Source organism: Chrysochloris asiatica, unplaced genomic scaffold, assembly GCF_000296735.1.
Source record: "Chrysochloris asiatica unplaced genomic scaffold, ChrAsi1.0 scaffold00007, whole genome shotgun sequence".
Taxonomy (NCBI): Eukaryota; Metazoa; Chordata; class Mammalia; order Afrosoricida; family Chrysochloridae; genus Chrysochloris; species Chrysochloris asiatica.
In genome coordinates, this window is record NW_006408525.1 from 23599516 (window position 1) to 23659608 (window position 60093).

Genomic DNA, 60093 nt, shown 5'->3' on the forward strand with positions numbered 1-60093 from the left:
TCTCTTATGCTATCTAAAGAAGACATTTAAAATGAACAAATCATTGATTTTGCAGAATTCTATCAAGTGATAATCTCCAGCATCATTTCTATCACCAGCATTTTCCAACGGCTGATCCTTCCTCTTTGCTCCCAACCTTTGCATTCCAATCAGCACTAATGATCAACACATCTTGATTGCATGTTTGATCAATTTCAGATTGAAGAAGTTGGTATAATTCTTCTATTTCATCCTCACTGGCTTTAGTGGTTGGTGTGTAAATTTGAATAATAGTGGTATTTACTGGTCTTCCCTGTAGGTGCATAGATATTAGGCTATCACAGACAGCGTTGTGCCTCATGACTGATCTTGATATGTTCTTTTTGACAATGAATGCAACACCATTCCTCTTCAATTTGTCATTCCCAACATAGTAAACCATGGGGTTGTCAGATTCAAAATGGCCAATACCAGTCCATTTCAGATCACTAATGCCTAGGCTATCGACGTTTATGCATTCCATTTCATTTTTGACTATTTCCAATTTTCCTAGATTCATATTTTGGACATTTCATGTTCTAATTATTAATGGATGTTTACAGCTGTTTCTCTTCATTTTGAGTTGTACCCCATCAGCAAATGAAGGTGCCCAGGGCTTTACTCCCACAGGCTTTAGTCTATTTGCATCATCACGGTCAACTCTACTTTGAGGAGGCAGCTCTAACCCAGTTGCATTTTGAGTGCCTTCCAACCTGAGGGGCTCATTTTCCAGCACTATATCTGACAGTGTTTCTCTGCTTTTCATAAGGTGTTCAGTGACTAAATATTCGGAAGTAGTTTGTCACTCCTTCTTTCTAGTCTGTCTTAGTCTGGAAGCTCATCTGAAACCTGTCCACCATAAGTAACCCTGCTGGTATTTAAAATACCTGTGGTATGGCTTCCAGAATCACAGCAACTCACAAACCACCACAGTAAGCAAACTGACAGAGGAGTGGTGGTAGAACTGTGTTAAGTAAGATCAATTGCTAGTTTGAAATCAGACAATTTATGTAGGCTTTATTGCTTTTTTGATTATCTAAATTTAATAAAAGGATGGTGAAAATGTTAGTAATTCAGATTTAAACATATCATGTGTGTAGCTGTTATGTTGTGAATAGAATAAAAATTGAGGAAATTTTCCTCAAGTACTTAACACTGTTTTCTGATTCAGCCATGAAGTCACTTCCACCATTGACAACCCAGTTCTTAATTGACTCCCCCGCCCCCCATTTTCCTCTTACATAGAGGAACTAATCAGCCTGCTCCTCAGAAACCCTATACAGGGCCGCTATGAGTCTGAACAACAACAACAACAATCATGTTGCAACTATGTTGGTAAATGCCAATTTATTGCAACCCTGAATAGGGTTTCCAAGAAATGACTAGTGAGTTTGAACCACTGACCTTGTGGTTAACAGTCCAGTGCTACAGCCACACCTGGACTCCTTGGTCAATTGCAACCATACGGTGGTACCCCATTGCAATTTTTTATTTTTATTTGTAAATTGTGTACTATTGTTAAGTCCTAGTTGTTGTTAAGGGCTGTTGCGTCCGTTCCAACTCATAGTGACCCTGTATAGGGTTTCCAGGGAGCAGCAGCACCACACCAGGAATCCAAATTGTGTACTTATTGTTGTTGTTAAGGGCCGTCCAGTCGGTTCCCAGTCATAGCGACCCTGTATAGGGATTCCAAGGAACAGCTGGTGAGCTTGAACTACCAACTTTGAGGTTCAAACCGATTTTGCTGTCCAGAGCATTAACCCACAGCGCCACACTAGGACTCCAAATTGTGTACTACACAGCCTTTATATCAGTAAAATTTCTGATACATTATGTATCATTCCCCTACCAGAGACCCGAGTGTTAAAAATTATCAGCACATGACTGGGTCTAGAATTCATTATTCTTGGTTACATTGAAGAAAGATACCGGGGGTGGTGGTTGTTAAGTACGGTAGAATCGGTTCCGACTCATAGTGCTGCACAAGGTTTCCGAGGCTGTAAATCTTTACGGGAACAGAAAGCTTCATCTTTCTCCCGATGAACGGCTGGTAGTTTCGAACTGCCGACCTTGAGGTTAGCAGCCCGAATCGTAACCACTACGGTACAATGGCTCCTTACCGTGAATGGGGGCAGGGGATACAGATTAATAAAGAAATGACTCGGCCAATGTCACATATCACAAGGCGAATAGGTTGTACCAGAACCAGAGTTATACCCCAAGCCAGCGGCTCTCTCCCATCACAAAACCAGCTTTCCCAGGGCCGCTCCACTTTACTATGATGGGTGGGCCGAGCATAAGCGCCCGGGAAGTGAAAAGCAAGGGTCCAAGAAAAGAACCAGCAACCGGCATAGAAGCAGCTCCTGTCCAATAGCGGCCCAGGTCGCGCGCAACGTTACGCGCCGTGTAGGCTGGTGCGAGCACGCCCTGGAGGTAAAAAGGCATGAGCACAGCCTACCGGAAGTGACGAAAGAGAGGGGGCGGACCGCGGCGGCCGCGGCGGCGCGCGGCCTGGGCTCGCGCTGGGCTCCGCGCGCCCCCCGCCCCCCTCTATGAGGCAGAGGCCGCGGCGGCCGTTAGCGCTGTCGCTCCGGGGGCCGCGGCGGGCGGGGCTCCGGCGGGGCCCGGCCTAGTCCCCACCCCAGCCCGGCTCCCAGCCGCCCGCCCTCCCTCCCTCTCCCTGATGCAGGGGGCCGAGCTACGGGATGGCGAGGCGGCGGCTGCCGCTTCGTACCGCGTCCTGAGCCGCCTGCTCGGCTATGGAGAGGCGGCCCCCGAGTCAGGCCCACCGCCGCCGCCCCCGGGCCATGGCCCCCCGCCGCCACCTTTCCTCGCGCGGCCAGGTCCGCGGGGCTCTCGGCCGCCGCAGCTGATGGTGTTCCGCAACGTGGGTCGGCCGCCAGAGGAGGAGGACGCGGAGGCGGCCCCGGAGCCCGGACCCTCGGAACTACTGTGCCCCCGGCACCGATGTGCTCTGGATCTCAAGGCCCTGCCGTCGGGGCTGGCGCTCGAGCGGACCTGGGGCCCAGCGGCTGGACTAGAGGCACAGTTGGCGGCTCTGGGGCTCGGACAGCCGGAGGGGTCGGGGGTCAAGATGGTCGGTGGGGGTTGCTGCCCGTGCCCGTGCCCCCCGCAGCCGGCCCCTCCGCAGCCTCTGCCGCCGGCTACCGCCCCGCAGGTAGGGGAGGACCCCACGGAAACGAGCGACGCACTGCTGGTCTTGGAAGGCTTGGAATCTGAGGCCGAGAGCCTGGAGACTAACAGCTGCTCGGAAGAGGAGCTCAGCAGCCCGGGCCGCGGAGGAGGAGGGGGCGGCCGGCTTCTGCTGCAGCCCCCAGGCCCCGAATTACCGCCAATCCCCTTCCCGCTGCAGGACTTAGTCCTTCCAGGGCGCTTGAGTCGGGGGGAGCCGCAGCAGCAACCTCCCCCGCCCCCGCCGCCTCCTGGGCCCCTCCGGCCACTCGCGGGCCCTTCTCGGAAAGGCTCCTTCAAAATCCGCCTCAGTCGCCTCTTTCGCACGAAGAGCTGCAACGGTGGCTCCGGCGGTGGGGATGGGACCGGCAAGAGGCCTTCTGGAGAGCTGGCTGCTTCAGCTGCGAGTCTGACGGACATGGGTGGCTCTGCAGGCCGGGAGCTGGACGCGGGGAGGTGAGACCATTGGGGGACCTGGCGAATAAACTTCCTTCTCTTGTTTCATTTCCCCGTTTTTCTACTGCGAACACTGCCAGTTCTTCAGATTTGGTCTTCTGGTGGAGGAGGCAGAGACTTGGGGCTAAAGGTGGTGACAAATCCATTAGAGCCAGTCGAGCTGGTGGGAAATTGGGGGGACACTTTTCACTCTTAGGGAGTTCACACCCCATGAAATTTGTCAACTGGCTATCATCTTTAGAGTTCAGAGATAATTTGAGCCACCCTCCCACCCCCCAATTATTAGTACTTTTGGTTTTCCCAATTGCGATCTGCCATTACCCCTTGTCTGGAAATGTTTGGCCCTTGGGGCAAAACGCTGGTGTCGCATCTAACTACCTTGCTTCTTGTTTCTGTCTCTACCAACACCTCACTCCCCTTCACTCACACACAAATGATGTGATAAACTTGTACGTATGTAGGCCAGTAATCAGTTGGGCATTTTTACTTAGTTTTAATGCATTTCTGGCTGTTCGTTCAGACATGCTTATCTATCACAAGCCAGTATATTGACCAGTGCCTGTGAGAATAGAGAACAGGTTTGTTTTCAAGCCTATGTAAGAATTAGAAGTATAAGGTATGTTGTTGTTATATGCCGTGGAGTCGGTTCCAACTCATAGTGACCCTGCACAGGGTTTCCGAGCCTGTAAATCTTTACCGGAGCAGAAAGCCTCATCTTTCTCCTGCAGAACGGCTGGTAGTTTTGAACTGCCGACCTTGAGGTTAGCAGCCTGAGTTGTAACCACTTCACTACCAGAGCTCCTTAGTATAAGGTATTTGTTGTTGTTGTTGTTAAGTGCCGTCGAGTCGGTTCCGACTCATAGCGACCCTGTACAGGGTTTCCGAGGCTGTAAATCTTTACGGTAGCAGAAAGCCTCATCTTTCTCCCACGGAACAGCTAGTAGTTTCGAACTGCTGACCTTGCAGTTCGCAGCCCAATTCGTAACACATAAGGTGGAGACATTAGTATGTTAGTTCTAGGACAGTTGATAAAAATTCCAGACTTAGACATTGAGTTGCTTGTTTTCCTGTGTTCCTGAAGGGTTTACTGCTGTCAGACATCCAGTGTTACATCTGTGGTGTTGGTTTAGAAAGCTGTCAACTTTTGTGTTGATGAGATGAGACTTCCCTTTGTAACCGCCGTTGTGGTTTGTGCTTCTGGATGAGTTCTTAGAAAGATTTGAATTGGTTATGGTGCAGTTTGTGTGATAGATTCTTGAGATGTACTGGCAGCCATGAACTAGGGCTAACAGGTAGACAGAATAAATTGATAGCCTTACTATGCACTAGAATCATTTGGTGAGCTTTTTGAAAAGATGAGTATTTCTAGAGCCCAAGAATTAGAATTTTTAAAAAAAGCTCCCCCATTGATCTTCTCCAGAAATGTGACCTGTGCTGGAAACCACTCATCCAGGACTATTGCTTTTCAAGGTGCTTGAATCGTACAAGAGGAAAGCATGGGCTTGGTTTGCCTCTGCTGGTCCTTCTGAACAGCTGTGGCCTGGGCTCATCTTGGGTATCCCCTCAGACTCAAATTCTCTGAAGGAATCAGGTTGATACATGTTGCCTGTTCAGATAGGCCAGTGTTTCTGCATTCGCCTCCCAGTGAACTCGTGCAGGGAGCTTAAGTCTTATAAAGCGTATGGTTGCTGAAACAGCTTTTTTGGTGGTCGGCTCTGAATTCCATGCTCCACTCACCAGTAGTGATGACATTTTCATCAGATGGGGGTAGAATGGACTTCAAGTTGTGGGTGATAACATGGGCTAGATTGCTAATTTTCTCTTGGTTTGTCTTGCCTTTATTCTATATTGACCAGGACTTGGTCTAGGATTCTGAAGACTCCAAATATGAGGTGTGGCGTGAAATTAGCTGCTCCGTTTAATAGATTAGGAAGAGGAAAAGGCATATAACATTATACGGTTTTTTGCCTTTGGAAGCAGAATTTAATGGTCATTGGTTGCTCTGTCACCAACCCTTACACTAAACACAATACAGATTTCTGCTGCAGAGCAAATTGGGCTGTAGCTCTGCAAAGAAGCTTAGTTCAGGGCACTGGAGAATTACATTTTTTGGTCCAGGGACTTTTTCTGATGAATTGGAGAAGAGCTAGGTATTTGCGTATAAACGTTTTTGGTTGACTGTTGTTAGGAGTCAGCATGTTATATAGAGACTGTGAATGTCTGCATTCCATTTAGAACACTCAACCTTGGCTGTGGGATGTAGATCAACTGTTTTCTTCAAACTTTCCTTTTTGTCATCTGTAAAATGGGAGAGTGAGATCTGTCTTGTTCCTGCTCTCATAGATGGAGTGTTTTGTGCTTTTTAGAGAAGTTATAAGATTGAGCTTTTTTTTAAGTGCTTAGGATTTGGTGCTGCTTGTTAGGTTTCCACAGCTTACTATGTGCCAGTCTTAACTGGCAGCTTCACAACTGTGAGAAACTTGGTGAGTCTGGCCAAGGTAGTTGTGATTTCTGTGGATTGGCACCTCTTTTCTGAGTTTGTCCTCCCTCTTGGGAGGGAGGATGAATTTGGATTTTTAGTTTATTCTCTTGTTTTGATTGGTAGGACCTGAAAGCAGTGAGAAATTTCAGTCTTTTGCCAAAGGGTATATGCTTTCTTCTTTATTGTTGGTTGGAGTTAATTATGGGTCTGCAGTCTTTGCTATGTAATTTGAGGCTTTTACAGTAACCTCTAGGCATCATTGGTTTGCTTTGTTCCTCTCAACATCTACCTTTCCCACAACTATCCACTAGAAAGTGCTTCCTAAATCATTTCATAAGATTTAACAATTGCCTTATTTGAATAGTAAGCAGAATTTAGTTCCTTTCAGATGCTTTTGAGTCTGCTAACTGGGCCTGCCTAGATAATACTTAATCTTAAATGTAGTATGAGTTATTTTAGAGAACTCTTCAAGTGAAGGAAGCAGTGGTCCCAGTAGCTAATTAGGTTTCAGTTCTCAGGGTCCGGGCTAGGCCTTATAACACACATATGCTGGGATGCAGAGAACTAGCCTTCAGTTGGTGGACCTTGATGTAATATGTAATTTTCTCTTCAGGAAAACCCTGATGTGTTTTCACATATGTTGAACTGATTGCCTCCCTTTGGATTTGATGAGAAATAACTGTTGATCTGACCTACCTTTTAGAGTCATCACAATGTACGTTTGGTATCTTGTGCATTTTTCAAGATTTTGTTTTTTATTGAGTTAACAGTTGAAACTATTACTGGCTGTCTAGTTGTGAGGTGGAGAAATGGAGAACAGTTCTGTAGTGGTTTCCTATCTGTTTGTTTGGAAAAAAGATACAATTCTGGAAAGAGAGTCAGGCTTCCTTGGCATCAGTTTGGGACCCTGCTGTCATGGACAAACCTGGCAGACATGAGAAACCCTTTTTACTGTTTCCTTGGCCTTTAGATTGAAGGAGGAGGGTTTTTTTTGAGTCTTAGCATGATGACTTGCTCAAAGTAAAGTGATTTTATGATGTGGTGATGAAGCTGCTGGCTTTAGGTTTGGGGTCCATCTTCCATTGGTCTTTTTAACTATTTATCCAAGAATTGGTTATAGTTGGCAGCTCTCTTTTAGAATTAGCTTCCTGACTTCAGAAATATCCCTTTGTCCAATTGAGTCTTATACCTTTCACATCTTAAAATTCACCTCACCAACATTATTCCTAAGGTTGTAAACTATGCTTTTTTGCTTTTCCCTGGAAGTTCCCTCCAAGGTTCTTCTGTTGGTTCATCATAGAGTTTTGGATCTGCCCTTGCTGCACAGATGTCTGTGTATTGGAACTAAAAACGAACACATGGTTTTTGTGCCTGTAGTACATGAACAGACACTAGCTTATGATGTGTTGGAAATGGCACAGGCTGGCTGACTTGGCATTATGTGCTATAACGGGGCAGAGAGGTACATTGGGGCCACAAAGCTTGGTATTTGGACATCCTAGTATGGAAGTTCCTTAGAAAAGGAAATGTGTAAGTCAGTAGACATCAGTAGAGGGGATTTATGGACAAGAGAAAGGGAGGACCTTACTGTTTCATTGTCTACTTTTTAGGTTTTCAAGGAATTTGAAAATAGGCCAGTGGTTGTAGCTATGTGTTGTCATCTGTCTAGTCTAATGCTTTTAACTCCTTTTTCCCCCATAGCTCTTTTGATATAGAATTAGTAATTTGCAGGGTGACAAAAAGGAGTGCCAGCCTCAGTGGGGAACAGTTTACCTAAGGTCTTCTGCCCTACCCTGTTCTGTCACCTGAGGCATAGCCCACCAAATCCTACTCCACCCCTTCAGTCTTTCTGCTGCCAATATACCAGTGACCCATTGACAAAGTTACACTGATGAGAATTAGCTGCTGTAACTTTTTTTTCACAGGAGCAAAGACTTATTGAGATGAAACATCTGGCCAGAGGAGACGAGGAGGGCCCTAGGCAAAGCTAACTCCACTCCCTTGTCTCCTAGAACAAAGGATTTGAAAAGGTTTTAGGTGGCAAAAGGCATCATGTTTATTCATAGGGGTCGGTGGAGATTTCTGGAAAGTGGCTTTAGAAGGGGCCATGCTAATTGGGTACATGTGCAACATTTCTTCAGGATGGATGGTTTCCAACAAAAAGGCCTCCGGTTGTTAGTACTAACGCATAGTAACTCTATGCGTAACAGAACGAAACCACCCAGTCCTGCATGGCGGCCATCCTCATAACTTTTGTTACACTTGAGCCCATTGTTGTTGCCACTATGTCAACCCATCTCTTTGGAAGTTTTCCTCTTTTTTTTGCTGACCCTCCACTTTACTAAGCATTATGTCCTCCAGAGAATGGTCCCTCCTAATAATATGTCTGAAGTATGTCAAAACTTATTCTAGGATGTTATGCATGTGTAGTTCTTTAGGACTGCTGTTCAAGCCCCTCCCAGAGGCTGGTGTTCTCTTCTGCACCCAGAAGAAGGTCATCTTTTAAGATTGTGCATATTGGGCATAACTTTTGCGTCCTAAAACTTGTCAAGATGATCTGGGAAGGAATAAAAATAACATGGGGATTTAGTGTCAAAGGGTTGGTTAAAAATACTACAAACCCGAGGACCTTTATCATTCATGTTGCTCTCCAAAAACAACATTCTAAAACATGTCATGTACGAAAGATGATACATGAAGTATATTGTTTTTTGCAGTTGATTGTGACATGTGACAACCCCATATGTGCAGAGTGGAACTAACTAGCCCTTAGGGTTTTCAAGGCGGTGACCTTTCTGAAGCCGATCTTCAGGGCTGTCTTGCAAGGCACTTCTGGGTGGATTTGAACTGCCAACAGTTCTGCTAGTAATCCAGCATTTAACTGTTTGCACCACCTAGGGACTCCTGTAAAGTTAATATGCTGTATAAATAATGAAATGCATACATAGATACCCATGAATAATATTACTTACGCACCTAGCAAATAGAATGTTGTCAGTACCTTTGGAGAGCTCTGCATGTTCCTTTTTTATTATATTCTCCTTTTCTTCCTCCCTCCCAGGTTACCACAATCCTCAATTTTGTTAATCATTCCCTTGCTTTGGTTTTTATTTATTTATTTATTTATTTTTATGGTTGTCTGGATTGGTCTTTTCATGGATGACTGCCATTAGAATGCTCTCAGGATCCTTTAGGACAGAAAGTGAAAGGGCTTTGGGTTTTTAGTTGTTAGGCAGTATCTGTCTGAAGAGAGAGGGTAGCTCATGTATTTATTATTATTATTAGCCTTTCAGCCTCCTAGACCCTCCACCTTCCTTAGTTTCCAGCTGTGAGCCCTTCCTGATATGCCAAGAAAATCCATCCTGGGGCTCTCAGATGGCTCTGTCAGGATTTAGATTCAGATGTATTTCTTTTTCTAAATCTTAGAAACTCTGATTTTCTTCTTCACAATGCTGAGGGTGGGGGAGAAGATGAGCTGAAGTGAGAAGGCCTCAGCAAGATGTGTGCATTTGGATACTGCCGTTCTTTAGTGCTTGGCACCAAAGAGCCTCATCCCCAGCATGGGCAGATGGCAGAGTAATGCAGCTTCCTTTGAAAAGAGGCAAATGGCCAAATGGCTGAGGTGTGAACCTTTTGAAAGGCCAGTGCTGTAGGTTTCTACTTGCTGAGTTTAATGTTGTTCTACAAGTTATCAAATAAAAATCAGCTTGGAAGCTCACCAATCATCTTAAAGTTCATGTCCATTGGAATTAACTTTCCATTCCAGCCCTGTGAAGTGGTGGAACTAAACTGCAGACTGTCAATAGCAACTTTTATAAACAGAGAGACTATGTGGTCGCTTCTTGTTTTATGTAATCCGTGGGTTGGGGGCATTCACAGTGTGCGACCTTGTTAGAAGTTCTAGCAGAGAAGGTTGCAGAGGGCGTTTGAGGACACGTCTGGACAAAAAACCAACCATTTTTATCTCAGCTATTCCTGAGTAAGGTCTTCATTTTGAAATTGTGGTTGAAACAAATTCTGAGAGGCTCAGACATCTGCATTAATGCCTAAATTCATAAACATCTTTCAAAGTCAAATGATTTTAAATAGGATTTCATTTTGGATTTTCTTTCCTTTGTTTACCTCTGCACCTGCCCTCCCTCCTTGTTTGTTGGTGCAGTTGACAGTTTAATAGAGCTTGTTTTATGTAGTCCTTTGGTCGCGGGCATTTTTTTTTTTTTTTTAAGTAAGTGAGCCAACAACAGGGAAGCTTCACAAAGTTTGTGGAAAAATCCCATTGTCTTATAATTCCATTTTTCCATGAACTTTTTATTTATTTTAACTTTTTATTGTGAATTGAGTGAAGGTTTACAGACAAGATCATCAGTTTTACATTCTGTAAATCCTACACTTGGTTTCATCTCAATGATTGCAATTCCTTCCCTGCAACAACAGTCAGCCTACATCCTTCCCTTGTTTCCCCATTTTCCACGAACTTTTTAAAGCCCCCCTTACGCCACTCTCCAGAGTCCTGATGTGGCACTGTAGGATAAGCACTTGACTACAAGCTTGATTTGAACTGCAAGGTTGGAAGTTCAAACTCAACAGCTGTTGCTCAGAAATGCTATACAGGGTCTGTGTGAGACATAAGCGATTTGACAACACATAACAACATCCAGAGTTAGACACTGAATCCTGGGGTGATAACACTTTTTTGAGTCTGGTCCATTATGGTATAATTTACATACAGGAAAAAAAAAAAATCACCTTTTTTGGTATCCAGTTCTGTTAATTCTGGTGAACATATACAGTCATAACCACCGCCACAAACAAGGTATAGAGCCTTCCCATCACTGCAACAAACTGTTTCTTTGTTCAGGCCCCTCCAGAGGTAAGTGTTTGTATTTGACTGATTGCTTTGACAGAAGATTTTGAATTTGGTCAAATTGAGATTGGTGCAAAGTTACCTTTTGGTGTAACTTTTCCCAGGAGATTTGGGTTTTCAGGCTGGTTCACTGCAGCTGCACCAAGCAGTCTGGAGGGGGCTCAGGTAGAGAAAGGGGCCATCTTTGGATATTAGGCAGAACCCTGAACACGAGGGAGCCCTCTTCTTAGTTGATGGATTGGACTCATAGCTGGGGACATTTGTGCAGAAAGCAGAGGTTTTAGTGGTTGAAGGTTGCATGTACATCCTGTGGTGCTGTTGTCAAATCCAGATATATTCCCTGCTTCACATTGGGACCTCCTACTGTTAGAGGTAGGCCCAGAGGGAAGCTGTTGTTCTGAACTGGCGCCTCTTCATGTCTAGAGCCTTTTTCTTGGCTCCCATATGAAAATCAGCTCTGCATCCTATTTCCTGCCTCTTGAATTGGACTTGTTAATTACCACTCTAGGTGTTTTACTCTTATAACGCACTGGGTATGGAAAGATGCAGAGGGAATTCTCATTGCTTTGTAGGCTGGTGCATTGTGTAGCCAAATCTGGTTAAGGACTTGCCATAATTATTTCATTCTCCCTCTTTAAATTTTAGGCTGTTTTACAAGAGTGTTGCTGACAATGATTAGGGTTTTCTTCCTTTTTTTTCTTTTTTCAGTGCATCTGGAATTGAGTGTTGTAGTGATTTACATTCATACATGTTCATTCCCCCCTCCCCCTCCCTTTCTGTGTTCTTTCTCTCCTCCTAGGAAACCCAGGTTGACAAGAACTCAAAGTGCCTTTTCTCCGGTCTCCTTCAGCCCCCTATTCACAGGTAAGGGTGGTATCTCTCTTTCTTCTGACATCTGAAAGCACAGGTATTCTGAGACCTGTCAGGAAACACACTTGCAGATGCATCGCAGAGGGTGCTTGAGGCATGTCTGCAGTTATTTTCTATATTCTGTACTTGCTGGATTTGAGGTGAGGCTATTTTTATGATGTGGAATGTATTCCTGAGTTTGGATGCTGTATAGTTTGAGGTAAAAACTGTTTGCTGATAATTAGGCGGCCTTAGCAGTTAAGCAGTGCTTAGTTCAGGGTCATCACATATAAATTAAAAGTCAGAATTATAAATTTATAGGATCACAGTGCATAAAAGATTCTCCTGAAGGCATGCAGTTCATGTCTCTGCTTCCAAAGGAGTTGATGGATTATCTAATAAACTTGGTCCATGATTAGGTGGTCTATTTTTAACAGCTTTGGGTAAAGGGGATTACATGAGCTCGCTTTCTCATTTTAGGGGCAAGCAGCTCTTGCAGCTGTTAGAGTTCTTCATTGTGTCTAATTTAAGTCTGTTTTCTTGGAGTAGGGAAAACAGTTGCTAAAGCAGGAAGGAGGTTGAGTACCCTATGGATAACTGCTTGTTTTATAGGGGACTTGTTCAGAGAAAGGGACTTTGCATTATGCCTATCAAATATGAAGTTTCTCCTGCTTGACTAATAGAAAAGAAAGGGCCTTTACCACACTGCCAGAACGCCACGCCCCTCAGGAGCTGAGGAGCCCTTGTAAAAAAAAAAAATCCAGTTCTAAAACCTTTAGGATAATGTTGCTCTCAAAAGATAGGAGAAGATGGCATACTCTTATAAAAAAGACACTTGAGGGGGAGAGAAAGGAATAGCCAGAAATATCACCATAGAAAGCTTGTAAATCTGTCTTTTGCCTGTAACTGATTGGAATATCTAAAATGGGGCTACGTGTGTTCAGTGAAGGAGGCTTCCTGCGGAGCCTCTGCATTACATAAGACCATAGGTGGAATCCTGAACCCTATCCAGAATCTTCTTAGGTGGGAAATTCTGAAAGGACAAGTAGACCAGCCTGGAGCGTCTAGAAGAACTGAAGATACTTCTTGAAAAGACCGACAGGAAAAATACAAAACAATATAGGCAGTCCAACTGATTACTAGAAGAACAAGCAAGTTGCTCACCCAGGAGACATCAAGGCAAGTGGTCGGGTCCCCTCAGGGCAAATCCCCTTCCAAAACTAAGACTCAAGGGGAATATGCAAGCAGACATGCACTCTGACTGGTGTCCACATTGGTCACTGATAAGGGGACGTGAGAGAAAAATAACCATGAAGTTGTAAGCTAAGTCCTACCACGTTCAATAGACTCCTGTGAACCTGGGTGGAGACCTGGTTGGCCAGCAGTATGGCAAGACCTGGGGACTGCTGGGCCCAGAGTCAGTGACAAAGCCACAGAGGACTAGAGTGGAGAGTGAAGTGTCCAGCTGATAAGAAACGAGGGCAAATGCACAAGAACACCCACACTTGCAGATAATACCCACTTGACCTGGCTTCAGTGACTGGATGATCAGAGCTCAACTAGAAGAAGAAAGAAGAGTTAAAAAAAGAGTAATCTAATATAATTTGATGAACTTGACCTATACCTATGGATGCAGTAGCTCAAAAAAGGGAACAAATCTTTACAATAAGGATTATTCCCACCTCCTCGATACACAGGGTAGCCAGGGATGGGCAACTTGGATATTGGCTACCCAAAATAGGGGGTCTACAAAGGCAAGAAGTGACTAACTTACAAGCTTTCAAGAGAGAGTCTAGATCCAGAGGACGTGGAGGAAAGTAGAATCTCCATTGAGCAGTATCCAATCTGTCTGGGTGGGGCTGATGAAAGGAGATGGGAATAGGTCTCTTGTGGTACAATACTGAATAGTTGTTATCAGGACTGACTGTGAGGGTTGGAAATGTAAAGGTAGACGTTTTGTAGCAAGAAGGGGAGTGATTGACTTTGCAGTCCAGGAGTGGAGGTCCCTGGGACCATCAAGAGAGAAGAGCAGAGAGCGGGACCCTATTCAGAGAAACAGTGACGCCAGAGATGGAGGCAGAGACGATGACATGGAGAAATGGTGCAGCTGGGGACTTTAGACCCAGAAAGGGAGAGGGGTTGTGTGCTGACGACTTGGGGTGGGGGTGGTGCAGGCTTGCAGGGTATACCCTTTGGTTGGTTGATGATGCATGGAGGGGGATTGTAACCATGGCAATGAAATGATATATGATAGGATGAATGTAAAGCTAATGTTCTCCCATATAAACTATCCCATAATTCACAATAAAATATTTTTTAAAAAAGAAGAGCAAGGCAGAGAGGCCAGGAGAAGCAGAGAGGGACAGAGAGACCCAGTGATGCTGGTGGAAGCAGTGGCTCTTTAGCTATATTAATTGGCAGCCTCTTATGTATGGTAGGATGAAAGTATTCATATGTAAAAAATCAGAGATGTTCACCTATTGTAGCAAACTGCTGGCCCATTACAAACCATTACTGTTGAAAAAAAAAAGAGAGAGAAGAATTAACGATTTGGGAATGGACATTTCTTGGAAAGTGATCAGCACACAGTGTCAGACCCCCATTCTTGGGTGGACTGTTTTTATGAGCTGTCAGAACAAGTGAGTTGGTGCCTGAAGCAGGCATCTACTAGAGGAGAAGGAGGTCTCTGTTCTTAGCTCAAGCCTAGAATTACAGAATCTTATCCTGTGGCAGCATGTTTTCTAGTTAACAATTGCTTCTTCCTTAAAGTCAAGACCACCCACATTTGTAGCCTCATGTTCATTGTTATTGTTTCAGACTGCCTTAGCTCATTTCAGTTGCATCCTTTATGTAACTGCCATACCTACAACCAGACCTCTCTGATCCTGGATCAGGACAGGTGACCACTGAAACCACATGTCTGGGTCATTGCATTGCTCTAGGAAGCTAGGCGTTCAGTTAACTAAACAGCTTCCTAGAGCTTTCACTGATGATTTCTAGAGCACTTCTCCTTATCTCAGTGTTCAAGACCTTTATTTAAAAACACAACTGTTTATTTAGGTTCACCTCATTTTCATAAATTGAAAAGCATTAAAATACTAGGTAGAGGTCTAATTCAGCCTCCTGAGTAAGGAAAAGGTGTTGGAAATAACACCCTAAGACCAAATTAGAGAATCAGACCAGCCAAAACATATCTATTCCTGGCTATCAACTTAAATATTAATAAAATATCCCTTACTTTCTGGTGATGCAAGTTGAGAGGGCGTTAGATGAGATTGGGTGGTAAGGAGAACAGAACTGCATGACATGCTGGGAAGTAAGAAAAACCATGCACTACCCCTACTGAGAAGCTTCCTCTAAGCTTTCCTGGTTCTGGCTGATTGTGGATGTAGCTCACTTTGAGAATCATAAATACATTTTTCAGCCTTGGTAACCTCACCTATTAGAGAGTGTTGCTCCATGTCCTTTTCCTTTTAGGCTTGTAACAAGCCACTTGCCTTGTTCTGTAGCAGAAGTTGGAATACAAATCTGTAAAAATGAATTGTGTGAGTTCCATGTGAATAAAGAAGACGCCTTGTTCAAAATCACTTGCAGTTCTAGAGTTAGATGACTTTTTCTTCTGCCATACCATGTTTTGTCCTAACGAAACCCTAACCTATAGTAAACAAGGCAAAGAAATGGCAGAATTTAAAATGGATTCCTCTGATGTTGAGGGGTGAATGTAGCCCTGGGGAGCATTAGCTTTTGAGTTTTTTGAGAGCCATGGGCTGTTTGCCTCCCCTGCTTGCTCTTTGCTCTCTTTGCCTTTATCCTATGCCTTTATCAAGGGGCTTCTGGAACAAGCTTATTCCATGTATCCCCAGGTGAAACGGTGTCGCTTGTGGACGTGGACATTTCTCAGCGGGGCCTGACCTCTCCACATCCTCCAACTCCCCCTCCTCCTCCGAGAAGAAGCCTCAGCCTCCTAGGTATAGTCTCCTTTTCTCTGTCTCTCTACCCCAGTTGGAGGGTGAGCTCTAGGGACCTTTGTTCTTCATCAGGAGCCAAACCAGCTCAGGGCTTCTAATAATGACTCAGTTTTTCCTGTCCTCCTCTCAGCACCCTTATCATTTCCCTTAGTAGTTAATCAGATCTCTTACCTGCATACTAATACTTACCGTCTGTATGTTGATTTATTTAGTTTTTAAATCTTGCTTTGAACGTATACTTCTTGTTGTTGTTAAGTGACAGTGAGTCGATTCCGACTCATAGCAACGCTGTATAGTATAGGGTTTTCAAGGAGCGGTCGGTGAGTTTGAACGACTGGCCTTGCAGTTCAAACTGACCTTGAGGTTGAGTGCTTATCCTATGGCACCATACCAAGACTCCGAATGTATGCTACTAGGCTGCTTTTAGGGATATGCTTTCCAAGCAAAGCAAAGCAGATTAAAGTGATTATTATCCTCTGTGCAAAAAAACATGGTTAAGATCAGGCCATCTTGCTTCAGACGGCCACCTGATTATCTTTGTCCCTCTCCCCTGCTTTCACCTCGCTCCTCCTGTGCTCATGTTTCTGAACCTCTTGCTTTTGTTCTCTTTTCTAGATGATATCAGTGGGACGCTGCCTACATCTGTCCTTGTGGCTCCGATGGGGTCTTCCCTGCAGTCCTTCCCCCTACCTCCGCCTCCTCCACCTCATGCCCCAGGTTAGCTTAGCTTAGAGGCAAGAATTGCAAGAATTGGGAGTGCAAAGTGATAAGTCTTTGAAAGATGGGAGGAAGTGATATATGGAAATATTGGCACTATGAGAAAGCTTGAACTCCTTGGAAAAGAGGCTGAGAACTGGTTTTTCTAAGTCTTTTTTTTTTTTTATGTGAATTTGTTTTTTGTTAGGGGTAGAAGTCAGTTGAATTTTTTTGTGTCTTTGCTGCTGAGACTATTTTGCAAACCTTGAGTAGAAATCACTTAAGAAATTACCTTCATTTCAGTCTAGTGAGGGGGTTTAACATGTAGCTGATTTTCAAAGTTCTGTGGTTTTTCTAAGCTTTTCATATTTACAGCAGCCTTGTAAATAAGTACCAAACATTTAGTAGCCCATACCTGCTTTGCCAGCCTCCAGTACCCAAGGAATAAAATGAATGAAATCAGCATACTTTTCTACTTGCCTGGCAAAATCGTTACTCTTCCTGGGCAAGTAAGCAAGTCACTATTTCCAAGGCTGCTTTACCGGCACTTCACCTCGAGGTGGGAGAAGTTGGAATCGCTCTAGGCTGGTGAAGCCCCTGAAGTAGTCACCTTAGTCAGGTTAGTGAGCAGCTCCCCTATCCCTTTCCTGGGGTTAAATGCCCCCACCCATCCTTCACAGCTCACACCAGCCCACACAGCTTTGTGTCCCAGCCCATTCAGCTCTTTCCCACTGCTTTGGCTCTCACCCTCTCCAGCTGAGCTTCTAATGCCTTGCCCCTCTTCAGATAGCATCTCTGTTTGCGGGGAGGGTCTGCCTGTGGTTGGTAGCAATAAGGAGAAACAATGACTCCCCCCCCACTCTCCTGCCCTGCAGATGCTTTTCCCCGGATTGCTCCCATCAGAGCAGCTGAATCCCTGCACAGCCAGCCCCCCCAGCACTTCCAATGTCCCCTCTACCGGCCTGACTCAAGCAGCTTTGCCGCCAGCCTTCGAGAATTGGAGAAGGTAGGTGATGCCCACTGGCAGCTCCCCTCCCCTCCTCCTGATTCTGCCCTCAGACTATCCTTTTATTATTTTCAGAGGAAGAGTAATCCCCTTGCCACCGTATTTACAGTGATAAACCAGTATGGTGCTATTATTCATTCCATAGAAGAAATAATATCACTGGATTTGAAAAACTAAATTGAAATGCGATGAAGATAATTTGTAGAGAAATTTTTACATTTCAAAACTGAGCTTGATAGATTAATTGTCCTAGTTCTTGGTAATGAAACTTCAGAGTTATTCTTCTGTGATTTCAAGGGCTAAAAGTTTAGTGAGCCTGATGAGCATTGCTCATGGTTGAGTTACTTGCAGCTGCTTTTCCCTCTTGAAATGTTTGGAGAATGGCTGAGTCTCTTCTGGTAAGATAAGAGTGTACAGAATATATTGCCATTTATCTGTTCTGTTAACTATTCAACCATTTCTTGTCTTTGATAGTGTGGCTGGTATTGGGGCCCAATGAATTGGGAAGATGCAGAGATGAAGTTGAAAGGGAAGCCAGATGGTTCTTTCCTGGTACGAGACAGCTCTGATCCTCGCTATATCCTGAGCCTCAGTTTCCGATCACAGGGTATCACCCACCACACTAGAATGGAGCACTATAGAGGTAAGAAGTGCTAGAGCTTCCCCAAAGGAAGTCCCACTCAGAGTGGCCTATGGGACAGAGTAGAACAGCCTCTGTAGAGTTTCCAAGGTTGGAATCTTTATGGAAGTGTACTACCACATCTTCTTTGGTGAAGTTGGTGGATTTAACTCACAGGCCTTTTGATTGATTAGTAGCCAAGAGCTTTTATCATGGTGCCACCAGGGCTCCTTGCGAGTTCTCTAAAGTGGCCTCTAAAAGCCTGATTAGAAATACCAGTCAGGGTTGCTGAGTAGGGTCATAATTTCTTATCTGATATCCTCAGGGAAAATTAAGTTTCATAATTGAGAAATGTTTACATTTTAGAAAGGGTACCATGTATTATATAACACACTCCTTTGAGCCTGGACTATTAGCTAATACTCAAATCACATTGATAATTTCTGCAGGGCAATGTAAATAGTCATGCTGAAAGGGATAGTTAAAGACCTGAAGTGTCTGTCTCCCAAAGGGTTGGGGTAGATTTGTTGCCAAATATTTAAAGTTTTCAGGATTGTAAACAGGGAATCATAAACCTATATTAAGAGAACCTTGAACTAAGAGCAAGGATAGGAGAGGTGGGAAAGTACAGAAAAAGCTGAAGATGTAGTTCCTTCTTTAGACATTTGCAGATTAGTTAGGTCCTTGGTTGTCTGTACCCAGGGATCTGATAAGAGACCTATAGCTGAGTATGTTGCCTCTCTTTCCTTAGTCTTTCAGATATTTGAGTGAGTCCTGCTGTGCCATTGTGGGTTAATGCACTAGGCTGGCAGGTCGGTTTGAACCGCAGGGTCAGGGGTTCAGGCTCACCAGGTACTCCTCGAAACCCTATTACAGGGTCACTGTGAGTCGCAACTGACTCAGTGGCACTTAACAACAAAATGACTTTAGGAGCTTGTCAGACTTCAGATCCTTATTGAGGATTTGAATCAGGTGTGTTTTTTCCTTTTTAAGTACTATAGCTGTTTGAATATGTTCTGTACATGGTAATAGAAACAAAAGTACCTTTGTGTCATCCCACCAAGTTCATTCCCCACCTCAGAGATAGCTGCTGTTACCAGTTAGGTTTTTATCCTTCTAGACATTTTTCTTTCATTTGTGTATGTAAACAACTCTGTGTGTGCAGTTTTACAAAGGATCATATTGTATGATAGGATAAGTTTCTAGGAGAACTTTGTTTATTAAGCTCATTAAACTTACCTCTTTCTTTTTCATGACTACAAAATAACATGAATATTATTAAACTCTTCTGCTATCAATGAACATTTAAATTTCTTTCCAGTTTTTCTCTCTTATAAATAATGTTACAGTGAATGTCCTTGTTTATGTCTTCTTATACATAATGTGGGTATAAAAGAATATATATATCTGTTGATAATTGTCAGTTTCCCTTTTAAAATGCTACTAATTACATTCTCACCAATAGTGGATAAAACTAACTATTTATCCACTCCTTTATCCTACCTATTGTTGCTGTTGTGTGCCATGGAGTGTTCCGACTCATAGTGACTGTGTATAGGATTTCTAAGACTGTAAATCTTTACGGGAGCAGAAAACCTAACCTTTCTCCCATGGAGTAGTTGGTGGGCTCGAACCATTGACCTTGTAATGATCAGTCCAGTGCTTATCCTACAGAGCCACAGCATACCCTTATCCAACTGTTGATATTATTAATCTTTTAAATTTATGCTACATTTGATCATTTTTTGTTTTAATTTACATTTTTGGGATTTCAGTGAGTTTAAGCTCTTTTCATATGTGTTTCTTCATCTGTGAATTATCCTTACTTTTTGGGGCCCCCCCCCCCATGTTATTGTATAGTTCTAGGTATTCTGGTTATTAATCCTATGGTAGATGTCTGCTCATCTGTTAACATTTTTATGGCTTTTTTGTGACATAAAAGGTTTTAAGTAGTCACTGTCTGCCCCCCTCCTTTTTTAACTTTGAATTTTGATGTGTTTTTGAAAAAAGCATTCTTTCTTCCTCCTTTACCTTTTCTACCTTTGCTAACTTTCTCACAGGAAAAATTTAAAGGATTGGAGCTTTATGATTAGAGAAATCTCATACTCGATTGTTAATACATGCATTGATTTCATTCACTGGAAGAAATGTTGGAGGAAGTAGGGGAGGCAGCATAAGGGTTCCATTTTAAAGTATTCTCAATAGGAAGCCCTGAACAAACTTGCTGGAGAGGCTTTCCAGAACAGAACCAGTGAAAAGTACTTGATCAGAGGAAGAAAAAAGCAAGTGGTGTTCATAACTAAGCTTTCCATATAGAGATAACTGTTAAAATTGAACTGTATTCCCTAAAAGTATGTGTTATAAATCCTAACCTCTGTAGTTATAATCCCATTTGGGAATGGGTTTTCTCTGTTATGTTAGTGAAATAGAATTAGTGTAGAATGTGCCTTAAATCTCTTTTGAGATATAAAAGAGATTAAACAAGCAATTTGAAAGAAACAGATGGGGAAAGAGAGATGCCAAAACATATGAGAATGGCATGTCAGAAGAGACATGGACCTTCCTTCAGAGCCAGCAGAGAGAGAAAGCCTGCCCACAGAGCTGCTGTCCTGAATTTGGACTTCTAGCCTCCTAAACTGTTATTCTGTTAAAACAGACCACTTGTGATATTTCTGTATGAGATAACTTAGACAGAACTTGGTATCAGAAGAGTGGGATGCTGCTCTAATGAGACCTAAAATGTGGAAGCAGTTTTGGAATTTGGAAATAGGTAAAGGCTGGAAGTGTGTAAAGTTGCCTAATAGTTAAAGCTTAGATTGCCTTGAAGAGACTGTTGGTACAATTTTGGAGATCAAAGACAATTCTGGTGAGGGTTCAGAAGGAAGTGAAGAGAGCTATAGAGAAAATATTAGCTTAAAGACTACATGTATCACAAAGCAACAGAAGGTTGCTAGAAATGTGGATGTTAACTATATTTTTGCTGAGGCTTTAAGAGAAACTGATGAACATATGATTGGACAATGGAGGAAGGTCAATGCTTTTTATGCAGTGGCAAAGAATTTGTTTAAATTATGTTAAATGTTTGGTGGAAGGTAGAGTTGTAAATGATGAACTTGGATATCTGGATTGCTAACTAAGCAAGATCTTAAAGGGGCTGTGTGGTTTCTCTTTGCTACTTATAATAAAATGACAGGAAAGAGGTGGACTTAGAAATGAACTATGCAAAATGAAAAGAGAACTTTAAAATTTGGAAAATTCTGTTGTACAAACTAAGGACCACAGTCTTAGAATGTTCACCAAGGATCTGACTGCACAACCTTTTGTTAAAGAGAACAACCTGTGGCTGATGGATTTTACCAACTACCACAGCAGTAAGTCCTGGTGTGATGCTGTACACTAATGTGCTGGGCTTCAAAGTTGGTTTGAACAGCAAGGTTGGTGGTTCTAGTTCACCAGCCGCTCCTAGGAAACCCTATACAGGGTTGCTATGGGTTGGAATATGACTCGATGGCATTTAATAGCAACACAGCAGAAAACGCATCAGCTTAGACTGAAAGGGCCAGACAAAGAATGAAAGAATGCCTCTTTGGAGTTCTACAGACAGGAAATAGACCAAAGTAGTTACATCTGTTATCCTTCAAGAAAAGTAAAGGATCATCCCTGGAGCAGCTTGTAAATCATCAGAACGGTTGGAAAAAGCAGAGCCTTTGCAGTTTCAAAGGGTGGGGACACAGTTGATAGTTTTCAAAGAGTTGGATTTTTGCCAACTAGGTTCATTAAGGTGTACCAGGGGGATGGGGTTGCCATGTCCATGGACCAAAGAACAATTACTCTTAGGGCAGAAGGGTTGGGGTCACTCAAATGGAACAGAATTGCTGAGAGTTGCCATCCAAGTGGGTTTGGAATGCAGAGCTGAAGCCCAGGGTCTGGGACCTCCACCCAGAATCCAGAGGGTATAGCCACCAATACCCAGAGTCTGGAGGGCAGGGCCATTGCCTAGATGGCCTCAGAGAACAAAGAATTATTTTCCAGCCTTGAGCATTAATGTAACTTGTTCTGCTGAGTTTGGAACTTACTTGCTACCTGTTATCTCCCCCCCCCCCCCCGTGTCTCCCATTTGTGATATAAATGCCTACTTTGTGATTGTTCTACCATTGTACTTTGGAACTAGATGGCTTGTAGTCAGATATCACAGGTTCACAGATGAAGGGGAATTTTGCTGCAGGATGGAATATGCCTAGAATCTCACCCATATTTGATTTAGATGAGTTGGAAAAAGAGATTGTGAATTTGGGATTAATTTACAACTTTGGGAATGATGTGATGGGGTAAATATTTTGCATGTTGGAAGAACATGGATTTTGGAGGGCCAAAGGGTAGAATATTATACATTGAATTGTGTCACCTCAAAATAAGTGATGCAAAACCTAGCCTCAGTATCTGTGGTTATAATCCCACTTGGGAATAGGTTTAATGTTAATGAGACATTTTTAGTGTAGGATATGTTTTAAATTAATATCTTGAAATCGAAAAGAGATTAAACAAGCAAGCAAAAGAAAGAGAGAAGCAGAGATGGTGGAAGAGTTGTGCCAAGCCACATGAAAATCAGCAGGAGCAGAAGCGCAGAAGAGTCAAGGCTCTTCTTCCAGGTCGTACAGAGAGAAAGCTTTCCCTAGAGCTGGTGCCCTGGATCCAGACTTCTAGCTGCTAAACTATGAGAAAATCATTTTGTTTGTTAAAACCACCCATCTGTGCTATTTCTGTTATGTTGTTAAGCGCCATCGAATCAGTTCCATCTCATAGAGACGCTGTATAGGGTTTCTGAGGGAGCGGCTGGTGAGTTTGGTGGCAACCTTGTGCTTATCCTACAGCACCACACCAGGACTCCATTTCTGTTATAGCAGCACTGAATAACTAAGACCTATGCTTTCTGTCAAATCATGTACAGAGAGAAAAGAATGTAGTTTTGGTGCTGAATTTCTTTGCCTGATAGTCAAATTAGGTTTTCCTGCCAGATATCACGGAGATAATTTCCTCTTTTGGTCTGCTTTGTGTAGTCTCTTAGTAAATATTTATTGGAACCTTGAGAATTGAATCAGTGTGCTTCAGACTGTCTACCTGTCCTTTCTGGTGGTTCGGTGATACTGACTTGTTTAACACAGCTCCCTGGATTGACTTTGTTCTTTGTCTCTATTTGACTGGGACCAGAAACTTTTGATGGTCACTGGTAATGATACATCTTTTGTCAAAATACCTGCATATGTTACAAATCTTTAAAAAGTACAGAGAACTTTGGGGAGTATCAGGGATTTGCTCCTACCATCCATCATACTTCCTTCTTATGTCCAGCCCTAAATGAGCTATAGGAGAGATTGCATGGCAAATAAGAGTCTCTGTCATGCTCTTCTCAGGTACCCCAGTGTCTTCCCTGCTTTCAGCCACATGCTTACTAGATTTGCTTGCATTTGCTTCTCTAGTGAGGCAGAAGTAGTCATTTAGTTCTGCTCCACCTCTTCCATAGAGAAATATATGAAAGAAAAAATGTAATAGATAACTGTGGAGTGGATTGCCTATTTTCCTGCTGCTCCTAAAAACAAAAACACAAATGCAAGACCAAACATTTCAGAGTGAAGTATTTTGATAAACCTGTAAAAATGACAAGTGACTGGCCGTGGGAATGATAAATAAAATGCTTGACCTTTTGGTTCCTGATAGATGAGATACCAGAAATGAGCGCTCTTTCAAATAGCTCTCTAATTAACTTATTCAAAGGGGCCTTTCTTCCTTGAATAAGTAGAATTTTTAATAGAAGCCTGAGGATCTTTCAGTTGCTAGTTTGCAATGGAACGTTTGTCTTCATGTTTTTAAGTGATACTGTAAGAGTAACTAGAGACTCAAATCTGTAGTTCTCTTGAGCAAATTAGTATATCCCTTTTTAGTATATCTTTTGTGGGTGGTTCCTTTGGATCTAGCGCTTAGTTTTTTGTTTTGTTTTTTTCCTTCTGCTACTGTTGTTTTAAGTCACAGAGATTCAGATTCCTTTTTGGCTTTGGGACTCTAAAGTTTGGAATAGCATCTTTGTTGTAATGTGTTGGGCTATGGGAGTTTAGAATCTAAAGAAGGAAAGGTTCAGAATTTAATTTTCTTTGCTTATTAACACTTACATGAATGAGATTCAGAAAACTGCTATTGCTGTCGTTCCTTGACTAGTCTATGAATAGTTGAAGACTAGATCATAAGGTGGATGTCATTTAAAACATGTTTTTGCTATGAATCTTTTCTTACTTTTTTTTTTTTGTTTAGCCTTACTATGTTTGTTTTTTACCATTTTATTATGGCTTGGTTGAAAGTTTACAGAGCAAATTCGTTTCCCATTCAACAATAGATATACATTTTTTTTGTGTGACGTTCGTTGCAATCCCCTCAGTGTAAAAGCACTCTTCCTCACTTAATCCCTGAGTTCTCATTTCCATTTGCCTATCTTTCCTGATCCTTCCTGCTTTCTGAACTTGGTTTCTGGACAAATGCTGCCCTTTTGGTCTGCTGCCGTTCTGAAGTGCATGCTCCTCACGTTATTGTTCACTTTCTAGACCTGTCTATTCAAACCTGGGACTAAACCCAGCTGAAAGGTGATCTGTAGGGCAGGATTTAGTTCCAGGTTGGAAGACTAAGGATCTTATGGTCTTTATAGGAAACCTTGTTGTTGTTGTTAAGTTCTGTCGAGTAGATTCCAATTCATAGCAACCATGTATAGAATTTCCAAGGAGTGGCTGGTGGGTTTGAATGGCCAGCCTTATGATTAGCAGTCAAGTACTCACCCTACAGTGCCATACGAGGACGCCATAGGAAGCCTTAGAGTCTGTGTTTTAAGGATTAATATTTATACTTGACATGATTTTTTTTTAAATCTTTTTTATGTCTTGAATTTACTACTTAATAAAAATGTCTTATTAAAGACATTTTTCTTCTGTTAATGTGTCTGACTTCGGTCTGACTCAGCTTATCCACAAATTGTTAAGGTATTCAAACCAGCCTCATAGACCTTTCTAAAGTAGGTTTTGCGTTTTTACTTCTTCGGTTTTCAATGGCAGGAACCTTCAGTCTGTGGTGTCACCCCAAGTTTGAGGATCGCTGCCAGTCCGTGGTAGAGTTCATTAAGAGGGCCATCATGCATTCCAAGAATGGGAAGTTTCTCTACTTCTTGAGATCCAGGGTTCCAGGTAAGGCTGTGCTTTTACTGATTATTTAACTAACTTTGGTATGCTCTTGTACAGTATCAAAATGTATGGTCAGTCCCCTGCCTTTGTACATTAGTCTTTGAACATATTGCGTAGGAGTCTTTGCTTATGTGAATGAGAAAACTGCCCCACCTCTGATATCCAGGTATCATGTGAACCTTTAACATTTAGAGAAATGTTTTGGTTCCTAATCTAGACATCTTGGTCCTTAAATGGGAACCAGAGAAGTGAGAGCCCTAAGTTTCCCAAGAACAGGAAGGTAAAAGAGTGTGTATTAGAATGGCAATGGTAAGCATCAAGCAAGCTGAATTCAGTTGCAACCTGTTAGAAAGTATCTGTGTGATTGTGGTCCATATCATACTAAACATACTGTCAAGGAATAGATACACTTTGATGTATGTTGTCACCCTACCATTGTTGACTTACAAAGACTTCTCCATCTGGGCAGTTCCCATCCCTTCTGCTAATTATGGTCATACAATCATCCTGCCTACTAAGTAGGGAGCTGTGGGGGTGGGGGAGGCAGTTAAGCGCTGTTGAGTCAGTTCTGACTCATAGCAACCTTGTATAGGGTTTCCAAGGAGTGGCTGGTGAGTTTGAACTGCTGACCTTGTGGTTCAAATCCATCTTTCGGACTGGTGCTTTATCTTATACTGCCGTACTAGGACACCTTTTTTTGTGGGGGGGGTTGGGGGCAGGGACACTTTACAATGGAAAAATGACATTTAAAGATAATGGACTTATAGGATGAATGTAGAGCTAATGTTCTCCCTTGTAAATTATCACATAATTCACAATAAAACATTAAAAAAAAAGATAATGGGACTTTTTGAAACTCCCTTGAATCTGTACCATCTCTGTTGAAGAGAAAGGAGACATGGTTTGGAGTCACCTGTTTTTATAGTGCTGCTAAAAGTAAAATAAGGACAAGCACATTAATGGGAGATTAAATATAAAAGAACAGAACTCAAAATGAGAACTTCATGCTTTCCCATTAAATCAAATTAAAATTCTTAAACAGGTGCCAAGAAATTGTTCTAAAAAGTAGAAGTTTAGGGGAGTCTCAGGCAGAGCATCAGTAATAGACTTGAGCCAGGGTTCAGGAATGTTTTTATAATCTTGGTGATTTAAATAAGACCTGACAGGGTGTGAACTGTGTTAATTTTCACTTCATTTAGTATTTGCTCTGTGCTGTCAACACAGCTGGATCTCATGCCATTGACATGCTTAAAAGGAAAAGTTAGATTTCTTCCTTACAAGAATTGCCATGAATATGTAAAAAATAATCACATCTCTGCCCTTAGAGCACTTACAGCCTCAAAGCAGAGATAGTTGTGAGACAAAAGCAAGAGTACAAGTTCCATTTCAATATAAGGCACAGTAGTGATTGATAGGTCAGTTAATCAACTCTGTTTATGGGTGATTTAGAGATCTCAGGCTTCCTGACTCTAAGCACCTATCTACTTGTAGAGTATTGAGGGACTTCATGGAATCTCAGTGAAGTGAGGTACCGCCCACTTCTTCCACACATGTTTACCGAATGCTTGTAATACATCATGGAGTCCTGGTGTGGGTGACACTGTAGGATCAGCACTGGACTACAAACCACCAGCTGCTCCTCAGAAACCCTGTACTGACTGGGTCACTGTGATTTGGAAATGACCCAACAGCACTTGACAGCAACAACATAATACATCTTGGAGTCAGTCATGGTATGGCACTGTAGGATAAACACCAGCTTTCCTCAGAAGCTCTGTAAGGTCTCTGAGTTGGAACCGACTCGTTGGCACTTAACAACTTAATACGTCTTGCTTTGTCTGCAGAAATTAATATTATTAAGGGCTAGAGCTTTTAATAAAAACCAAAGAACAGACAGATGCCCTCAAATCAGCTCCAACTCCTGGGAGCCCATGTGTATAAAGTGGAACTGCACTCGATAGGATTTCTCATTGGCTATGATCTTTTTGGTAGTAGATTACCAGTCTGTCTTAGTATCAGTAAGACCACCAATCCTGTGGCCCATGGGTGTAGGTGTGGTCCATATCATACTAAACATACTGTTAAAGAATATGTAATCCTGTTAGATCCTATTTATTGAATATTGTCACCCTACCAGTGTTGACTACAAAGACTTTTCTCCATTTCTGCTCTGGGTAGATTTGAAACTGACCGTCTTTTAGTTAGTAACCAAGTGCTTGTCTGTTTGCATCACTCAGAGTCTCCTGTTGTTACTGTCAAGTGCCGTCGAGTTAGTTCCAACTCACAGTGACTTTGTATGTGGTTTCTGAGACTAAATCTTTGCAGGAGTGGGTAGTGGGCTCAAACTGCCGACCTTGTGGTTAACAGTCCAGTCCTTAACTTACCTACAGTGCCACTACACTCCTAAGTGCGTATAATAATTGCCAAGTACTTTGTTAGGTTCTTTATTTGAGTATCTAATTTCTTACAACCTCAAAGGTAGCTACTGATTTGTCTATTTAAAAAAAATAGTTTATGCCATTTTTATTTTACTAGCCTGGAAACTGAGGGTGATGATCAAAAAAGGAAGTTTTCTGCTCCCTTGAAGATTTATTTTACAGCCTTGGAAACCCTATACAGGGTTGCTGTGAGTCAGAGATGACTTGAAGACACTTACCAACAACAACTTAGCTGATCACTTAGCTAATCGGTGCTAAAGCCAGGATTCAAATCCAGGCCCACCTAACTCCAAATCCTATGCTTTCTTCACTTATTGTTGTTAAGTGCTGTTGAATTGGTTCTGACTCATACTGACCCTGTGTACAACAGAACAAAACACTGCCCTGTCATGTGCCGTCCTTACAATCTTTCCTGTGTTTGAGTTTGTTGTTGTAGCCAGTGTGTCAGTCCTCTCTATGAGGGTCTTCCTCTTTTTCGCTGTCCCTCCACTTTACCAATCATGATGTCTTTCTCCAGGGACTCATCTCTCTTGATAACATGTGTCCAAAGTATGGGAGATGAAGTCTCACCATCCTTCCTTCTAAGGAACATTCTGGTTTTACTTCTTTCCAGACAGATTTGTTGGTTCTTCTGGTAGTCAGTGGTATGTATATTCAGTAGTCTTCACCAATACCATAATTAAAATGGGAAAGGATAGCAATAATCATATTGAAAATTGAGTTTGCTAGGATTTGTGAAGACTCCATAAAGATGCATTTTAATTGTGGTATTGGCAAAGATTATTGAATATGCCATGGACTGCCAGAAGAATGAACACATATATTTTATCTATTAACATGTTATGGTACATATGTCACAATTAGTGAACTAACATATTGTAATTAACTAAAATTTGCTTTAGTCACGTTTTCTTTTTTACCTAGTGTCCCTTTTCTGTTCCAGGATGTCTTATAATAACTTTAAAACTTGTAATATAAAATCATTTCACAGATAAATTAATAGTGATTCCTTAATATTATTAAATATCTGGTTTATATTCATATTCTAAATTGTCTCATGAATGTTCTAATTTTATGTTAACTTTTTATTTTCAGGTAATTTTTTACTTACAGAGAATTGCGAAACGAATCCAGAGAATTCCTGTTACCTGTCACCTAGTTTCCCTAATGCTAACTTCTTTCATTACCGTGGGAAAATTATTCAAACTAAGAAATTAACATTGGTACACCACTTACACTAAACTTCAAGCCTTATTTGGATTTTTCTAGTTTTTCATTAATGTCCATTTTTGTTCCAAGGTCTGTTCCAGGGTTCCACATTCCTTTAGTTAGCACATTTCCTTAGTTTCTTCCAGTCTTTGATAGTTCCTCAGTGTTTTCTGGTCTTTCATGATTGTTGTTATTAGGTGCCATAGAATTGGTTCCAACTCATAGTGACTGTATGCACAAAAGGACAAAACACTGCCGGGTCCTGTGCCGTCCTCACAATTGTTGTTATGCTGGAGCCCATTGCTGCCAGCAGATTTGTTTGTTCTTCTGGCAGACCATGGAGCTTTTAATATTCTTCTCCGACACCCTAACTCACATGCATTAATTCTTGTACAGTCAACACCCTTATTCATCATCCAACTTTCACATACATATGAAGCTGTTGAAAATACCATGGCTTGGGTCAGGTGCACATTAGTCCTCAAACTTCTTATCTTTGCTCTTGAACACTTTAATTAGGTCTTGTGCAGATTTGCCTAATGCAATATGTCTTTTGGAGTCGTGGTGTAGTGCTGTGGGCTAATGCGCTGAACTGCTAATTTGTTTGAACCACAAGATCAGTGGTTCAAGCTCACCAGCCGCTCCTCAGAAACCCAGTACAACAGAATCACTATGGGTCAGACATGACTCGACAGCACTTGACAGCAACAACAACAGTATGTCTTTTGGTTTCTCAACTACCGCTTCCATGAGGGTTAATTGTGGATCCTAGCAAAATGAAATCTTTGACAATTTCAGTCTTTTCTCCATTTAGCATGAAGTTATTTTGTCTTATTATTTTTCTTAGCATTAGAGTGGGGTTATGCATTATTGGGAGAATATCTCGAAAGTGGTGTGCCTTGTGTTAAAAACAGTAGACACCAACCATCCCTCACCACAGCATTTTCTCGTCAACTGGGTATGGTAATTTACTGCATTGGCCATGCAGAACTCAGACACAATACTGACAGTTACAGGGTTTTCTAGGGTACAATTTGGGGTCCGAAATGTGCAGGGCACAGCTGTTCTAGTTAGGACAACCTCTCCTCAGCCATGCTAGCAGGCAGGCCTTTCTCTGCCAGGGTAATGCCACAGGACACACTACTTCCCATAAACCTTAGCCTGAAGGCACTTGGCCTAGCTCCCTAATTAAGTGCCTGGAGGCACCTCACTCTGCAAACAAGCCTCCTGCCCAAAGTCACACCTCTTTACTTGCTCTAAAAGAACAATGGCATGGAAGCTCACTGCTCTGTTTTGTGCTCTGGCTCTTGGTTCTGCTGGTCCTCTGGTGTCACAGCTTTCTAGTAGAGGAGGTTCAGTGTGCAGGGATCTCAGGGTCCAAACAAGGTGCTCCACTCCTGGCTCTTCTTTGATGGGAGTGAGAGCGCCCCCCCCCCATTCCTGCTTCTGAGATGGTTTATTTTATACACGTTAGAATTCCAGGTTTTTACAATTACAGTTAACCTTGTTAAAGTGCCACCAACTCAGTTCCCACTCATAGTGACCTGGTATAGGGTTTCTGAGGAATAGCTGGTGGGTTTGAACTGCCGGCCTTGTGGTTTGCAGTCCAGTTCTGATCCTACAAGTGTCCCACATTAACCACTCATAGAATTCTGTTAACATCGTCTCCCACCTTCCCTTACCCAGACCCATCAGGGCAGAAATATTTGGTGGCAGTGTAGAAAGACTTGCTGGAAGAGAAATGAGTAAACGCACTGCACTGTACCTTGAGTTACAGGGTAGCCTTCAGGGAGATTGTGAGAATCACCATCAGCCCAAAGCTGTTTTCTCTGAGGTGATGGTCATAATTCCTGTCTCCAACTTCTCTACAGTTTCAGATACCAGCTATACCTGCCCCTGCCTTGCCCACAGCACTTTCTGCTTTTCTGCTGGGTTAAGTGTGTTTGCAATAGTCACACAGAATTCATAGACCATACTCATACAGGTTAATGGTTTATTAGGGAAGCAGCCAGGTTCAACTAAGGATCAGGACGCATGTAGGCAGAATCCAGAAGACTCCCCAGAAGTGGAGTCCCTCTTCTCTACATCCCTCTCTTCAGTGCAGAATAGCTCTCCCAGCTCCTCAGAGGCCTCTGACTTTGACCTCCTGCCACCAGGCTCTCCATTGCTAACTAACTGAAAAAGCCTGTACCTAGCAGCAGGTTTTTGCCACCACCACCGACTCTGCTACTCATATGGGGTCTTCCGGGCCGATCACTGCTAACTCAACTAACAGTGCTGCTCCCAGACATGTTGCTGTCTTCAGTGTTCCAGCCCTTGACTCATGTTGTACACCTTTAAGACATCCTCACCTCTTTTCTCTCTTTTTGTCTCTCTTGCCTTTTCTTCATTCTTCCTTTCTGAAACCTCTGTGGGGTTGGCTGCATACTTAAGCAAACTCCTTGTCAATTTCAAGGCATGCCTCTCCTAGCAGGGCCACAAACTGACTAATCCCCTCTGTGGATGCTTCAGTAGACCCTTGTCAATTTATTTGCATTGTCCAAAGTCATTTTATTTTTATAGTCCATAGTATGTTGGCTAGTCCCTGCAAGGTATGTAAAAATAGACTAATCCACAGGGCATGCTGCAGCACACAATCAGACAAAAAAATAACAAACCATCAAACTGTTTCTAGTAGTTTACCTAGGAAATGTCAATCAATCTAGACAAACTGGTATAGAAATTGGAGACAGGAGTTAATGACCTCATAGAAATCAGCTGTGGGCTGATGGTGATTCTCACAATCTCCCTGAAAGCTAGAGGACTTCTGCCAGCTACCCTGTAACTCACGGTGCAGTGCGGTGCAGTGCGTTATTTCATTTCTCTTCCAGCCATAGTCTTTGTAAACTGCCACTGAACATTTTTGCCATGATGTGTCCAGGTTTTAAGTAGAAAGTTTCTCAAACTTTTTCTAAAGAACCAAGGCAAAAGGCTACATAAATAAATTTCATTTCACTATACCTTCTTGGTGTATTATGTCAGGGGATCTCTGAAGCCAATGACTTATTACTCGTGATAATAACCTTCATCATTGTGTTTAGTTGGTATTTAACTAAAAAAAAAAAATGTTTAGTTTTTTCATTGGGATTAAAATAATTTTTTCTGTATATGACAATTAGCTAATGTATTTTAACCTCTTTAAATTAAAAATTTCTGTCTCTCTTTTTTCCTTGTAAGTGCTTGGTTGTTTTCCTTTATTTTCCAGTTTTCAAATTAATGGATTGATTACTTAGCAATTAAAAAGGTAATATAAGCTTAGGAATTAAACATGTTTGATGTATTGTAATCCATTGTAGTTATTATCATTGTTGATCCTTGTACAATTCTGTGAATATACTAAATACAATGACTGTACAGTTTACGTGGATGAAACCCTTTCATGTTGGTATATATTTTTTAATATAATAGCTGTATTGAGATTCACATACTTCACCCATTTAAATTGTACAAGTCATGGGTTTTTAGTATATTCAACAGCGTTGTGCAAGCATCAACAACAATCAATATTATAACATTTTCATCACCCCAAAATGAAACTCTGTATCATCTGCAGTCTTCTATTCATCCATCCTTACAGCCTTTGGCATCCACTAATCTGCCTTCTGTATCTATGGATTTGACTATTCTGGACACTTTATATAAATGAAACAGCATAATATATAACTTTTTGTGTTTAGTTTCTTTCATTTAATATAATGTTTTCAAGGCTCATAGGCATTGCAGTATGTATCAGTGCATCATTCCCCCCTTTATGTTGTTTTGTTTAGTGCCATGGAGTCAGTTCCCACTCACTGACCTTGTATAGGATTTTCAAGGCTGTAAGTCTTTTCGTGAGCAGAAACTCATCTTTCTCACACGGAGTGGCAAGTGGGCTCAAACCAGTGACCTTGTGGTTCGCAGTCCAGTGCTTATTCATTCCTACAGTGGCACAACAGGACCCCTATTAACGTCATGTTGTTAAGTGCTGTCGAGTCAGTTCAGACCTGTAGTGACTCTGTATTGGGCTCTGAGGAGTTGCTGGTTAGTTTGAACTGCTTGTCTTTGCAGTTCAAATTGACCTTGCAATTAAACATATTATCCTGCAGTGCCACATAGATGTGAGGATTTATAACACATAGGATAATCACATCAGATTAGGGCTGATCAGATCAGATCACAGCATGGAGGAGCTGATTACATTATATTAGATCTCATGGGGGGGGGAGGGGGAGGGTTTGCTATATCTTAAATGCCAAACCACTGAGAATCCAGACCCAAATACAAAGCTGTTGCATATGGTTATACTGAATTTTGTTTATCCTTCAGTTAATGAACATTGGGTCCCTGCCACCCCTCCACCCCCACACAATTTTTGGCTATTATGAATAATGCTGCTGTGGATATTCACATGCAAGATTTTGTATGAACTAAGAGGGGGCTTCAAAAAGTTTGTTGGAAAATTCCTTTATCTTTTTTCACAAACTTTTTGAAGCCTCCTTAGATATTTTCAGGTCTCTTGGGTAGATGCCTAGAAATAGAATTGCAGAGTCCCGTGATAACTCCTTAGAAGCCAGGAGGGGAGACTTCCATCTCTCATACTATGAACATACTATCAGGAGGGACCAGTCTCTGGAGAAGGACATCATGCTTGGTAACGTGGAGGGTCAGCAAAATAGAGGAGGCGACCCAACAAGATGGATTAGCACAGTGGCAGCAGCAATGGCAGTGATTGTGAGGATGGCACAGGACCAGGCATTGTGGTGTTCTGTTGCGCATAGGGTCACTATGAGTGGGAACCAACTCAACTTCATGTAACAGTAACATGGTAACGCCATGTTTAAGTTTTTGAGGAACTGACAATCTGTTGTACAAAGCAGCCCTACCATTTTCCATTCCCACCAGCAGTATACAAGATTTTTATTTCTCCATATCACTGTCAATATTTGTTATTGTTCATCTTTTTTATTCTAGTCATTCTAGTAGATATGAAGTGATTGTCTCATTGTATATATGTTTTGAATATAAACCCCTTGTCAGATAAATGATTTGAAAATATTTTCACCTATTCTGTGGGTCGTCTTTTCACTTTCTTTGTGGAATCCTTTGAAGCACAAAAATTTATTTTGATCAAATTCTGTTTATTTTTCTTTGTTGCTTGTGCTTTTGGTGCCATATCAAGAAGATTTTGCCTTACCCAAGGTCCCAGAGTGTTACTCCTATATTTTCTTCTAAGGTTTATAATTTTAGCTGTTATATTAGGTCTGTGATTCATTTTGAGTTAATCTTTGTGCAATGGTATAAGGGAGTCCAAATGCCTTCTTTTGCATGTGGATATCTATTTGTCCTGGCACCAATAAGAGTTCTTTCCTCATTCAGTTGTCTTATTATTACTTTTAATATGTATTTATTTATTTAAAAGCTTTTATTAATTGAGTGATAGTTTACAGGGCAGATCATCAGTTTTACACTCAACAAATCATATTTTGTTTCATTGCAATGATTACAATCCCTTCCATGAACCATCAGTTAACAGTATTTACCTCTATTCTCTCTATTTTTTTTGATGTACACAAAACACACAGAAAATACATATTCATGTAAATATCCAAAGGGAACATTTTGCAAGCTAGCCTTCTGCCCACAGACACACAGCCTTTCTCAATTCATGGGCCTCGAGTCCTCAGCTGCTCTTATCTCTCTCTGCTATCGCCTCTACTACAGTCTCTGTCTCTGCTCTCACCACGTTTCTGGATAGGATCTTAGGCTCCACTCATTCTCTTCCCTCTTGATGGTCCTAGGGTCTTCTGTTTCTGGAATGAAAGATTAATGACTCCCCTCTTTTAATTTCATATCTTCTACATTAACAGTTGTTACAATTGCTGTTAGTCATAATAAGAATTATTCGCTATTAAATCAAAAAAATTCTATCCCCATCCTCCCCTGTCCCCTTTCACCAGACCCTTTTGGACAAGAGGAAAACTATTCAGTGGGGATCCCACCTTTGTCCCTTTGCTCTGAACTAAGCACACTCTTGAAAACTTGTAAGCAAGCCACTTTGTACCTTTATAGCCCCCCATTTTTGGTAGCCAATGTCTAAGTTGCCCATCCCTATCAACCCAGTGAACTGAGGTGGCAAACTTGATCCTTGCTAATATGTATTTATTTTTAAATGGCAAAAATAACATGGATGTGGTTAAAAGATCGAACATCACACAAGGGTATAGAAAGAAAAGTGGATCTTCTACCTAACCATTCAACTTCTCACTCTTTAGAATTGTGTATTGCCAATACTTTATTACAGTGGATGATTTTTAACTGTTTCAAACTGAAGTGTGGGGTATTAAGGAACAGAATTTCAGTGTTAGCTGAAAACTTTTCTGACCCTTGATCTTAAGTTTAATTTTTCTTTTTGAAGGACTACATTTAACATCATTGAAACGCCCTAGTTTATTCTCTTTATACTTACATTTCCAAGAAAATAAGACCCTTGTTTATGAAGTGGATATAATTCCTGATCTTATTTTGGTCTCAGGGAATCGTTTGGCACAACAGAAAGCGCTGCTTGCTCAAACCTGCATGATACTTGGCCACTCTAATCCAGTCATTGGATGGGGAAGAGAAAAACAGTGAAATGGCTGGAAATTTGACTTGTGCTGAAGACCCCTGGCATGAGAACCAGGGGGATGTTGCTGATGATCATTCTTCCAGATCACCCTTTCAGCTCCACTGGTGTCTTGTCTTGGATTTCTTTCCATATCTAACTTTTTCTGTTAGCATGTTCTAGATCCAAAAGCTCAAATGCTTTGCTGTGTGTGGGAGCAAACAGTAAATGGTCAGTTTGACACCAGAGAATATTAAAGAATTACCAAGTTTCCAACTGCGATTTGTGAACCTCAAGGCTAAAAGCAATAAATAGGCAAATATAGATGATCATTAAAATTCTAGTAGGCAGACAATCAGATAATTGTATGCTACTCATTAGCTTGATTCTTTAACTGTGTCTTTGGGAATAAATAATTACATACATAAATTAGTTTTATATCCAAGACATCTTCTTAAATCTAGTAATATTACCACCAACCCCCAAAAGCTTTCTGTTGCCATAGTTGAATTTAATAAGAATATTTTAAAAACCCTATGAAGGAAGGACAGAGTAAATTCAGAGAGGCATTTGAACCAAAATATAAAACAATTTGAGTTTAAATATATTCAAGAAAGAAATCCGTATGAGTCCTGTCCCACCCCACCCCATCCTTTTTTTTTTTTTTTTAATGGTGTGTATACAGGATGGAGAGGGATGTAGTACTTCAAAAATATGATTTAGACCTGAAGGGAATTAGGAGAGACTGGGACACCCCCCAAAAAAGACTTTCAGAACAGGATTGGTGTGATCTGTGGAGACTCCTGGGGAACCTCCCTGAGAGCTTCCCTGGGCTGTGGCAGAGCCACCAGTAAATCTTCTTCAAACAGCAGGTGTTCAGTGCAAGCGAGCTTTATTGATTCTGTGCCCGGAGCAAATTCACTAAGCCCAGTGGACCTCCATTTCTATATATGTGAAATGGGGATAATGATGATACCTGTCGTAAAGTATAGCTTTGAAGATTAAATGAGATTTGATGATTAAGGTAAACTCACTTGTTTAGTAATAGTACAATATGTATTTTGTTTTTTGTTATTGAGTTGTTAAGATATATATATATATATATTTAATTCTTAACAATTCAACAACAAAAAATCAAACATATATATATTCTGGATACTAATCCCTTATCAGATATAATTTGTGATTTCTATTTTCCTGTTCTGTGAGTTGTGTTTTTACTCTCTTGAGCATCTCCTGTGATACATTGTTGTTGTTGTTGTTAAGTGCCATCGAGTCGGGTCCGACCCATAGCGACCCTGTACAGGGTTTCCGAGGGTGTAAATCTTTACGGGAGTAGAAAGCCTCATCTTTCTCCCGCGGAGCGACTGGTAGTTTCGAACCGCTGACCTTAAGGTTCGCAGCCTGATTCGTAACCACTACGCTACCAGAGCTCCTGTGATACATAGAAGTGTTAAATTTTGATGAAGTCCAGTGTATCTGCTTTTTATACTATTGTCTGTGTTAAGAAACATTGCCATATCTAAGGTTATGAGGTTTCCCCCGTTTTATTCCAAGAATCTTCACAGTTTTAACACTTAGAATTAGGTCTTAGATCCATTTTGAGTGGATTTTATGTGTGGTATACAGAATTTCTTTTGCTTGAACAATGGCTAAGGAAAGAATTCGTTCAAATTTTTTAAAACTCAAATTCGGTTTCAAAACAGCTTGCTTTTTTACCAGGATAGTCTTGCTTCCCTTGAACTTGTGCCAGTGTCCCTGCCGTTGACTCTTTGGGGTTTGGCACTTCCCAGTCCAGAGCTGCTAATGATGCAACAGAAGGGTGTAGTGCCCCCATTGGGTCTGGCTGGCATTGGTCAGCAAGCACTTTTGCTCTGAGTAGAACAAATCTGTGTTGGAAGAAGTACAGCCAGAATGATCCTTAGAAGCCAGGATGACCAGGATGATGTAACTTTGTCTCTCATACTTCAGACATGTTGGACCAGTCAATGGAGAAGGACATCATGCTAGGTAAAGTGAGGGTCAGCAAAAAAGTGGAAGACCCCCAGTGAGGTGAATTGGCACAATAGCATAACAATTGTGAGGATGGCACAGGACTGGGCAGTGTTTTGTTCAGTTGTGCACAAGGTCACTCTGAGTTGGAACCAAATTGATGCCACCTAACAACAGTACTAATTCTGAGTAAGGTGACTGTAGGATAAGCACTAGACTGTGAATCACCAGGTCAGCAGTTTGAGCCTATAATCTCTCTGTGGGAGAAAGATGAAGTTTTCTGCTCCTGTGAAGATGTATAGCCTCATAAACCCCTATGCAGGCTTGCTGTGATTGGAAACAGACTCCAGGGGACTTAGCAATAAAACAACAGTACTAATTCCTGTTTGCCCGAGCTATTATAGTTACTTTTCTTTAAAAAGCAGCAGCATCTTTTTTTCTTGTTGATTTTATTTTGTGGTTGTTGTTGAGAGTTCAACTGTTTTCTACATGTACAGTTCAGTCATGGTGATGATATATATTCTTTGATTGTACAACCATTCTCATCGTGTTTTCTGAGTTGTTCCTCCTTCATTAACATAAATTTATTGCTCCCTAAGGTGCCTATCCAGTCTTTGAGGTTGCTGTTGTCAGTTTGTTCCCATATAGATAGCTATTAGGGATCCTGGTGTGGCACGATAGGATAAACAATGAACTACTAACCGCAAGGTTGCTATGAGTCAGAACCGACTTAATGACACTTAAAAACAATAACAAAAACTGCTCTTAAAAGAGCATAATGCTCACAGCAGATATTTTTTACTAGCTAAGTTAAACTATTTAGTTTCAAAAAAACTCCAGGGAACAATTTTAGTTTCAACGAACAGTTATTTCAGGGCAGTTGTTTCAGGGGTTCATTCAAACTTTCATGATTCCAGGAAGTTTGAAGTCCATTAAAATGTGAAATTCTGCCCTGTTTTTACCCTCTTTTGATCAGGATTCTTTAGAATTTTTTATAAAAAGTGTTCAAAATGGTGGTTGTTGTTGTTATGTGTTGTGGAGTCGGTTCCGACTCAGAACCCTTTCAGGGTTTCCGAGGCTGTAAATCTTTACAGGAGCAGAAAGCCTCATCTTTCTCCTACGGAACAGCTGGTAGTTTTGAACTGCTAACCCTGAGGTTAGCAGCCCAATTTGTAACCACCACAGTCTGTTCTTATGGCAGAGGAGGCAGTTGTACATGGAGGCAATTAGCTACACATTTCATGTCTCCCTCCTATGCTGACTCTCCTCCTTCCTTTGTTGCTCTTAGTGAATAGCGATCAACTGCTGTACCTTCTTGCAAGCCTTTAATGCCCCACAGACTACACAGACGAACTAGGAAGTAGAACAGAAGCACTAGACACATGATCAGTGGGAAGTCCCTAAGCCTTCAGGAACCAGTCTCATGAGGTTTGGGTTGTACCATTAGCTACTGTAAATGGTCATTTTTTTCATGATTTCCTTTTCAGAGCTCTCATTAGTGTAGAAAAATCAAACGATTTTTGTATGTTGATCTTGTACCCTGCCACTTTGCTGAATATTTCAATGAGTTCTAATTATTTTCTCACCCGATCTTTGGAATTTTCTGTGTATGAGAACACATGATTTACAAATAGAGTTTTACTTCTTCTTTGCAAATTTGGATGCCTTTAATTTCCGTTTCTTGCCTTATAGCTCTAGCTAAGACTTATAGCACAATATTGAATAGGAGCGGTGATAAAGGATATCCTTTTTGCAAGGGGAACACTTTCCATTTCTCTACATTGGTTTTGTATATATACCCATAATTGTGTTACAGAATTTTCCTATTTTGTTGAGTGTTTTTTATCAGGAATGAGTATTGGACTTGTCAAATGCCTTTTCTGCATCAATCAACACGATCATGTGGTTCTTCTGTTTTATTTATGTGGTGGATTATGTTGATTATTTAATGTTGAACCTTGCATACCTGGTATGACTCCTACTTGGTCATGATGTATTATTTTTTGGTGTGTTGTTGAATTCTCAAAGTAACATCTTTGCTTTTTAACACTTTAAAGAAGTGGTCTTTTGTAGCAGATTTGCCAGGTGCAAAATTTTCCAAGTGTTTGGTTTCTTGACTGTTTCTTCCCTATGCATTGTATGTGGATCCAAGTAAAACGAAATCCTTGATGTCAGTCTTTTCTCTGTTTATCATGATGTTGTCTATTGGTTGCGAGAATTTTGTTTTTGTTTTTTTAATTTTATTTTAAGGTTCATTTCTTCCCAAGCCATAAGTTTCTTCACTTTCTTCTGGGGTATCTTTTTCTTCTGTGTAACCTTCTCTTCTGGTTTAGGAACAAGTTCTTCCTTTTCAGTGAGTATCATCTCAATGTGGTGGTTGGAGCTCATGTGGGGTTGGTCTCACCATGAGCTCTGTAAGTTTGGCAGCACACCTTGCGGGGCTTTGTTGACCTGGATGTGCTTAGTGACTGGAGAATTCACATCTAAACCCTTAATTTCAACATTGTTCTCTGCATTTTTAAGCATGTGCAGCAAAAATTTAGCACTCTTTTTGGGCCACCAACCCTGTGTCCAGTCCCCATTTGGTCTGGGCACACCTACCAATGCCACCATGGTAATGTTGGAATGGTACACATTGCTTCTGCAGAGTGATATCTTTTAGATACTTGGTGACTTTTCAGATATGCATACCCTTGATGGCCTGGACAGTTTCACAGGTATTTTTAAAATGGACCCAGAGATTTGAACCTCTGGATTTGCATGATTTTGTGGAGTGTTCTAAGTCCAGTGAGTAGCGAACCATTTTGTGAGATTACCTCAGGCTGCTTATGGGAAGAACTGATTGCAAGAATTTTTGTTTTCTTGGTGTTGAGGTGTAATCTCTACTGAAAAATATAGTCTTTGATCTTCATCAGTAAGTTGAAGTGAAGTCTTCACTTTAAGTAAAGAGTATTATTATATCATTTGCACATCAGATTATAATGAGCCTTACTCTGCTTCTGATGCTGCATTCCTCATCTAGTCTTAACTTCTTGGATTATTTGCTTAGCATACCGATTGAATAATTATGGTAAACGGATATAATACTGAGGCATAGCTGAACAAGGGGAATCTTGCCTCTGGTAACCACTAATAAACTTTGTATATATTTGTTCTTTCTGTAAGTGAGGTCATACAACATTTGTCCTTTTGTGACTGACGTATTTCAGTATAATGTCTTCAAGCTCCATCTATATTATAGCATGCGTCAAGACTTTGTTTCTTCTATTGGCTGAATAGTATTCTATTGTATGTATTGTCTGTTAAAAAAAAAACACATTTTGTTTATCTATTTAGGTTGTTCCCACGTTTTGACAGCTGTGAACAGTGCTGCAGTTAACTCTGGTATATAAGTCTCTGAGGCTGCTTTTCAATCTTTTGGTTATATAGCTAGGAGTAGAATTGCCGAGTCATACGGTAGCTCTAGTTTTAGTTTTCTGAGCCTCTTTTTTTTTTTTCTATTCCTATAATCTAGACTGAAACTTTAAAAGTAGGAAGGGGAAGAAGAGATGGCTAAGCCTGGTGGCCCTGGCAAGAAATTGACCCCAGATGTCTTCTACTCACTGGCTTCTCAGTTGGCATTTGGTGGGGGACCCTCCACAAAAACCTTTCCAAGACTTCAATTTAGGATACTGATGTGTGTACAGAACAGTTATCTCCATTCCCAACAGGAATGCTTTTGATTCTGGCCCTTTCCTGAAACTTCAAGCCTGGGGTTGGCTAATTGGCTCCAACAAGTCTCCAGCTTGGCATTATTCTTTGGGCTCTTCTGAGGAGGAAGGCTCTCAGTTGTTAAGAGTGCAGTTAAGGAGGCCCACCTGTGGCAGGGGAGCCTGGATTCCTTTGAGTGTGGGATATGGCAATGGTGCTTCTGCAGATGGAAGCCAGTAGCTCATTGTGGAGGGAGCTTTTGTACAGAACACATTTATGAATATAAAGGAGCTGTATCTCCTCCTTGGAGTCTCTGCATAAGGGAAGCTGTAGTGCACTGCATTGTTTCCTCTGAATATTTTTCTTCATTTCATTCTTGAAGGACTACCGCCAACTCCAGTCCAGCTGCTCTATCCAGTATCCCGATTCAGCAATGTCAAATCCCTCCAGCACCTTTGCAGATTCCGGATCCGACAGCTCGTCCGGATAGATCACATCCCGGATCTCCCACTGCCTAAGTACAATGGGGTCATTAGGGTTGGGGCAGGAAGGAAGGGCTAGTTACAAATGTTAGTGAAGCTTACAAGAGCATTGCATAAGATATTCCCGGGCTCCATCTTTTCACTTCTCCTGTCCCTTAGCACCTAACTAGAACTGACACATTACAGCTAGAAGGGAGGAAGGTGTTTGTGTTGGCTCCCTTCTGTAGTCTTCTTGAAGGGAGTAGTACAAGTGGTAAGAGTGAGAGAGACAACTATATGAAGTGAGAAAATGGATGTCGTTAGGTCAGCAAACAGTTTTTGGCATAGTCTCAACCCCATAGGACCTGAAGAAGGAAGGGTTGAACAAAAGAGGTATTTCTTTTATAATCTATATAAATAATACTTTATGTGTATCCCTCTTGTTTGTTTTTTACAGACCTCTGATCTCTTATATCCGAAAGTTCTACTACTATGATCCTCAGGAAGAGGTATATCTGTCTCTAAAGGAAGCGCAGCTCATTTCCAAACAGAAGCAAGAGGTGGAATCCTCCACGTAGCGAGGGGCCCCAGGCTGGTCGCCATCAAGGGTATGCTCTCCCTGGCAAGTGACATCTCTCCCTGGGCTGTTATCATCCTACATGAGTCTCCTCCTTCCACACCCCTGCCTGTTAGGTGTATACCTGACCCAGATATCCACTGGCTGAGGAAAATTCTTCTCATATGAGTAGAGTCCTGAGTGGGGCACATGGAGTCTGTGCTGCAAACAGTTAAGTACTTGATGTCTAGCCAAAAGGGCAGCAGTTCAGACCCACCCAGAGCCACCTCAGAAGACAGACCTTGTGATCTGTTTCTAGAGGTCTCATAGAATTGAAAACCTGATGGAGCAGTTCTCCTCTGCACACTTACGGTTGCCATGTATCAGAATCAGTTATACAGCAACTAAAAGCAACAGGTCACTTGGCTTGACTGGGAGAAGAACAGACAGACATGAGAGGTCTAGAGAATATTTACCAAGGGATGTACAAACTCATCCCTCCTGGGAACAGGGATGGATAAGGAGGACATACAAGTGTAGCAAAGGGTGCAGCTTTCTATCACACTTACTTTGGCTGATCTCTTAATGCAAGAAAATGATACATAAAGCAGGAAACCAAAGGGGAAGAGAATTGTCAAGGCAAATGCAAAGCTATCTAATGTAACAGGCCTTCCCTTCTGTGCGAGTTCCACCATGTCCCACAACTTGGAATATGGGCATGAGGGAACACAGCCTGTTCTTCCATTTAAAAAGTTCCATTTGAGTCTCTGAAAAGTACATTGTTCAAGAGAATAAGTGAATTAACTGAAGAGTACATTTATCTACGAGGCTATCACCCATTGCTACATTAACTTGCTTATTTTCCCATAAAATATCTTGGAATAGTGGTTTGTGCAGATGAATTCTAATAAGTCTCTTAAATCACATTAAAGTGAACATTGGAAGATAGAAGCAAATAAGGAATGAAGTGGCTGGAGAACTACGGTTTTGGTAGCACTGGCTGTCGAATGAAGAGCTGCCACTGCACAGTGGCTCCCATGTTTCCATGTAGTTTGGAGTGTCCTTTTTAAGTTCTGAAGATTTCTGGTTCTCTTTTAGCCTTCTTGTTCCCTAATCTCATCCCTCACATAAAACAAGCTAAGAGGAAAAACAAAACATAAGCAATGGCCTTAGAATGAAAAGGGGGCTTTAATCTCCCTATGCTCTCTACTATCTTCATAAAGAAAGAGACTGCTGATGTTTTCCATAGTCATGGCCAAGGCGAACCTAGCTATATTCCTTCCTGGCTGTCGAATTCTCTGATCATGCGCTCTTAGGGAAAGGCACGTGAGCCAGGTTACTAGGATTAATACGAGAGGGAATCAAGAAGAGAAATTTAAAAATGGTAACTTTGGGAGGCTGCAGAGTTTTAAAGGCTCCTGGCCTGATTGCATAATCTCTTTAACTATATCTTCACTTATATGCCCTCAGATGTAACTCCTAGAACATTTCGGCAATGGGAGGAGTTAAGTCTAGGAGAGCCTGCTAGTTGATTTTGCAGTAGAGATTAGGTTGGATGGGAGGGGAAAGGAGGTTCACTCCTTGCCCTTGCCCTTGAGGAGTCACTAGGATTCCTCAGTTAATTAGCATACTGCTTCTTTGGGTGCCCTTGGAAGAACCCAGATGAACAGGAGGGCGTTCAGAGAAAAGAGCCTCAGGGTTATTCCAGGATCCAAACTTCATCATATAGGGAATAAATGATGGGAGTAGAAATAGTTAACCTGGAGCAAAGATGTTTTAGGGTCAGGAAGGACTTAATAGCAGAAAGAAGTATATGATGGATTTTCAGAAACAAGAGATTATGCTTAATTCTGTGTTGTCTCAGAAGGTAGGATAAGGACCCAAATGGATGTAAGTTATATAGAATTAGGTTTTAGCTCAACTGTGTTGTTGATTAGTGCCATTGAGCCAGTTCTGGCTCATAGCGACTCTGTTTAGGGTTTCCAAGGAGCAGCTGGTGGATTTGAACAGCCAACCTTTCAGTTCAAACCAACCTCACAATCCAGTGCTTATCCTACAGCACCACACCAGGACTCCAGTCCAACTTTGTTGTTGTTAAGTGCCCTCGAGTCGATTCCAACCCATAGTGACCCTGTGCGGGGTTTCCAAGGAGCAGCTGGTGAACTTGAACCACCAACCTTGCAGTTCAAACGACTTTGCAGTCTGACACATTAGCTCACAGCACCACACCAGGACTCAGTCCAACTTTGTTGTTGTGGTTATGTGCTGTGGAGTTGGTTCCGACTCATAGCGACCCTGTATAGGGTTTCCGAGGCTGTGAATCTTACGGGAGCAGAAAGCCTCACCTTTCTCCCACGGAACAGCTGGTGTTTCGAACTGCTGACCCTGAGGTTCGCAGCCCAATTTGTAACCACTACGCTACTAGAACTCCTTCAGTCCAACTTTAGGAGAATGTTTTTCACATAGAGGTCCAAAAATGGAATTGTTTTCTTCAGATATGGTGAGTTCCTCAGATTTCACACATGAAGCAGAAATCTCTGGTAGCATAGTAGTTCCAAGGTGGGCTGCTAACCTCAAGGTCAGCAGTTTGAAACTACCAGTGGTTCCACGGCTTTCTGCTCATGTAAAGATTTACAGCCTTGGAACCCCTGTGTAGGGTCACTATGACTCCGTGGCACACCACCACCGTAGTACTTTTGGGTGGATTCCTGGTGTAGTGCTGTGGGTTAATACACTCGATTGCAAGGTCACTTTGAACTGTAAGATCAGCAATTCAAGCTCACCAGCTGCTGCTTGTAAACCCTATACAGGGTGACTATAGGTTGGAACTGACTCAATGGCACTTAACAACAACATAATGCTTTTAGGAGCCCTGGTGTGGTGCTGTGGGTTAATGTGCTGGACTGCAAAGTCAGGTTGAAAGACAAGGTTAGGGGTTCAAGCTCATCAGTTGCTCCTTGGAAACCCTGTACAGGTTCAGTATGGGTTGGAACTAACTCAACATCACTTAACAACGGCAGTAACATAGTGCATTTGGAATAGAGTGCTTAATAAGACGGTCAAGGGCCCTACTCTTGTGGGGCTTCTACTTAAGTAGAAAGAGACAGGCAGCAAACATGTAAATAAATGGATAGGATCATTTTAACTGGTCATAACATGTTAGGAAGATAAAACTGGGTGAAGTTTAGTGACTAATGGTAGGATACTGTTCAAGTTTAGATGATTAAGGAAGGCATCTGTGAGGAAGTGGCATTTCAACTGAGATCTTTGTATCAAGGAATCAGCACGAGGCTCTGGGACAGCATTCTGGGCAAGGGGACCTCTAAGATGCCCTGGGATGGGAAGGATGTGCTGTGATCAGGTTCAGGCTGAGTGGTAGTAGAGGCGGTCATGACCTGGCAGAAGGATTGAACAGAACTCGGAGGGTTCCTTTTTGCTGTGTCATTGTCTTTGTTATTTATGGCAAAACCCTAGGACCCCTTGAACAAAAGAAAGTATCACTTCCCAAAAGGAAAGATCTTGAAGATGTGACATTTGGCCCTTAAATAGCCTTGGCTATATGTGCTGTTACCTGGGGATTTCCTATCAGGGTACTGAGTAACAGAGCAGTGCCTGTCGTAAAATCAGAAGGTAGAAGCTGCACTGGCCTTTGGGATTATGCAAGGGGGCTTCAAAAGGGTCATGAAAAATTCCATTATCTTTCCATTCCATTTTTCCATGAACCTTTGGAAGCCCACTTGTGTATTAACTAACCTGGAAGCTACAGAAACCTAGAGGTGTTTGTAGCCAGACTCAAATGGAATTAATCCACAGCTCTGTTCCCTTTCTAGTCCCTAGTACAGGTGGGTCTCATGGAAGACGTGGGAAATTAAGAAGTCATGAAAAGGGACCAAGAAGTTAGGTGATGTGGGTGGTTGGCTAACTCAGGCAGGCAGCTGACAAAGGCCAGCGTCACATTCCTACTGAGTCACAGTACTTGTGGATGCATTCAGCTATCCAAGCTCCATTCTTCTGACTATTCCTTCATTCCATTTTGGTTCTATTTTATTGAACAATTGTAATTTCCTTTTTTATCTAGGCATTTGATTACCTAGCTCCAGTTATGAAGAACCAAATGAAGGTGCCACGAAAAGAGCAGTGAGGAAAAACGTGAAATAGAAAGGGTCTGCAATTTCTACACCAAGACTTTGGTTCCCCTACGTGGCCCTGGGGCTCGGAAGAAGCACACAAGCATATTCTCTGAGCGGGGCTTCACTTTTCACAGCCAATCCCCTGGTATCCTGGAACTGGATGAGCTCCTTGGAAAACTGAAAGAAGTCTCAACACTGGTTCTTTTTCAGAAGTTTTATTTTTTATATTTCTATTTCTCGGTATGGAAACCTCATCTTAAAGGCAGCTGGGGTTTGTGCCCATTGGACTGGAAGTAGTATGAAAGATGAGCAGGTCTGAAGGAAGGGAGGGGAGGAGACAGGACTGCCAGTTACTGTCATTCAGCTGGTGCCAAAGGCAGAGTTAGAGTCTTCACCGTGACCTTGACGAAAGGAAGAAAGGGCCAGAGAAGTGTAGAACAAGATTGGGAGAGTCGGAGGGAATGAGAATTGCTTCTGCATTAGGTAGCTTCAGCAGAAGAAAGCAAGGAGGGTGTGTCTCTTTTAGTCTCAAATAGAAGATTATTGGACAAAAACTGGTACGTGCCCCCTTGGCCTAGGGGAAGTAGTGACTCCTCACATCCTATCCTTTTCAAGTTTAGGAACCTGATTTCACAGTCATCTCTCATGGAAACTGTTTTGTTATTTGTTAGTTAATTCCCAAGGTCTTTGACCTCACATTAGCCCTGTTGTTTCCTACCTCCAACACATATCTCCCCCCTCCCCCACCCCCACGCTGTGAATTTGTGGTAACGTCATCCCTGTGGTTTCTGCCAGCTGTCCAGGCAATACTTTTTCATATCACCTGAGCAGTTCAGAGCTCCAATCCTATTAAAGTTAATGGAGCATGCGTCCAGATTCTTAATGGCAAATTGGACCCATGACCTGAGAGTCAGTGCTACCTCCATGTGTTTGTCAGCTAGTGAGAGGGAATATGGAGGAAGGTGAAAAATGAAGCTACTGTAGTTGTACTTTTCCTCGAGCACGCTCTCCTCCAGTGTCTTGGCCTTAGTGGGATTTCCTCAGCTCAGAAGGAAAGCATTACAGCACCTGCTTTTAGTTTGATCACTGCTGTCTCACTTTGGGGACAGAAAGGTAGCAAGTGTTCTTTGAATAACCGACACATTTCATTTCTTGAGTAAGATTCTGTTTGGCCTTCATTATTTATGTCAGATGCTGATTTGGAATTTGCCTGTCTTCCAAGTGGAAGTCGATTCGGAGAGAGAAAAGCTCCAGTGCTTTTCAGTGGTCGTTTTGTTTTTCTTCTGAAATGAGCCATTGCCAAATCATAGAGTATTTTGAGTTTTGCTTTCCCATAGAGTTACTCTGGGGAGAGGTTTGCCGTTGAGATGTGAAAATGGAACTATTTGACTATTATAGTCTTTTGCAGTAGTTGTTTCATGAGACTGCCTCTTTTGGTTCTCCTCTGCTCGTATCTGCCTCATCTCACTGAAGAAATAATATTGTTGAGTTGGGGGTTTCCTCATGGTTTGGGGTGTGGCCCTAGTGTCTTGGTAACTACAGGACTGCCTCATTTGGAAGCGCTAGCTGCACCTGGCCTAGCTGTAAGGAGATGTCTCACAAGATGAGCTCTGTAGCATCTATACAGCCTGTTCCTTATTTGTCATCGTCCCTCTTTCCTTGACTTTCATGGTAGTATTAGTCACCAGTTAAGATCCCAGAAGTAGAATTAGCTTACTATTGTGCGGAAAGTGCCACCTCAGTCTGAAGCCTAAAGCAGGGAATCTAGTGAGATCAGTTAGGAGCTGATTTGCATTACTCAAGATCTTTTTACCCCATTTCAGCCACCATTTTAATTATTATTTCATGTGTGATGTTTGCCTGGTTCTGGGCGCAATACAGTGGAAAGTACAAGAAGTAGAAGTCCTGACCTCGGACCTAAGGGAGCTTTAAAGTGGTCGCCACACATACAGCAGTTGCAGAATGACTCAGTGACAGAGAATAGAGGGCTTAAAGTTCCGAATGGGTAAGAACAGGGTAGACCAGATGTTCTGAGAAAGCTTTGTGGCAATGTGATTTTTTTTTTTAGGTCTTGAAGATAACATTTGGGTAGGTAGATCAGGGCAAGTAGTAAGAGGAGAAACACATGAATAAAAACATGTAAACAGAAATGTGTGGCATATACTGAACAGCGCCAAATTCTAGCAGCATCATGAAAGGAACCTTTCTTCAATGATCTGGATCGAAGATTCCTGGTCAGGCAGGTGTCTTGCAGAGGGGTCTTGACAGTGAGGTGGAACCCAAACTGGAAGTCACCAAGGACTTTCATTCTCAGCACAGGCTGTGGAAAGGGGCAGAGCCCCTACACTGGGCTCCTGGGGGTTTCCACTGGAGAATCCGTACACTCAGGTACAAAACTAAACAAGTTAGGGAAACGTGGCCCATTCTCTCCACCCACCTTCTGTCTCCTGGGGAGAGTAGCATTGTGTCCGTATATGTCTCTTTTTGAGTCACAGCCCAGGTTGCAGCCTGGTCATTGCTTAGTCATATGGACTGAGAGACAGGAAATGTTAGAGGAGAGTCTTCACCAGGCTCTGGGCCTGTATGGTGCCTTGGGTGGAGCAACTAAGGTGAGGAGGAGGAAATGGAATGGATGGGCCAGTTGTCTGAAATGGAAACAGCTGAAGGAGGAAATACAGCTGGGCCAGCATCTTTCCTGTTAGATCTGCCCAGCCCTTCCTTTGTCAGTGTTGTGTGGTGCTCATGGAATCGCAGTCTACAAAGGGGACTCATGCCTTTTAGTTGTTAATTTAACGTTACAAACTGGAGAGGGTTCTAACTCTAGGTACCCATCATTGGTCTGTGGGAGGAGACTGCCTGGAGTGGGGCAGGCATATGTAACCTTCATTTGTTTGTGGTGGTTCTGCTGTCACCTTCCTCTGGACAGGTGTGAACCAATGTGAGCTAGTGACAACTGCTGCTACACTGAACTATTACTTGAAATGTGTGTGCTGTGTGGGAGGAGGGCACAGGAGGTGGGCGAGTGGCGGGCTTTTGATGTGGGGACTGATTAGTAGATGACAGCTGGCTCTTAAGGAGTTTAGTGATTACTTTGGCCTGGTGCCTGCCTGTGCCTAAATACATTGAATGTAACACCCTGGTATGTGAGCTGGGGGCCACTGCACCCCAACCTTCTGAGAAGAAAGGCTTGGGGTGCTTGCCTCCAAGATTTTCTACCCTTCCTTCTGCCTCCTTTTCATCTAGGCTGATTATGTGAGTCCCGTATGAAGGCTGGGAATGGTGGGCAGATAGCTGCAAACATCCCATGCAATTCACATTCAAGAAAAAGTAAGGGGTGGGATGTTTAGCGTTCCCAGGTCCAGGTGTGAAAGATTAAATAAAGTAGAGGAGGAGCCAGAAGTGCTCTGGGCTGCCGTGCTTTTCATCCTCACCCTGTGCCCCAACAGGAAATGGGGATAAGAGGGACTTTTTTTTTTTTTTTTTTTAAAGTTAGATCCTTTTCAGCTGCCTCCTCTTTAAATTTTGAGCCCTGTAGTTGGAGGACAAGGCAGTGAAATCCAGCTGTATGGCTGCTGTTAGGTCTAACAGAGTATGTGTGTGTGTGTGTACATCTGTCTGTCTGTCATGTCTTTACTGCAGAAGTCTTGCCACCAATTGGGGTGTTGAGAGCATCTCCACTGGGGGTTGACCTGAAGTTTGTTTTCCACTTTTAAAAGAATGACATGCCCCCTGTCCCTAAGGGAAGAGCTTTTGCGTTAGACATTTTCCCTATGGGAATCCTTGGTTTGGTTTGTGGGAAAGGGGGGAACAGATAAGTGGTCTTTATCTCTACTCGTCAACACCGCTGTTCTTACACTGAATTTGTGCTATTGCATACATGTAGCCATCTTTCTTTTCACTGCAGCAGTGTGTATCAGTAGTTCAAAATGATTTATTTGCTCCTGGGGAGTAAAACCTTTTTTATTAAAGAAAAAAAAAAAAAAAAAAAGTCCCTCCCTGACAGTCATAGTTAATAGGATTATTGGGCCACAAAACTCAAGAAGGCGAGGCCAAGTCTGCAAGTCCCCATGATAGATATATATATCCTGTTTTGACATTGGAGCCTTCATTCTCAGCACAAAACTCTAGGAGGCCTTGAAAAAACTGGAGAGCCAAGTCTTACTGGTGTAAGATGGGGTGGAACTGTAGAGACAGAGGCACCAGGGACTGAGGTGCTGCAGTTACAATGGGAAAAGTAAGGAATTTTATTTACAATATCGATTCTCTAATCTGCCAGGAAAAGAGCCTTTACTTTCCATGCAGGTTTCATATTGTCTATGTCCCTTTCATTGCTTCTAACCTTCCTGGTGGCAACCTTTCTTCCTGTTATCTCTGCCCCTTGCCCCAACCCATCCAACTCCTATCTACCTCCTGGGAAGCCAGTCCTGCATGCTGAGTTCCTTGACATGCCTTCATTCCCATTTCATCCCGCTTTAGAAAGTACCTGGAGCCCTCTCCCATGCCTTCCTCCACAATGCCAAGGGGCATCAAGAGGCAGGCACAAGGCAGCCAGCCATGGCAGGAAGACAGGAAGGTCTGGTTGCAGCTGGACTGCAATCTTATTTGCTCCTGGAGATAAAGTGTTGTAAGGGCAGCTTAAGATACTTAACAAGAATCCAGGACAATCACAAAACCACAGCCTTGCACAGAGCTGGCCGGCCCTTAGCTCCCTACCCAGCTGAGGTGGAGCAGGAAGGCTGGCCCGACAACTCCATCCCTGGTGCTCCCTTGAACAGGGGCTTACCCTCATGGTTATGCCCAGAACCATTTCCAAGGACAAGAATGATCCAGGCACCGCTCTCTGGGTGAGCCTGTTAGTGGGATGCTGAAACTGGTGCTGCCCGTGGCACAGCCACCAATGTACATTTTTTGGTTGTTTTTAAGAAATTCGATGAGGGGTGTCATTCTGGGCTCGTGGTGGTTGTCAGTTCTTCACCAGAGGGGAGCCGCATACCCCTACAACCACTTCTATCCTCTTTAGCCACCCCTACCCTCCTCCAAGCCAAAGCGTGGCCTGGCTTTTGTCTTCCCATTTAGTTTTCCTCCTTTTTGTGTTTAATTTATTAAAATAGTTACTGTATAATTTATTTTCATAAACTATAAAAATTACTAAATGGTTAAAATAGACTTGCAGGCCAATCTTAAATGGGGTGGGAGGGTCTGGGGTGGGATGGGGAAAGGAGAAGATGTTTTGATATAAACAAAACAAATGCACTTTGGGTGTGTTTTGGTATTTTTGGGGGATAGAGGGGGCGGGTGTTGGGATGTCCCTGTAGATTAGTTCCAGAATGGGGTGTTTGTATATACTGTATTAATAGGCATGTTTGACTCTCGTCAAGGGACATTAGTAGCTGCTGCAGGTCCTGTTTGGAAACCCCATGTACAATTCCCAGTTTTTTGTAAGTGTCAGTGCGGGAGACATTTGACTCTTGTGTTTGTATCTCCTTTTTATGATTGCTGTACCGACCCATGTCTTTTTGGGGAGGGGTGAAAAGAGATTTGAAATAAAAATGTTTAGAAATTACTTCATATTACCCAGGTTTCTGTTTTTTAATCCCTCACCCATCTCCTTTGTCTTCTCACACCCTCAGTAGTGTCTGAAGACCCACCTTTGCAGGGATTGAGAGAATCACTGTGATTTCAACCAAGCTGCCGAACTCCTCCAGAACTGGTTGTGGTGGAAGCTGTTAAGTGTCATAGGGTTAGTTCTGACTCACAGCATCCCATTATAGGATTTCCAAGGTTGTACATCTTTGCAGGAGCAGAAATTTTCATCTTTCTCAGATAGTTATTTCTTCAAAGCTGCCTTCTTCTCCACCAGGAAGTATAGGAGATTGTTTACAAAGAACTTTCTGAGCAGTGTCAGGGGAGTTAACCTAGTGGGTTTTATCTTACTGGTCATCATTCCTGGTGTTCACCTAGGCTGGCAGTCAAGGCTCTTCACAAGTTTGGCCTGCTTTCCTCCTGCTGCCTTTGTAGCCTGCTTCCTTGTGAGCTGTGCTCTGAAGAGAGAAAAAGACTGTGTTGCTCTGCATGACCCTCAAATCTTCCTTCTTCACTTTCCCTCCCACTCCCTCTGTGTTTCTGGCTCAGAGGGCCAGTGTACCATCCTGAAATGTTCTTGGGAATGGCCTATAGTTTCCCTGCATTTTAGAATGGGAAGCTGGTTGGGTAAGAAGCCTTCATTCTGAACCTAGATGTTGCCCTTTATAGTACTGATTAGAAGAGTTTCGGCGTGGGAGTCTTGAAGCCCCTGCTAGGCCCAGTTTACTCGATCAGGCGTTTCCTTGCCAGAGTACAGACACATCTTATGAGGAAACAGTATTGCTTCATCCTGATAGCCACTCATACTTAATTCTGATAAAAATTGTCTTCCTTTTTGGAGGAAAAGTGCTCACCAAGCGGGAAAGCAAGCCCTTGGCATACTTGAAGCAAGGAAGCCCAGCATGCAAAGAAGGAGCTCCAAGCTCTCTCAATGCGAGGTTCGGGGTTAAGTGAGAACTAAGCAGCAGGTGGACTTCTGGTGTGTGGTGCTGTAGGATCAGCAATGACTGAACCACAAGATCAGCAGTTCAAACCCACCAGCTGCGCCTAGTAAAGCCTGTCCAGGGTCGATATGAGTTGGAACTGACAAAGCAGCAGGGAGTGGGTGGTTCAGTGCAGCCCTGAGTCACCACAAAGCCTGCTGAAGCATCTTCCACCCAAAGGGCAGACAGCTCTGCTCTCTGACACTGCACCGGGGAGGAAGGGGTCCATATGTCACTTTTACCCCATCTTGAGTTAGAGATCTGCTCTACTGTTTACACTCCTATTCTAAGCACCAAATTGTCAACCCTTTAATATTCTGCAGAAGTCGTTTAATGGCTAAAACACACGCACCTCTCACCTCCTTGCAGTTAAGTTGCTGTGTATGTGAGGTGGAACTCCAGGTTGAAGGGCTGACTAGACCAAGGAAAGCAAGCCACACTTCTAAAAAAGGGTGCTAGCTTCATTTTTCCTCAACTTCATTTTCCACCACCTTGGGCATGTGTGGCACTGTGTGATACAGCACTAGACCTCAAGGTTGGTTGTAACCACAAGGTTGACAGTTCAAACTCACCAGCTACTTCTTGGAAACCCTATATAGAGTCACTATGAGTTGGAACTGATTAGATGGCATTAACAGCAACAACAACAGGCCCTACAGCTGGGGAAACAGGTGAACAGGACACAGGTTGACTCTACTAAGCATGATGTCCTCCAGTGAAAGGCTCTTCTTGACATGTCCAAAGTATATAAGACAGTCTTGTCATCCTCACTTCTAAGACATAATGGCTGTACTTCCAAGACATGTTTGTTTGGTCATCTGGTAGTCTATGATATATAGTCAGCATTCTTCATCAATACTGTAATTCAAAGCATTAATTATTGGTCTGCTTTATTCATGGCCCAACTTTCCCATGTATATGAGGCAATTGAAAATCCCATGGCTTGGGTCAGGCTCACCTTAGTCATCAAAGTGACATCTTTGCTTTTTAATACTTTAAAGAGGTTTTTTTTTAAATGTAGATTTTCAAGGAGTGGCTTGTGAAAATCCCATAGAGGTGACCCTGAGGCAAAACATTGAAAGAGGGTGTTATGGATTGAATTGTGCCCCCAAAAAATGTGTTGTTAATCATAGCCTCTATGCCTGTGGTATATAATCCTATTTGTGAGTGAATAGGTTGTCTTTGTTAGGTTAATGAAACAGGATTAGTGTAGGGTATATCTTGAGTCAATCTTTTTTTTTGCGATATAAAAGAGATTAAACAAACCAATGGTACATGTGAACACCAGTCACCACAACTCTTAAACCAGTAGGATAACCACTGGACTGCAAGGTCGGTTTGAAAGGCATTGTCGGCGGTTCAGCCCACCAGCTGCTCCTCCGAAACCCTATGTAGGGGTGCTATGGGTTGGAACCAACTCAGTGGCAGTTAGCAACAGCACAGGAACTAGACTTAGGGCTGGAATGCCGCCATCTTGTCCTTCCCCAACCACCTTGTGAACTCTGATTAACAGGAGTCCCCCAGGATGTTCTTCGCTGTGAGTCCAGCACCTGCACTGTTGGTTTTTCCTTTCATTGTTTCGTTTATTCTTTCTTCTTCCTCTATTATTGTTCTTTTTTCTTTTCTGTTTCTCTTTTCCCACCTCTTCTTCTGTTTTTTCTTCTTGATCTTTCTTTACTACTTTCTTGTCCCTCTCTTAATCTACTTTCTCCCTGGTTTTGTCTAGTGTTTCTTAATTTCCTCTTATACTTTTTGATAACTATATTTACTGTCCCTCTTTTCTGAGATATTCTTTTTTTCTTGTTAATTGACTTTTTTTCTTTTATTTTTCTCTCCTTTGTCATTTCCTTTTCTCACTGCGGTTTGTTTGTTTAATTTTCTTGTGTGTGTGTTTTCTTTTCTTGCCCCACCTGAAAAGAGATAGAATGGTGCACACACAGCCCAGACACAACAGCACCCTCTGCAGCTCCACCCACTGGGCAAGAGCCAATTATCAGCTCCTGTACCACCTGAGCAATGACAGACAGCAGCCAACACCAGTCAACCCACTCTAAACCAAGCTGAACAAGTGAATGAAGAGCCACACATACATTTCCATTCCCCAATTATATCCACCAGGAAGTAGTTGGTGAGATCCAACAACAATCATCAATTAAATACAACACAATGTCTTGGAGACAACAGACAATTTCAGTTTACATGAAGAAACAAGGTTCAGACAAAGGTCCAAGAACCAGAGCCAGAAAATGTTTCTGAGGAAGAAAATGTAATGGAACTACCTGAGAAAGAATTCAGAAGAGTGATATTTCAGTGCTATCAATGGATTGAGAGCAAGATGAAGGAAAGCAAGGAAAACAGAAAAAAGTTGAGAAGAGATCAGGAAAACACAATACAAGAACAAACACAAAATAAATGAATATTTTGAAACAATACAAAACCTGCAAAAGAATTCAGAAGATTAATACTGAGATTTCAGAAATGGACAATAAATTGAAAGCGCAAAAGAGCAGATTAAAGCAACGAAAGCCCAAGTTAGTGAGCTTAAAGATAAATCTCAAAATACTAGTAAACTTAAATTTAAAAAAATACTAGTAAACTAGAAGAGCAATCAGAGAAAAAAAGGGGAAAAATCCAAAGAAAATCTAAGAATTATGCGATATACCATGAAAAGGAATAACTTACAGGTGATCAAATTCAAAACCAGAAAGAGACAATAATATCCACAGAGAAAATTGCTGAAGAGCTGGTGGAAGAACACTTCTGTAACATGAAAGATGAGATGGTAATACACTCAAGAAGCTGAAAGAACACTAAACATTATAAACCCCAAAAGAAAATAACCAAGACATATCATAATCAAATTTGCCAAAACCAAAGACAAGGAAAAAATACTGAAAGCAGGAAAAATGAAATTACCTATAAAGGAGAACTAATAAGACTAAGCTCCGATTTCTCAGCAGAAACCATGCAGTCAAGAAAGCAATGGTACATGAGCAGATATGTGCACACCAATGTTCATCGCAGCACTATTCATAATAGCAAAAAGTTGGAGACAATTTACGTGCCCATCAATGGATGAACAAACTGGTACATACACAGTGGAATACTATGCTACCTTGAAGAATAAAATAACATGGATAAACCTTGAGGACATGCTAAGTAAAATTAGGCATTTGTTGTTAGGTGCCATTGAGTTGATACCGACTCATAGTGACCTTATGCACAGCAGAATGAAAAGGACAAATATTGCATAAGACCAATACTGTAAAAACTTAAGAACAGATTTCCATAATAAAATAATAATTCTTTGAAGGTTACCAGGGGTGGAAGGGTTAGGGGATAGACTTAGGGGAGAGCAACAAATAGGGAGAGGACAATGCACAAGAAGTGAGGAGAGTAGAGGAAGGGGGATGCTACGGAAAGACTTTGGGAGGTATGCATGGGCTAAATGGAGTGGAGATAGATTGTGATGTCAGCACAGCCTTGGAAAAACAAGGCTCTGGGATATAGAGATTGAGACAGTCTGAATCGGTAAAGGACAGGAAGTAATGTTAAGGTGCTTGACTGTCTTGTGCATATCATGTTCCCCTGCCTACTAGTGTAATATAAACATTTAAGTGGGATAGAAAGGAATACAAGGAAAAATGATTACCGAAAGTTTGTAAAGCCATCTTCAGCTTATAACTGATTGGCTAATTTAAAAGAAGACTAGAATGTGCCCAGGCTTCTTGTTAAGCCTTTGTGGAGTATGGGACCTTAAGTAGAGTCCTGAGCCCCACCCAGAACCTTCAGAGGTGGGACATTCCCAATTGAAAAGACATGCACGCCAACCCAGAATGGCTAGAGAAACAGAAGATACTTCTTGAAAGAAAGACCCACGGGGAGAAGGAAAAAAAAGCAGACTGGCTGTGTCAATATCAAGCAAGCTGTTAGCCCTGGAGCCATCAAGACAAGAAAAGTCAGCACATCAGGGTAAGCCCCTTTCTAAGACTGAAACACAAAGGGAACACACGAACAGTCTTATATGCTCTCTGGCAACCATCCTGGTCAACTTGTGAGTGAAAGGGGGTGAAATGTAGCAAAGAAGACATGGACTGAGATTGGCCATATTCCTTGGATGCCTGATGACATTGAGAAAGAGACAGAAGAGGAAGGGGGTGACTAGTTTGAAATTCAGGGAGACGTTTGAACTCCTGAGCCCAAGGACACTGACCTAGCCAGTAGGGCCTAGAGTTAAGAGTAAAGCAGCCAAGCTGGTCTGAGGAGGGGATAGGTGTGCAAGAACCCCCACACTTGCAGACAGTACCCATTTCATCTAGCTTAGATGGCTTGCCAACTAGAATTCTACCAGATGAAGATAAAGAGATATGATATAGGGAGCCAAGTGTAAATTGCTACAGCCTATCAACCGGACCTTTGCTTGTGGATGCAGCTGCCCCAAATTCCAACAGGACAGGGAAGGATTCTTCTTATCAAGGATCAAGTATGTCTCAACACTGGGTTTCTGGGGATGAGTAACTCAGAATTTGGCTATCAAAATTGGGGGGCTATAAAGGCATGAGTGGCTGACTTACTAACTTTCATGAGGGTGCTTAGTTTCAGAATGAGGGGAGTAAGACAGAAACCCTACTGAGTGGTTTTCCTCCTGTCCAGATGGGTCTGGTGATAAGGAGGATAGGTTGGTGTGATTCGATTGTGAGTAATTTTATCAGGTCTAACGGTGATTGTCACAACTGTAACTGTAGAAGAGGTACAAAAAGGTGGGAACAGTTAATATGTCATTTCAGAAACAGAGGACCCTAGGGCCATAAAGAGGAAGGAATATGAGAGGAGCAAGGGATCCTAACCAGAAAAGCAGCGACAACAGAGATGGTGGCAGAGGTGTGGCATGGTGAGACAGCAGCAGAGGACTGTAGACCTATGAACTGAGAAAGGCTGTGTGCCTGTGGGCAGGAGGTTGGCTTGCAAAATGTGCCTTTTAGCCACTTAAACGAATATATATTTTCAATGTGGTATGTGTACATTAAAAAACAAAAACGAAATAGAGGTAAATATTGTTGGTTAAAGATTAATGTGTGCCGGACTGCAAAGTCAATTTGAACAGCAAGGTCGGCATTTCAAACTCACCAACCACTTCTTAGAAGCCCTATACAGGGCCACTATAGGTTGGAATCAACATGATGGCACTTAACAGCAACAAGAACAAGGGTGCAGGGAGGGGACTGTAATCATTACAATGATTTGTTGAATGTAAGGCTGATGATCTGCCCTATAAGACTTCACTCACTCAAAACACAATAAAAGCTTTCTTTTAAAAAAAGAGAGCAATGGAAAGGCATATATAGAACTCTGAAAGAAAAAAATTGCCAGCCAAGTGTCATAGCCCAGCAAAGTTGCCCCTCAAATATGACAGTGAAATAAGGACATTTTCAGATAAAGAGAAATTAAAGGATTTTGTAATAATCAGATCAACTTTACAAAAATTACTAAGGGGTATTCTTTGAGAATGAACAATAGCAAACAACATTTAGATTACTAACATGAGAACACCATCCACAATTCAATTCAGATGTGGTGGTGGTGGTGGTGGTGGTGGTGGTTCCAACTCATAGCGACCTTGTATAGCGTTTCTGAGGCTGTAATTATTTATGGGAGCAGAAAGCCTCATCTTTCTCCCACCAATCGGCTGGTGAATTTAAACTGTTGACCTTGTGATTGGGTTAACAGCTCAATGCGTAACTCACTATGCCACCATAGCAATTCAGATATAGAAGTATTTAAAGTAAAACAAACATACAAGACTGACAATAGGCAAACATATGTTGATTTATAATGAAGACAACTACAAAGCTAAAAGAAGAATTAGTGTAGGTACAGACTTTCAAAGGATGAGGAAGTCAAATTTCAAGATAAAACAGACTGTTTCAAACTGGAGAAGAAATTAGTAAATTGCAGGGTAACCTCAAAGAGAATTAATACACCTTCACATAAAAATCAAAGAGGAAAATCAGAAAAATGTAATGAACATTAACACAGCATAAATGAAAATAAAAAGCAAACCCACAAGCAAAATGAACTCAGCACAGAAAATTATGTAGAAAAAAGAAATCAGCACCGCAAAAAACACAGCAAAATGAAAACAATCCATTAATTCATACCTATCGATAATTACAGGAAATGTCAATGGATTAAATTTCAACAGTCAAGAAAGAGAAAGTAGCAAAATGAATAGGAAAATAGTATCTTTCAATATGTTATCTATAAGAGACACATCTTAGGAACAAACAAGATGGCGGATCAGGTGGACGTATAGCAGAGAGCTCCAACAACAACAACACAGAATACCCAACCAAGCAGGCTCAGGGGATGGTCCCCGAACTCTGAACCACATATAAAGGAATACTCGGAAGGTTGGAAGGCTCACAGCTGGGGGAATTTGTGGCAGAAGCAAGAAATCTATTGCTTTCTAGTCAGGACGCTCGGCTGCTCCAGGAGCTGCCATCTTGGGTGAGGCCAAGCGGTGGAAGGATCAGAGCGGCCACAGACGCCTGGCAGAACCGCTGAGATAAAGGTGTGGATATTCTTTTCTTTTGGTACCTGTTCATCGGTCCCTTGCTGTCTGCGCACCTTCGTTGGGGTGACTATAGGGGTGCCTGATCTAGTGGGTACTCCAGTCCCACCCTCGGAAGGTTCTACTATGCATGCACACAGAGCTCCTCGAAATTTAAAGAGACAGTTCCAATTAAAACCAAACGGCCACAGCTGGCCCTGAACTGTTTCAACTAGAAAAAAAGGACTGAATGGGGATTGTGGAGCGGGACAAGCAGACAAAAGAAGAAAGAGGCTAAAAATTAAATCCTAAATTATGTCAAAATGACCAACAGTGGTCTCTTGAAACTTCTCCGGAAGAAGAGTGAAAAGGGAAGCCCATTTCCTGATCACATCTACCTGGAGGCATTCAGAAAGCATAAAACATACCAAAATACACACCCATCTAAGTATTAAGGCCACAGATAACCCTGAAGATGCCCAGAAAACAGAAGCAGATGACCATATCTGCACATG

At 42.2% G+C, this 60093-nt stretch overlaps 1 protein-coding gene across 1 annotated transcript; it reads left to right on the plus strand.

Annotated features, from left to right (window-relative positions):
• The first annotated feature begins 2890 nt into the window (after positions 1–2890).
• On the plus strand, positions 2891–42385 carry SOCS7 (suppressor of cytokine signaling 7). The gene is made up of 9 exons (XM_006832528.1): positions 2891–3666; positions 11812–11876; positions 15725–15829; positions 16445–16546; positions 17401–17531; positions 18006–18174; positions 25242–25370; positions 41698–41833; positions 42234–42385. Exons 1-9 carry the CDS (start codon positions 2891–2893, stop codon positions 42352–42354), a joined length of 1734 nt encoding a protein of 577 aa, XP_006832591.1. The 3' UTR covers positions 42355–42385.
• Positions 42386–60093: the final 17708 nt, after the last annotated feature.

Coding starts and splice junctions, on each gene's coding strand:
- SOCS7 (XM_006832528.1), top strand. CDS start 2,891: ATGGTGTTCCGCAACGTGGGTCGGCCGCCAGAGGAGGAGGACGCGGAG. Junction 18,175..25,241: donor TAGAATGGAGCACTATAGAG/GTAAGAAGTGCT, acceptor TTTCAATGGCAG/GAACCTTCAGTCTGTGGTGT. Junction 25,371..41,697: donor CTTGAGATCCAGGGTTCCAG/GTAAGGCTGTGC, acceptor TCATTCTTGAAG/GACTACCGCCAACTCCAGTC.